A 72,089-nucleotide genomic window follows, 5' to 3' on the forward strand; every position below is an offset into this window, starting at 1 on the left:
CGGTCCCAAACAACAAACATTCCCAGCAGAAAAGCTTCTTCCGTGAAACCGAGCCAGTCATCCAGGGGTACCGTTCCCAATTGCTAGCCTGGAAATGTCGCTCGTAACCGGCCTTTGATGCCTGGCTGATTTCCAGTCCTTCTGGGGTTGGGCGGCCTTTTTTGACAATGTCCATCTTTTCATTGAATGTTCTTCTTGAAAAGGGAACTGTTAATAAATCCGCAACAACATCGACGGTATCATTTGCTGCTGCCATGTTTCAGTTTGTCTCGTGTTGTCTTGCTTGATAGTTCACTCACTCGCGTTTGCCGTTTTGCGCTCTGATTGGCCGACGCAGCCAGACTCTAGAATACTTTGGCATCTAAAAGACTACGCCCATTGACTACAGCTCCAAATGTGATTGGCTGATCAAACTGTCACTCCACACCTGGGCTCCTGTTAAGGTTTATTGGGCAGGTCGAGCTAGAATACCCGATGGAGGAAAGTCTGCCCAGAGACTTGTGAAAAGAAATCTCCGATTGGCTGTTATTTTCTCCTGTACAAAAACGCTCTAATGCGCAGTGAATGGGTCGAAAACAACTATGGCGAGTGAAACAGTGCGGTTTTAACAGATTAGCGACACAAACTATTTTAATACATTTGATTAAAAAAAATTTAAAAATTAAAATTATAAAAGTAATTTTTAAAATTCATATTTTCTTTCTTCTGAGGCTCACAGGGCCTTCTCTGAATACCTTGAAGGCCCTGAGAATTCGCCACTGATATATAGGTATATGTAAATTAATAATAATTATGAATTATGAGTGAATTTGTGTTTCACGTGTTGTCATAGAGAAACCTCCACTGCATGTGAATGAATGTTGGTGGTGGTCGGAGGGGCCGTAGGCGATGATTATTCGTCACTCTTCCGTGAGTCTGCCTCAGGGCAGCTCTGGCTGCAATTGTAGCTTACCACCACCGGTATGACTGTGTATGAACGAATAATGGACTCTGTAAGCGCTCTGGGGTCACTGGGGTGTCATGAAGAGCGCTATATAAATCCAATCCATTATTATTATTAAGGTCCTCTCTGGCACCAGGGAATCGAACTGAAGGGAATCAAACCCTGCGGCCTGCGTACTATTCCTCCTTCTCTAACTACCCATCCTACTCGCTCACCACCGAACGGCGGGAGCAAGCAGGCGGAGAGCTTGTGCCGCAATCGTCTGCCACCAGAGAGACTGCGCCCGTGTCGGGGTCTGTTTGATGGGGACACCGGAGCTATATCTTCCTCACGAGTGAGGGGCGCTCAAAGGCCTGCAGGCGGCACTGCACGTATGCCTCGGTGGCGTACAGCGGAGGTTGGAAGGAGGGAGCGCTTGGTGGAGCCCCTAGAAAGGATTCTTGAGTCTCGGAGGCGATGCCATCTCGAAGAAACAGCAACAAGAAAAAAAACGATAAGCAAAATTTCCACTGTCTAAAGTGCACCTATAGCAAAACACTTCCGAATGAAAATATGAGGGAAGGAAGAAAATGCATACACATTTTTCTAATTCCATTTCCCTTTAAGTCTTGTGTCTGCACTTTATGCATTGCTTCTATTCTGACAAGTATATGATGTCTATTTTACTGCTGTACATGTGGAGCACTTTGGGCTGCAAATCTTGTATGAAAAGTGCTATACAATTAAAGTTTATTATTAACATACATTTACATTTACATTGTCATTTAGCTGACGCTTTTATCCAAAGCGACTTACAAGTTTTGTACAACAAGACAGCAGGAAGGGTACAACTCTATCAGCTGAGTAACAATGTTCATCAAAGTGTTGAGTGCTATAGTGTAGGTTAGTATATTAGGTTGAACATTATGTTATAGTACCCCAGTAACTTAAACTGTGAAGACCAGGAGGTGCGTTTTGAAAATGTAGCCGAACCTAAACCTCTAACATGATGTTGGGAAGGTTGCAGTGGAGTTTTCCTCCTCCCCCCAAAAAAAACTACAAGTCCCACATTCTCCCAGGTCACCACACAACATCAACAAGCGAGACAAAACGCAGCTGGTTGGAAGAGAGAGGTGGATGAGGAGGACGGAGTGAAGGGAGAGGACAGAGAGAGAAAGAAAGAAAGCGAGCAACTTTTATTCCACATAAATGGAGGTCTATCCGTAACCGAGGAAGAGAGGAAAGCAGGAGACTTATAACAGCAACATGGCGAAGGACCCAGAGGTTGAGCGCATAGCTAAAAAGCTGGACAAAATGGTGCAGAAGAAGAACACGGTGAGTGTTCATCACAACACAATCAGGTAGACATGCATGATGCCTGGTGATGTCCTCTACCTTTACATGGACAGAAGAGTCTAGAAAACTGCCGCTTGCTTTCTGTTGTTAATGTAGGCGAGCTCTGCTTTTATCGTGTGTGCGTGCGTGTGTGTGTGTGTGTGTGCGTTTGTAAACAGGCCTACCTCACTTCTTCTTACTCTCCTTGTTTAATTTAATTTGTAGTTGTTCCGTTCATCGTAATGCACAGCAATGCGCAGTTCCATTAAACAAATAATAATTTAAAAACCGGTGTGCTAATAATCAAAGCACATGTCAATTTGCACATTCCATGAGCGAAAAGAAGCAGGGAGAAGAAAATCTTACTTTGCCGTCCCCTTACTCAAAACATGAATACACAATGAAATAGATGGTCTGCCAATTACAATCAATACTTAACACGAGTTATTTCTGTATACATTGTCTTGACCTGAAATATATTTATACAACTCTTTATTAAATCATTCTGTAGAGTTCGACAGTTTCACGTGTTTGTGACGCTAGAAAAGCAAGAGCTGTGATTGGCTGGATTATTTGTCAAACCTGCGCACAGGTTTTATCAATTAACTGGTCAACCTAGTCTTATTTTAATAAAGTTATCCTAATATCTAATTAGTTCTAAGAGTAGGTATTGTATGTCCCATACCCCCCCCCCCCCCCCCCCCAATAGTAAAGTAGCCAATAGGCTGCTATCCTCTGTGCCTGATGGAAATGTATATTAAACATGTAGAATATAGTCTGGCCTCTAATGGGATATGACCATTATGAATGCTACAATTGTAATATTATGATTGATCGCAGTTGGGTTCCGAGTTGTAAGCCTATGATTTTTTTAGTGTCTTTCGTTATATATATATATTTTTTTAGGCACTGAGGTTTCCATCATTTACATTGACGATGAGCTGCATACAGAAGAAAATAACATAAATATTAACATACATAAATGACAGCATGTCAAGAAGAAATCAACTAAAACTTGTACAACTCGACCAGAGATTAAGTTCTTAGGAGGTCATTCCATAAACTATAGGGGCATCAAAGGAAAATGCACATTTGCCAAGTTCTGAGCAAACTTGGGGACCTCAAGAACTAGCCAGTCACTAGAACCGGTCACATAGGTTCTACAATTCCACTCCAACAATGCTGTGATATAAGGAGGTAATTATGTATTTAAGTTAATGTGATTTAAAAACAAGGTTAATTAACCTAACCAACCATTTTAGAAGCTACGGTAGGCTGTCTTATCCTAAGTCTACAATATTCTATATTTAGGTTTAGCTAAACTCAGCTATTGACTTTTTTTCTATTTCACTCACTTTCAGTCTAAAAGTAGACATACGCCCATTCTTTGTGCGACCAAAAGAAATATGAAAAAAAGTCATTATAAAACATGTACATGTCTTTTCTAAATAATAATACTGTGGAACCGTGATAATTCCTCTTGACTACAATCTTACCACAAATCTCATATCATTGCATCCATAGTCACCTGATATGAACATCCCTAATTGGACTAAAGCAAGTAATAATATATATTACGGAACATATTCATCTTAACTGGATCTGCGCCAAGAATGAGTTAACTCGTTATTGCCCGCCATGTGTAGCCGGTACAACACTGTACCTGCCAAACACTTCGACCATGCCTTGAGTGGGAGTCGAACCCCGGGCGTCCGCACCGGGGCCAGCAACACAGACCGCTGTGCCAAGAAAGAAATTCCCTAAACTAACCATGTCTATCCTGTCTCTGAGGATCAGGGGAGTGAGTTTTACTTCTATGTACCGCTACCGAGCCAGCCACGTCTCTGGTCACACTATCGCGGTACATATCCGTTACATTCACCCCCCCCTAAACTCACTCCACTCCACCCAAGGCACTTCGATGCCTTGAGTGGGATTCGAACCCCGGTCTCCCGCACAGCGGGCGACACCACAGACCTTTGCGCTAGGAAGGAATTCCCTTCTAAGCGCTCAGTCTGGATGCCTCAGGGGAGTGAGTTATACTTCTATGTACCGTAGTCAGACTATCGCGGTACATATCCGTTACATTCACCCCCCCCCCCCCCCCTAAACTCACACCACTCAGGCATCCGGGTCACGGCACCACTGTAGCCGGTACAACACTGTACCTGCCAAACACTTGGACCATGCCTTGAGTGGGAGTCGAACCCCGGGCGTCCGCACAGGGGCCAGCAACACAGACCGCTGTGCCAAGAAAGGAATTCCCTGCTAACTAACCATGTATATCCTGTCTCTGAGGATCAGGGGAGTGAGTTTTACTTCTATGTACCGCTACCGAGCCAGCCACGTCTCTGGTCACACTATCGTGGTACATATCCGTTACATTCACCCCCCCCTAAACTCACTCCACTCCACCCAAGGCACCTCGATGCCTTGAGTGGGATTCGAACCCCGGTCTACCGCACAGCGGGCGACACCACAGACCTTTGCGCTAGGAAGGAATTCCCTTCTAAGCGCTCAGTCTGGATGCCTCAGGGGAGTGAGTTATACTTCTATGTACCGTAGTCAGACTATCGCGGTACATATCCGTTACATTCACCCCCCCCTAAACTCACACCACTCAGGCATCCGGGTCACGGCACCACTGTAGCCGGTACAACACTGTACCTGCCAAACACTTGGACCATGCCTTGAGTGGGAGTCGAACCCCAGGCGTCCGCACAGGGGCCAGCAACACAGACCGCTGTGCCAAGAAAGGAATTCCCTGCTAACTAACCATGTATATCCTGTCTCTGAGGATCAGGGGAGTGAGTTTTACTTCTATGTACCGCTACCGAGCCAGCCACGTCTCTGGTCACACTATCGTGGTACATATCCGTTACATTCACCCCCCCCCCTAAACTCACTCCACTCCACCCAAGGCACCTCGATGCCTTGAGTGGGATTCGAACCCCGGTCTACCGCACCGCGGGCGACACCACAGACCTTTGCGCTAGGAAAGAATTCCCTTCTAAGCGCTCAGTCTGGATGCCTCAGGGGAGTGAGTTTTACTTCTATGTACCGTAGTCACACTATCGCGGTACATATCCGTTACACATGCGTTCAGTGCCAGAAACGAGTTAACTCGTTTTTGGGATCGTTATTTCGTTTATTCGCTATATCTATTCATAATTCATAGCTGCAGCCTCTGGTATACCCTTCAGACCCTGTCTGAGCAGGCAGACGGTCAACACCGCCCTCTACTGCCATGCAGAGCTATTGCATCCCATTTGAAATGGGCTTGTGTGTTTTGGGAGCCGATCTCGTCCGTGTGTAACGCTTCATAATGTTGGGGACATGATCGCTGTGGATAACTGGAATAGTCAATCAGATATTTGGATTATTTTTTTTGCATTACATCAGACAAGGTAAGAACACTATATGAAACCTTGCGTTGATCTGATATTTTTTTATCTGTGTGTAGGTCTATGTGCTTATTACCGTTGACTGTGGTGTGGGGGGGGGGGGGGCGGGGGCGAGCGCCCTGCTACGATGGCCATTTCATGTATGCACGATGAGATAATAATGATAATCTAGCGTTGATTTCAGGATGATCGATAATCAGCTGAAAAATTACAACGTGATGACTGGATTACAGTAAAATGCCTTTTTCTCGTCTTTTTCCTGGAATTACTCAAAAGCACCCAAACCATACTCTATTCAAAACGGAAATGTACGGATCTGTTTTGGGCATGTTGACTGGAAGCAACTCACTGACAGTCGACAGCGTTATTAGACCCATAGATATAATATAAGATATATTTTAAGCACTCGCAAATGTCGCAGTCTAAAACTATCCATTGAATAAAGACCTGGCGATGAAGGGGGATCAGCGCCCCCTGCTGCTGGCGGTCAATGTGTTAAATACAGAACAGTAAACAGTACCCTCTATCAAAGACCACCTTCTTTTGTGGTACAACTATTAGTTTCAAGAAGCTCTCCTGTTTCATGGTAATTTAATAAAAGTTTTTTTTTTTTGGCAATAGAAATTACAATTTATAAACAAACTGTAATTGGTCTTTGGCCTGTGTCATAGGGCTGGGCGATATGGCCAAAAACGTTATCGCGATAAAATTATTTTCATATCACTCGATATCGATAATTATCGTCGATATACATGAAATAATTATTTCTGTCAAGTTTAATTAACTTATTATGCCCGGCACCGGCGGGGTATTAATAGACTGTCTAACTTTTTTTGCTGCGGTAGAACGAAGACGTCACTACGAGACGAGTTGGAGAGCCGTCGCGTGTCGAGCCAACCCTTTGAGAAGCTTTATGGTCCCGGCTTGAATTCTACATGAATGTGTCCATATAAATCCATTTTGTTAGATCCAACTTTTGTTCCAGCGTTTGTTGCTGCGAGGTACTTGCATAGGTAGTTCTTCAATGGTTCTTGTTCGTGGCTGTCGGCTGACGCCACCACTCCTTTCCGACCGAATGCGTTTGCATTCAGTGTACTCTAATGAGTGATACATTTTTAGGTGATAGAACATGTTTGTTGTGTTCCCCGTTTTTGTTAGCACCGGTCGTTGACACAGTTTGCAGCGAACGCTGCTCTGATTTTTGTCCGACTTTAAAAAGCCAAAATGTGTCCATACTGCCGACGTCGAAACACCTTTCTTATTAATAATTTCCTCTACATTTGAGGCGCTAAGGCTTGCGGTGGCCGTAGGCGTAGGGTTGTCATCTCCTTCACTGTCGCCATCTCCTTCACTGGAATTTTCATGCATTTTCTTAACTAAAGTTGCTAAACTAATCTCCTCGGAAATCGAAACCAAAACAGTAACACATCTGGAGCTGTGGTGCGTAAGCACGTCATCACGTAACGTAGCTCTATTCCTGATTGGTTGTTAGTGCGTGTGCTGATATCCAAGCTTGGAAAATCGATATATCGAAACTTTGCGACCACGTTTATTTCGAGGAAATAATTTATCGTGATAATTATCGTTATCGTTTTATTGCCCAGCTCTACTGTGTCTGTCGTATAGTAAACATCAAAACGACAAAATACTTTGAACATTTTATCAAAGAGGAAGGTACTACTGCAGCACACGGATCATCTTTTAGAAAAAATATTTAATAGGGTGCAAGAAAATCACTAATGCGTCAATACAAACGTGTCTTCTTGAGAGTATCTTCACTCCTCAGAGTTCACTCTGAAGAAGACACGTTTGTGTTAAAGTTTTTTGCACCCTATTAAATATTTTTCTAAAGATGATCCATGTCTTCAGTCCCTTCCTTTTTGATGACTATGGTCCTTATCTGAGGCCTAACAAAATTAATAGTTGGTTTCAGGTTGCCGACCGACCCTGCCGATTTAGGTGCGACCCAATATATTTTGAGTTTTTAAAAAAAATTATATATATATTTTTTTTGAATAAAGTTTCATAGAAATCTTAGTCAAACATTTAGTATTATGGATATTAAACATGCTGGCAGAGTACATGCATCCATGTTGTTGTGAACATTTTAATTAAATAAAGAAATTCCCTATCCATAGTCGCCGTGGGAAATAAAAAAAATAAAAAAATAAAATAAAATAAATTCCCTACCTACCCATGGCCAAACTGACAACCAACCTGAAACCAACTATTAATTTTGTTAGGCCTGAGTAGCACCGGTCCTCATCTGAACAGGTTTAGTGCATGAACTCAAGTTTGAACCCTTTTTCTTTCATAAAAATGTCTCACCCCAGTCCACATGGCCTAAACAGGTTGGGAATGTAAAAGAAATGTGTCAGAAGTTCCAGTAGTCGGAACCACTACAGTGTCAACAGGTTAGGACACTGCTCACAGGAAGCAGGGCTGGGAAAAATAGATATCAGATTGTATCATTTTTAAGACGGGACCCCTGAACCCCAGCACCATCAGCCCTAATCAAATCAATATCGAATCGAAATCAAATTGAGATCAGGACCTTGTGAATCTGTTATATGGGATGAAAAGAAGCCTAGAGTCAAACTCAAAATCCTGCAACAAAAGAAAGGAGGGGGACTTGCATTACCTAATTGAATTAATTATTATTACGCAGCACAGGTCAAACCGATTTTAATATGGATGAAAAACGAGATTAGTCCCAAATGGAACAATTGAGTTGAATCTAGTGGAATCACTCATCACATGGATCTTCTCCAGTTGTAAAAAAAAAAAAAAAAAAAAAAAAAAAAGCACAGATCAAAATACACAATTACTCTATATATAACACATTTAAAATCTGGAGGAAAATATGTAAAATAAATAAAATTAAGGAACAAGAAATGATCTGCTTAAGAGAAATAGCATGGGACCCAGATTTTTCTCCAACAGTATTGATGGTTTCTTTAAGACATGGGAAGCTAAGGGCCTCATACGTTTTTATCAAATGTACAATGAAGGAGTGGGTTCTTTTGAAAATATAGCTAACAAATATGCCTGTTCAAGTAATCACTTCCATCGATACCTGCAAGTAAGAAGCTACTTGAGAGAAAAAGTCCAAATTAAAACTCTTGAAGATCTCCATCCCCTTCTGAAATACATGATAAAGACTCACCAAAGCCATAACCTCAAACACAACTGGACAAATCTACAGAATAGAATACTTCAAGAAAACTAAATTGAAGATTTAAGCTATATTAAAAATAAATGGGAGAAGGAACTGAAAACAAATTTACCAGATAATGAGTGGAATCAAAGTTTTAAAGATATCTTCCATTACATAAAATCACCCTTTTGGCAGGAGTATGCTTGGAAAATAAATATGAGGTACTTTAGAACACCATCGAATATATCCAAATTCACACAAAATAATCCTAGTTGCTGGAGGGAATGTGGGGAGAATAATGCGGACCATACACATATATTCTTCACATGTAGAAAAATACAAATCTACTGGTCAGATATTTTACATAATGGAACAGATGTTCGAGAAAGTGGGGTATCTAGAAAAACAAGATATACTGTTAGGAACACGCCCCAAAAACCTACAAAAAGAAGAATTATAAAAGAAAATTATTTTGAGATTTTATAAAGCAAATAACAATAGCTTGGAAAAAACTTGAATCTCTCAAAGTAAACAAGTGGTTAGAAACTGTAGAGGACATATATAGTATGGAAAAGGCAACTTACAAAATTAATAAGAATGAAAATATGCTGGAAAAGTTATGGAAAGGTATTAGATGACAGACAGATCAGGCGTTGAGATGAGGAGTTAAGTAACATGAAACGGTTATAGAAAACTATAGTAGTAGCAGTTTGATAGCCGTTTGAACTACTACTACCCAATTGTTGGGGAATATTCCATAGGCCTACACATATAATGAAAATACAAGTCCTTTTTCCCTTTTTATTATTATAATTTTTTTTACTTATTTGTATGTATGTGGGGACTAGTAGGGATGGATATTGGATGTATAGTATACTATGGATAGGTTTACCAGTCCAGGATCAGTAACATCTATACTGGTACTCACCCTTTTGTCTGTGTTTTTTGTATTGGTGATGGGTAAAAAAAAGAAAAGTGTCAAGATTTACAATATACGTATGTACATTTGTGTGTGTATTTACGTACAGGTATGTATGTGTGACTATGTATATGTGTGTGTACTCTAAATGTAGAGTGATTTATTGACACAATAAAGTATAATGTTGATCTGGGGAGGGTGCAGACTACCGCATGCCTCCTGTCGGTCTGGGGTGTGTGTACATTTACATTTTGTCATTTAGCTGACCCTTTTATCCAAAGCGACTTACAAGTTGTGTACGACAAGTCAGCAGGAAGGGTACAACTCTTTCAGCTGAGTAACTATGTTCATCAAAGTGTTGAAACTTGAGTGCTGCAGTGTTGAGTGCATAGTAGTAGAGACATTAGTATATGTGGAAGAGTGCATGATAGTAGAGGACCGTAAGAAGAAGGTTAGTGTTTTTATTGAATTTTTTCAGATATTGATTGAAAAAGTGTGTCTTTACTTTAGTCGACGGCGAAAGATTGGTCGGTTTTCGGCTGTTCTAATTGTGGTGGGAAATTGTTCCACCATTGTGGAGCAAGGACGGAGAATAGGCGGCTTCTTTTTGATGACCCTCCCGGAGCTCGGATAGGAGTGGGTCTGAGGCGGCCAGAAGATGTCGAGCGGAGGGATCTTGAGGGTGTGTAGTTACTTAGAGACCATTGACTGGAGGTAGGCGGGAGCCGTTCCCTTCGCTGTGCAATATTCCACGTCACAGACCTTGAAGCGGATTAGTGCAGCTATGGGGAGCCAGTGCAGGTCCCTAAGAAGTCGGGTAACATGGGCTGACTTTGGTAGGTTGGAGATCAGGCGGGCGGCTGTGTTCTGGATCGGTTGAACTGAAGTGCCTTGGTCTTGGTGGCGGTCTGGCAAACCGTGCATTGCAGTAGTCGAGGCAAGACATGACTGTTGATTGAACGAGGGGTTGAGTGGCTTCTTTTGTCAGGAAGGGGCGGATCCTTCTGACGTTGCTCAGGAGGAATCTGCAGGTTCTGGTTGTTGCGGCAATGTGAGCGGAGAAGTTCAGCCGGTCGTCAAGGACTCCACTGTGATGGAAAGGTCAGTCAGTGGGGAGGATTTGGCCGGCAGGTGAAGCAATTCTGTTTTGCTGTTTACCTCTACGGTCTTTCTGTCTCTTTCTATCTGTCTGTTCACATTCCACATACGGAATGTATTTATTCCTCAGCACAGTATGGGAATGTTTTTTTACCAACAGTGTGAGGTTTCTGACATTACATCCTGTTCCTGGTACTGTTTTTTTATATTGCTAAAATGCCTGGGTCTATATAGTCTACTCATTTTAAAAGATGAAGCCATCCCTTGATATTGGTTTTCAGCTTTTTTCCCACCAGTAGACACTTTGCCACAAGGTGGCGCTGATGAGCAGTTTGTAATGGCAGTGTAAAATAAATAGTTGATGTATTATTTGTGATACATCAGTATAAATGTGTAAATCTAGCTGCATCAATCTTTGTTGATGGAAACTATTCCAAACTACTGGAATTCTAGATGTGAAGCATCACTCTGCATGTAGATCTGTTCTTGTTCTGGTCTTGTCTCTCTGCACTGAGAAGGCAGCAGAATTAATCCTGATTATGAAGTCCAAGTACATTGAGAGATTGAACTGAACTAGTGTGGTGGTTTTTCCATGTATCAAATGACCGTGGAAGCATGTTTTTGAGTGATCACATGGTCCACTAATCCTGTCTCTTGGTCTAAAGGATGGTGCCATTGACCTGCTGACAGAACTAAAGAATACCAAGATGTCTCTGGAAACTCTGCAGGTAAGATCTATATTTATAGTTATAGAATATATATATTTATAATATAACTAGGACTGTACCGAATAGTTCGAAGATTCATTCATAACGTTGACATTCAAATTCTAAATCAACATTTGAAATATAAAGAAATTATAAAAAGAAAAATATATATTTGTATGTGTCTATTCATTCTGTTTAAACCAATATGTTTTTTCTTCACAGTTGCAGATAAAGATTAGGCTACACTATAGTATTATACTATTATAGTATATGACTCGTCATAAAACTTTAAATAAAACATTTATCATAAATGATGTAGCCTATCTGCCCATCACTTTCGTACCAACCGTGCCCTTATTGCATTATTTATGTTGACGAAACTGACGTTATATTCATTAAAGAAAGTTTGATTTAATAAAAGAAAATACTCATTTAATCAGAGGAATCACTTTATTCAAATTGGGAATTTTCTTGGAGGATTTTATTATTACCGTAATATATACAACAGACATTCAAAGCTACATTCGAAAACTTCAATAGAAGCTTTGAATGTAAAAAATGTAATCGGTACAACCCTAAGTATAGCTATAATATCTCTAGAGACTCTGCAGGTAAGATCACATACTATAACACGTACAGCTATAATAATATCTGTGGAGACTGCAGGTAAGATCACATACTATAATAATATATATATATATATATGTATAACATAATATAATCATTATAGCTATATATGTTCTATTATATATATATCAATTCATATCATCGGAGCTTGTTAAACATCTGAAATCCAAATTATACTAACTGTATCATCACAGCTTGTTGAGAAGCTGAAATGCAGATCATATCATCAGAGCTTGTTGAGCAGCTGAAATGCAGATCATATCATCAAGAGCTTGTACTGAGCAGCTGAAATGCAGATCATATCATAACAGCTTGTTGAGCAGCTGAAATGCAGATCATATCATCAGAGCTTGTTGAGCAGCTGAAAGTCAAAACATATTTTCAGAGCTTGTTGAGCAGCTGAAATTCAGATGGCCGTGGATCCTATGGTCCCAGGTTCAAATCCACTCGGTTACAATATCATCAGAGCTTGTTAAGCAGCTGGAATTCAGATCATATCATCAGAGCTTGGTGGCTCAGCTGAAATCCATACGATATCACCAGGGAAATGCAGATCATATCATCAGAGCTTGTTAAGCAGCAGAAATGCAGATCATATCTTCAGAACTTGTTAAGCAGCTGAAATGCAGATCATATCATCAGTCGGAGCTCGTTAAGCAGCAGAAATGCAGATAATATTATCAGAGCTTAAGCAGCTGAATGTGTGGGACAAAGGATGCAATGCCTCTTTAAGTCTGCATCCTGCTGTACCTTCTGTTAGTCTGCATCCTGGTAGTATCAACCTGTAATATCAAAGTCTGAAAAGAAGAGAAGTCTGTTCACTATGCCACCATCTTGATGACGGGCACTAATGAGATCAGACCCCTATCTCTTTGAATGGTCATCCGTATCGAAGTAATCTGTCTTGCATATAATTACTGGTCAATTACTGACGACACAGAATGGTTAATTTGGTTAAAAAGGACACTGGCGGCTAAGTGGCGCAGTGGGCAAGGCGCTCGCCACTAACGCAGGAGATGCTGGGTTCGAGCCCAGCTCTCGGCGTTGCTACCAGCTTGGCTGGTCGTTCATACTAACACAATTGGCAGTGTTAGGGGTGGGAAAGCTGGTGGGTGGGGATTGGACGTTGTGGACAGCGACTCCTGCAGGTCGGTTGGTGCGCCTGTACAGCAGAATCGGGAAGTAACGGGGGCAGCGTGAGCCTCCCACGCGTTACTCCTCGCCACTGAGAGATCGCGCTGTACAGGTGAAAAGATGCGACGGCTGCCTCCTCGTGTACCGGAGGGGACACGTGATGCAATGCTTTGTCCTCACTGCAGCCGACCAGTGGGAGGCATAGTCCAGCAACGTTCGAGACAGGGGAGGGGAGAATTGAAGGGAGAATTGGCGAGGCGAAATTGGGGTGGGAGAAAAATAAGGAGGAAAAAGTGGATAAAAAAAAAGGGACAATACACCAGCTTCTACATACTCGCCATAGTTGTTTCTGAGTCCTTAGTTACCATAGCAACCACTCCCTGTGCGATTTCCAGCCTTTTAGCAGAGATTGTTTCATTTAAAACAGAAAATTCACCTCAAAATGCAGCAAATCATAATGTTACTCGACATAAAATCACATTTAATTATTTTCTCTGAATGTTTGTTTTGTAGAAAGTAGTTTTGTTGTTGCCACCATCTTTAGTGTTACAGATGGTCCCTGTTCAAAACTACCACAGTGATTATATTATATTATATAATTTATAGGACAAATTAAGCCATTTCAAATGGTAGTAAATCAAAATCCTTGTAGAAGGTAAGATGTTAAAGAACAGTTCTGTGTATGCCCTGAAGGTCTGTTGACCATACATTTCCACATAAAAGTGAAGTGAGCTCGACTGATTATTTTCATGTTCAATGATGGTGTGGAACTACAGGTCAAAAAGACCAATAAGCGTGTTTGCCTACATGTTTTAAACAGGAAAAACAAAGAGCAAAGTTAGGTAAAAGAAAAGCATGCAAGCTACTTTCAGAGCAAGGCTCCTTTCTTTCAACTGTACTGTGCTCACTCCAGTTGACTATTATCTGTACTTAACTCTCCCAACTTAACAATCACTTTAACAAATGAGGTCATTTAATCATATAGTTAAAATTTCCCAAATGCCTGATGACACTGAAAGCATTTGTATCTTTACTCTTCTCTGTTGTCTGCCTGTCTCTCTGCCCATCTCTCTTTTCTCTCCATCTCTGTCTGTCAGTCAACCAGGGTTGGTATGTCAGTGAATGCAGTGCGGAAGCAGAGTTCAGATGAGGACGTCCAGACTCTAGCCAAGTCTCTCATCAAGTCCTGGAAGAAGCTACTGGGTAGGAACACGTGTTTGTGTGTGTTAGGGTTGGGTACCGTTCACATTTGAACCGATGCCGGTACCTGGGAATCGATACCGGTACCCGGCGCTAACTTTTTTCTGTACTTTACTGTCTGTAATAACAAAGGTTTTATTTCATAACACTGAACTAAAGTCTAAACTTCTCAATTTCAACATTGTTCAGACATTTAAATAAAAAACAATATTGTTTTTAATACAAATAGGCCTCCTGTTCACTGTAAAGTGCCACGTTTTGTTATATTGAGCTTTAAACTTTGTATTTTTTTAGCTTTAAAAAAAATGTATGTTGCAATATCAACATTATCTGTCCATCCTCAGTTAATAATATCAAACTCCTGACCTTATCTGGTCTTTCCAAAGACCAGAGATGGGATGCAAATGCGCGCACACACACACACACACACACACACACACACACACACACAGAAAGGGAGAATGGCTTATAGCAGAATATTTCAGCTAATGAAAATAAATGTTTATCAACTATCTAGTTTGTTTTTATAGTCTAACGTTTTGCTACTTAAAATCATTGAACGTAGAGGGAGAGAGGCTAAGCTAACCCCCCCCCCCCTTTCCTCACTAATGGAACTATCTTCTCTATGCCTCTGAGCACGGTTAGCTTAGCTTAGTTAGCGTAAGCAACTAATGTTAGTTTAAGTATTTTTTTTTTTGTATCCACTTTTTCTCATTTTTCTCCCATCCCAATTTCGTATAGTCAATTCTCCCCTTCAATTCTCCCCTCCCCTGTCTTGAACGTTGTTAGACTATGCCTCCCACTGGTCGGCTGTAGTGAGGATAGAAGCCTTGCATCACGTGTCCCCTCCGGTACACGAGGAGGCAGCCTGTTGCATCTTTTCACCAGACAGCGCGGACTCTCAGTGGCGAGGAGTAACACGTGGGAGGCTCACGCTGCCCCCGATACTTCCTGTCTCTGCTGTACAGGCGTCACCCAACCGGCCTGTAGGAGTCGCTGTCCACAACGTCCAATCCCCACCCATTGACTTTCCACCCGCTACCTCTGCCAATTGAGATAGTATGACGACTGGCCCAAGCCGCAGGCAATGCTGACTCGGGGAGTCGAGAACGGAGTCTCTTGCATTGGTGACAAGCGCAATCTCCGCTACGCCGGACTACGTTAGTTTAAGTCTTTAACACTGAGTGCCAGCAGGGGGCGCCAGAAATAGCGCTTGAGTGCCAGCGCTGTAGTCAATGGGAGGGCGATCACATTTGCGAACGCATAAACTATATCTTATATTATGGCTATGTGTCTAATACGCCCGTCGCTTATCAATGACTTGTTTCCAGTCAACATTGTTGAAACGGATTGTCGGTTCATTTCCGTTTTATACCATTTTGAAAAACGCTCGTTTTTTTAAACTTCCAAAAAATTCAATTATTCTGCAGGAATACACAAAACACGTTGTCATTTTCCGGCCTAATTATAAATCGGTTTCAAATAAACGCTAGATTATCAATAGTATGTTTTTTTTTTTATCCACTTTTTCTCCCATTTTTCTATATTTTCCTCCCATCCCAATTTCGTATCATCCAATTCAACCCTCCCCTGTCACGGACGCTGTTTCTTGCCTCCCACAAGCCGGCTGCAATGTGGACTAAGTCATACATAGCACAAGTCCCCTCCGGTACTTGAGGTAACAGCAGTCGCATCTTTTCACCTGCGCAGCTCGATCTCTCAGTGACTAGGAGTAACGCGTGGGAGGCTCATGCTGCCCCCGACACTTCCTGATTCTACTGCGCAGGCGCACCAACCGACCTGTAGGAGTCGCTGTCCACAACGCCCGATCCCCACCCTTCAGTTTCCCTCCCCGTAATACGGCCAATGTGTATTACTGTGGACGACCAGCTAAACTGAAAGCAAATGTGGAGCGCTGGGCTCGAACTGACGAGCCCAGCGTCTCCAGCATTTCGTGGCGAGTGCCTTGCCCACTACGCCACGTAGCCGCCCGATTATCGATAGTATATGTGTACTTATGCACGCTAGAGAAGCGGGCTGAAAAATCGATTCTCTTATTTCCTGATCAGCACACACACACTCACAGCCACACACACATATGGGACACGCTGAGATATAGGTGAAAAAAACTCTTGATTATCCCAAGAATAGATTCCTTACCTCAGATCAGATGTTCTCCAAAAAGATTATTCCAATTCCTGATCGCCATTCCAAATATCGATTGTGTTTATTGATCCAACGCTGGGTACTGGTAACACATATTCCACGCTGTTCTGAGGGTGGGCAATGACTGGGATCGTCTCCGGTTACATGCCTGACGAGTAAAATGTGGATTCCGGACCTTTTTTTTTTTTCCCCCATCCATTTCATTCAGTCCAATCCAATGGGTGCAATACCATCCGGAGAGACGATAGGGGGCGGTATTTTCCCTGTTCGAGCTCAGACAGATCCCCACTGAGGCTAGATTGATGAAAAATGAATGGAAATCGATAATAAGAAAAATTACGATTAAATAACGAGATTTCTCGTTCGTGGCACTCAAAGTGTTAACGTAGTCATAAAGGAATGGCGAGGATGCATTTGACCCATTGTGGAGGGGGAGAAAAAGCAGGGACTTATTTCAGGTTGCAAAATGCGACCAAATATGCACACTCTGGGGCCCCGCTGTAACGTCTACACACACGGGTGTTTCACGTGCTACTGCTGCTGTTGTTGGGCATATGAGACAAAATAAGATTATTGATATGAACCATCTTTTTACGTTTCATCGGTCCTATTGGATCATTCATAATTGGACACATTAGCACACCGAAGGCATACATGCAAGGTGCCAACTTGCTCATCGGGAACAGTTAGGGGTTAAGTGTCTTCCTCAAGGACACTTTGACACGCTGGCCGGGAGGAGCCGCAATCGAACCGGGAACCTTTTGAATGACCAGATGACCGCTGGCTCTACCTGAGACACTGTCTAACACTAACCTTCTGATTACCAGATGACCGCTGGCTCTACCTGAGACACTGTCTAACACTAACCTTCTGATTACCAGATGACCGCTGGCTCTACCTGAGACACTGTCTAACACTAACCTTCTGATTACCAGACTACCACTCTACCTCCTGAACCACTGTCTAACACTAACCTTATGATTACCAGACGACCGCTCTACCTCCTGAGCCACTGTCTATCACTAACCTTATGATTACCAGACGACCGCTCTACCTCCTGAACCACTGTCTATCACTAACCTTATGATTACCAGACGACCGCTCTACCTCCTGAACCACTGTCTATCACTAACCTTATGATTACCAGACGACCGCTCTACCTCCTGAGCCACTGTCTAACACTAACCTTCTGATTACCAGACGACCGCTCTACCTCCTGAGCCACTGTCTGTCTAACACTAACCTTCTGATTACCAGACGACCGCTCTACCTCCTGAGCCACTGTCTGTCTAACACTAACCTTCTGATTACCAGACGACCGCTCTACCTCCTGAGCCACTGTCTAACACTAACCTTATGATTACCAGACTACCACTCTACCTCCTGAACCACTGTCTAACACTAACCTTCTGATTACCAGACGACCGCTCTACCTCCTGAGCCACTGTCTAACACTAACCTTCTGATTACCAGACGACCGCTCTACCTCCTGAGCCACTGTCTGTCTAACACTAACCTTCTGATTACCAGACGACCGCTCTACCTCCTGAGCCACTGTCTGTCTAACACTAACCTTCTGATTACCAGACGACCGCTCTACCTCCTGAGCCACTGTCTAACACTAACCTTCTGATTACCAGACTACCACTCTACCTCCTGAACCACTGTCTAACACTAACCTTCTGATTACCAGACGACCGCTCTACCTCCTGAGCCACTGTCTAACACTAACCTTCTGATTACCAGATGACCGCTCTACCTCCTGAGCCACTGTCTATCTAACACTAACCTTCTGATTACCACACGACCGCTCTACCTCCTGAGCCACTGTCTAACACTAACCTTCTGATTACCAGACGACCGCTCTACCTCCTGAGCGACTGTCTAACACTAACCTTCTGATTACCAGACGACCGCTCTACCTCCTGAGCCACTGTCTAACACTAACCTCCTGATTACCAGACGACCGCTCTACCTCCTGAGCCACTGTCTAACACTAACCTTCTGATTACCAGACGACCGCTCTACCTCCTGAACCACTGTCTAACACTAACCTTCTGATTACCAGACGACCGCTCTACCTCCTGAGCCACTGTCTAACACTAACCTTCTGATTACCAGACGACCGCTCTACCTCCTGAACCACTGTCTAACACTAACCTTCTGATTACCAGACGACCGCTCTACCTCCTGAGACACTGTCTAACACTAACCTTATGATTACGAAATGACCGCTGAGTGAGTGACCACAGTTTGCCATGCATAGCCCATGGCGGCAGTCCTACGCGCCGTGGGAGTAATAATTAAACTTTTGATTCAGATAATTTCATACAAACTTAGGAGTGAAAACACTGTACACAGCATGCAGTAGTAGTTCAGCTATCATGTGTCGTATTAAATGTGTGTATTCTGACAGACAGCTCAGAGGGAAAGGGGGAGGAAAAGGAGAAGAAGAAAGAGGGATCTCCTGAGAGGTCATCATCCACCTCCAAGGACTCCGGCAGTGAGAAGAGGTCTGTCTGTTCCACAATGATGACATAAAGACACAACACATTTATTCATTTAGGGGGCTTTCACACTCAGCCTTTTGTATCGAATCACCGTCCCGGAGCACGGGGGGCAGTGTTCTCACTCACCACTTTTGGGGTGCGAAACGGCGCTGAATCGTTTCACCCCCCGCTGAACGGGACCAGCTGGCAGAGGTGGTCTCGGGGTCGGTCCCGGGAGAACGGGGGGTGTGGCTTTGCGAGCTTGTACCTTTTCACGGGCGTGGCGCCTGGTGCTGACATAACGTCATAAATGTTGTTTGCCATTGCTATGTCTATACATTTGTTCGAATGCATTTATTTCTATTAGACCAGTGGTGCCCAACAAGTCGGCCGTGGTCGACCAGTAGATCGCTCAAAACGCTCAAAAGCATTCGTGATAAAATATAACTTCATATTTATTGGCAATTTGTTCATTTTATATCAACATCCAGAGTCCGCAGTCGTGTTAAGACATTCCCGTTTACATTTTCGGTCGACCAGTAGATCAATGACATTCAATATAATCGATGCGTATGTTGCATGTGTAGTAACGTTAGCGTTAGCCGTTAGCTTAGCGATATTGTTAACCCTGCAAAACGATCAAAAGCGGGCTCTACAACAGAGTTCCATTCGTGAGAAAAGGGGGGTGGGTTATATTGACAAGAGGTTCAAATATAGCTTCATATTTATTAGTTATTTGTATCTTTATATCAACATCCATTCTCCAGTCTCCGTGTGAACACTTCCTGTGTTTACATTTCGAGCGTGACATCATCGACAATAGCCGGGGGGGTGTCGTGATTTGTAGCAGCAGCAGCAGCGCTCCTCTAGTGCAACAGCAATGAGCGAGTGCGAGAGGGATCGGTTTGGCAGTAGGCTGCTGTGTTATTAGCTGGCTTGCTAGGCTACTTATCCAAGCTACCGATATCCCTCCCTCCCTCCCATCCGTGCTTTTGCTCATCGACTACGGCAAGCTTACAAGCTCAAAACGCAAACCGTAAACAAAACCCAGAGCGCACCCAGAATGAAGTGTGTACACAAACTAGAGGGGGGAGAGGGGGGGGGGGGGGGGGTTCGGATCAGATCTCGGCACGGGCGGAACGGAACGAAATAGAAACGAATAGAGTGAGTGAGAAAGGGCCCTTAGTATTTTTGTGCTCAGTAGATTCGGGTTACAGAGACAACCGAGGGAAAGAAGCTGTTCCTGAGTCTGCTTGACGTGGAACGTATGTTCCTGTAACGTCTCCTGGAGGGGAAGAGGGCAAACGGTCCCTGTCAAAGCAGGCATAAAAGTTATTGAGCTTATCAGGGAGGGAGGGGTCAATGGTTAGGAGAGAGTGGTTGGTGGGTTTATAGTCTGTGGACTGTGATGGCCTGCCACATGCATTGGGGGTAGAAGTTTTAAAGTGCTCTTCAACCCTTAGCTTGTGGCTGTGCTTGGGCCGATTGATTCCCCTATTCAGGTTAGCCCTGGCTGAACTATAGGCCTGTGTGTCACCAGATCTAAAAGCAGTGTTGCGTGCCTTTAGTATTGTACGGACCTCTGTGTTCATGTAGTTATCTGTTGAAGGGTGGTGACACTGTCAATGTTTAAGTTGATGTAATGAACAGGAGGAGGTGTAGGAGTCTATATCAGTGTGAGAGTCCAGAATGGCCTGAGTGGCAAACGTACTCCACGTTTGCTGCAGTAGCTCAGAGTCTGCCCCCTCAGGCCATAATTTTGACTGTTTTAACTGAGGGCTTCACACGTTTGATGAGTGGGATGTACTTGGGTAAGAGGAACAAAGAGACATGGTCTTATTTTCCGGGGTGGGGGAGGGAAACAGCTTTGTATGCATCCTTGATGTTTGAGGAAACGTGGTTTAATAACTTGTCTCTTCTAGTGGTACAAGAGACATGTTGGTGGAATTAGGGGAGCACAGTCTTTAGGTTGGAGTGATTTTAAAATCTCCTGCAACAATAAAGGCTGCCTCTGGGTGCGAGTTCTGTTTGCTGATGTCCGCATAAAGTTCCTTCATTGCTAGTTTAGCATTAGCATCAGGGGGTATATAGGCTGCAGTCACAATTGTATCTGTAAATTCTGATAGAAGGCTGATAGAATGGTGTGCATTTAATCATGAGATATTCCACGTTAACCGAGAAGTGATTCACAATGGTGGTGATGTTTGTGCACCAAGTTTTGTTTACATAAATGCACAAACCTCTACCTTTTTCCAGAGCCATCAGCTGTTATGTCCACCCTGTAGAGAGTGCGGCCTGGTAGCTCAATAGCACTGTCACAAATCCAGTTAATTAGCCAGGATTCCGTGGAAATCATGACATTGCAATCCTTAATCCATCTATGATTGATGATCCACAATCGTAGTTTGTAAAAGAAAATTCACCAGAGACCGCACATTAGCTAGGAAGAGGCTGAACAGCCTACGTTGAATAAAACAATGCGTTTTATCATTATTTTCAAATGTTTTTTGTTCTTTATAAAAACAAGATTTGGTCTTCAAATGTATTTTTCCAAAAATGTGTCTTATAATCATATATATATATTCCATTTTAATGACTTGTGCATTGTATATTGTTAATGCACTTTACTGTTACCTTGCCCTCTGTTTATTTCTGTTGTATTGTTCTTGTGCTGTGCAATACAATTTGACTCTAATCTTTTATATAACCTTACCTTTTATATAACCCTAACCATACCTTTATATAACCATACCTTTATATACCCCTAACCTTACCTTTTATATACCACTAACTCTTTGTCTGATCCTTCTTATTCAGCAGCTGTAAGAAGTCAGAGGAGCCTCCTCAGACCCCCTCCACCCCCCCTATTCCCACCACCCCTACTACCCCTACTACCCCTCGCATCACCTCCTTCCCCCCCGCCCCAGTCACCACCGACAGCGTCAGGACCAAATGTCGAGAGCTGCTCGTTGCTGCTTTACAGACTGACGGTAAGAACATGGATATTATATGAAGTATAATGATATAATGTAAGCAATAATGTACAAGAGGGAGTTTTCTGGACTGAGAACATGTGTATATATTTTTTTTTATTCAGATGGAGTTAACATCCAATTTAGGGTTTATCATATATATATATTATGCTTTCTATTTCTAAAATGATACATATTATGATGGATAGATAAATGGTGCAAATATACTAATCATAATTCACGTCATTTAGGTCTATTTGTTGCCATGTATCTTTGTTGCATAATATTTTGACCATAGAGATTTGTGTTTTTGTAGACGACCATAAGAACATCGGAGCGGACTGTGATCATCTAGCTGCTCAGATTGAAGACTATATCCTTTCACTCCATCACACATCCTGTCTGGTGATGTCACAACAGGGATTCTCCAACACTGCTGTCAGGTATAGGGTGAATACCAGGGCAAAGTAACTGTCCATATTGGGAGAATTTCTGCAATACTAAAATGTGAAAGCAAACACCATGTATAGTCAGTATGTATACTATGTACTAGGGCTGACCCCTATTAGTTGACTAATCGTTCGAAAGGAGCCGTAGTCGACTGCCAACCTCTTAGTCGAATACAAAAATATATATATATTTAAATAAATAAAGATTTTTAAAATGTATCATTCTTTCCAAAAGAAAAGAGGCCTAGAAGCGTGGCTAACGCGAATGGCACGCATACCAGAGGCTAACTGCCTACGAAAACAGGCACAGAGGCACTGAAAGAGGATTTCACCCATCTAATGCAGGGGTTCCCAAACTTTTCAGGCCGCGACCCCCAAATAACGGTGTCGGAGAGCCACGACCCCCACTATTATAGGAGGTAAAAAAAATCTTTTTTTATTTTTATAAATTGAAATGTATGGTTGAAACATGCAAACATTCAAACGCACACACACTAATAAGCATTTAACCGGGGCCGGATCATTCAGGCCAGGAAATATAGTTAAAAAACAGGCTAGCATATGTATGATTAGCAACAACACAGATTTGTATGGATTTTCAGTTTTTTTGTAATTGATAAAAAATACAATCTTTTATTCAACTTCAGCCCTGATCATAACACCACATATTCATTTTATAATTCTAACCCTTTAAATGCCAGTGTGTGTGTGATGGCATATATTTGCAATATATCAAATGCAAAGTAGATTTTTTTTTCTGGGGGGGATTATTACAGGCTAGCATGTGTCAATGATTAGCAGTTTTTTTGTAAGGGTCCCGCCTCCACCAATCACATGCGGCTCCCTTTGTGTGTGTGTGAGAGCGAGAGAGAGCGATAGTTCTCCAACTTGTGTGAGTTGCAGTGATCTCCTGGTTGTTCCCCACCTAGGTTATCTAACTATTGCGCTGGTGCAACTAGAAACACTGGCTTGGCCTGCTTCTAAGTTCAGTGGCCTGACTGCATAAAAAAAAAAAAAAATTAAATTTATTTTTATTTTAATCATCTGGCAACCCCCCCCCCGCGGCGGCTCGCAAGCCCGAATTTGGGAACCCCTGATCTAATGAACACACTAGACTAGACAAATATCAAGATGTATCCATCAGTGGACCAATTGCATGCTTTTGCAGAGGACAAGAAGCCTTCAGTCGACTACTTCAGACATTAAGCACCCCCCCCCATGCGTGTATGCTTTACCCAACGCAGTTGTGCCATTTGCGAATCTGATTGGCCACTGACGTTTCTGGTCATGTGACATGTGCGCCCAATAGCGTGACAAGCTGTGTCTTTGCCCATTTCCGCGTCGAACAGCCTGCAAAGCACCTGGCGTTCTATCGCCATGCTCTAAGACAAACTCTAACCTTAACCAACTTCGAAAGAGTGCCTAAGCTTAACCGGCGAAAGAACTTGCTGTCACGCTCTAAGACAAACTCTAACCTTAACCAACTTCGAAAGAGTGCCTAAGCTTAACCGTCAAAAGAACTTGCAGTCACACGATTGGTGCACATGTCACATGACCAGAAACGTCAGTGGCCGATCAGATTCGCAAATCGCACAACTGCGTTGGGTAAAGCATACACGCAGCCCCCACGCCTATAGCTTACTACCAGCGGAAGAGTGCTGCCGAGTGCTTCCGCGTTTTCCCTGATTGGCTGCGACACGCCCCGCGGCAGCGCGGCAGCCGCAGAGCGGAGCGGCAGAGCTTGCGGCATTATGTAGCCGTAATCCCCAATGTTTTTCATTCGACGCTTAGCTCAACTGGCAGCGCTGCGGTCCGTTGGTGACAAGTTCGAATCCCTTCAATTTTTTTTTAACATGCATTGTTAACATGTTAACTTAAGGTTAAGGTTAGGCATTGTTTCGGAGTTGGTTAAGGTTAGAAGGGTTAAGTTTAGGCGCTGTTAAGGAGCTGGTTAAGGTTAGAGTTTGTCTTAGAGAATGGCAATATTCTTTCGGAATTGGTTATGGTTAAGGTTAGGCATGGTTAAGGTTAGGCATTGTTTCGGAGTTGGTTAAGGTTAGAAGGGTTAAGTTTAGGCGCTGTTAAGGAGCTGGTTAAGGTTAGAGTTTGTCTTAGAGAATGGCAATAGACAGCTGCAGCGCGAGGCAATAGACAGCCTATTTCCGCGCTGCAGCTCTCTCGCGCTGCCGTGGTCACATGGGCGTCATGGCCAATCAGAGAAAACGCGGAAGCACGCGACGCACTCTTCCGCTGGGAATAAGCTACACGCAGCCCCCACAGCCCAAATGAAATGATAAAAAAAAGAAATATATATACTTTTTTTTGTATATATATATATATATAGTCGACTAACGGCAAATTTTGGCCAATCATAGTCGACTATCCAAATCCTTAGTCGGGGAAAGCCCTACCATGTACACCAGATGTAGGCAACCCTAGGCACGCGTGCCTGCATAGGCACACAGGGGCATTTGCATAGGCACAGGGGGCAGCATTAAAAAAAAAAGATTTTTTTTTTTTTTTTTTTTTTTTTTGCTTTGAAATATTATAGTGAAATATTTTGCACTGTTGTCGCATTTATCTTGTTGAAATCCTCCCACAGGTTCTTTTTACTACCACATATTTAATTGAGACCCTTTATTTGTTTATTATTTCAATTTAGCTGGAAATACATTGCTACATCATTCAGTAACATTTGCAGAGCCTTATAACAAAAACATTATTACGGTCACCATTGTGTCCAGTGGGATTAATCAACAAATTTTATTATTTATTTTTCTATTTCATTGAACATTGCACATGTTAAAAGCCATTTTTTTTACTCAAAATGTGAGTATTACCAAGTCAACTTGTGTTTTTAAAACAATGACAATAAACATAGTTTTATTAGGTTGAAATAATGTGGTTGTGCACTTATTTTTCTGTTAACTTATTATGGATTGAAAACTGAAAACCTTAATGCACATTAACTGAACTCAATATTTTTAAGTTCTGGTAACTTATTATTATATTTTTTTTACAGTGTAGTCTTGCGATCAATCAAAACTTATTTACACGATATACCTCACATTCACCCTCCATTCACATCCTGGTGTTCTCCATTAGGCCTGTAGGTGGAGCTATGACAGCACACGTACAGTACACACACCAATGGTGTGTGATGTGTCCAAAGATTAATGGGCAAATGTGAGTGAAATGGTCGCACTGTATGCAGCTGTTTGTCTGCATTGCATCCCCCCCCCCCCCCCCCCCCCAACTCAGATTTAGGGTTGATACAACCATCATAATAATATTGTTAATAATAACAATAACAATAATGATGTAGTAATGTAAAAAATATCATTAAAAATACCTGATTATGAGAAAGAAAATTTACGATGCATGGAATATTGTTGAGGCACACTAGTTACAACTATATTTCAAACAGGCACTCCATGTCAAAAAGGTTGCTGACCCCTGATGTACACTATAATTTCATAGTTGTTGCCCTCACTCTTTCATAGTTGTTGCCCCGCCTACAAATGCCACAGATCACAATGTGTGACTTCTGCTCAGAATGCTCAGAAAACACTTTAAACAAATTGGCCCAAGTATTATCGGCTATCTTTTATTTTTGAATGAAATGCTTGGACCGCTGTAGGATCCCACCGTGTCTTCCTTGACTGCTCCTCGTGGTTTACATATCTTCCAGGAATTCAAATCGACAGATATTAAGTATAAAAGTCGCCTACGAAGCCGGATCTCCAACCTCAAAGACCAGAAGAATCCTGATCTGAGGCGCAACGTTCTATGTGGCAACATAGAACCTCAAAACATTGCTTCCATGACTGCAGAGGTATGGTCTGTAGTGCTGACTTGATGTATGCGTTGCTGTAGTGGTCAGGTAGAGTCTGTAGTGTTGAGGTAGTCTGTAGTGGTGAGGTAGAGTCTAGTATTGAGATTGTGTCTGTGGTAGGGATGTTTAAAAATTCATCGATTGCGTGGGCGGCTACGTGGCGTAGTGGGCAAGGCGCTCGCCACAAAATGCTGGAGACGCTGGGCTCGTCAGTTCGAGCCCAGCGCTCCACATTTGCTTTCAGTTTAGCTGGTCGTCCGTACTAATACACATTGGCCGTATTAGGGGGTGGGAAACTGATGGGTGAGGATCGGGCTTTGTGGACAGCGACTCCTACAGGTCGGTTAGTGCGCCTGCGCAGTAGAATCAGGAAGTGTCGGGGGCAGCGTGAGCCTCCCACGCGTTACTCCTCGCCACTGAGAGATCGAGCTGCGCAGGTGAAAAGATGCGACTGCTGTTACCTCATGTACCGGAGGGGACTTGTGCTATGTATGACATAGTCCACATTGCAGCCGGCTTGTGGGAGGCAAGAAACAGCGTCCGTGACAGGGGAGGGTTGAATTGGATGATACGAAATTGGGATGGGAGAAAATATAGAAAATGGGAGAAAAAGTGGATAAAAAAAAATAACTCTCAAATACATTATTTTATTTAAGTGTAGGCTATAGTTAATGTTTTATTTTTTACAGTTTTTGTATTTTTCTGACATGGGGGCTCAACAATAAATGACTATCAGAAATGTCAAGTTGCATGTTGTTATTCTAACCAGCTTAGTTCTGTTGCATTTCCAAATTTATTTAAATTATAAATTGAGCAGGAATCGATAAGGGAATCGATAAAGAATCGAATCGATAAGCAGAATCGATAATGGAATCGTATCGATAAAATCCTATCAATTCCCATCCCTAGTTCTGATGGTGGGCAATGAATGGGATCGGCTCGGATTATATGCCTGACGAGTAAAATGTGGAATCCGGACTCTTTTTTTCCCCATCCATTTCATTCAGTCCAATCCAATGGGGTGCAATACCATCCGGAGAGACGATAGGGGGCGGTATTTTCCCTGTTCGAGCTCAGACAGATCCCCACTGGTAACGTGAGGCTAGATTGATGAAAAATGAATGGAAATCGACAATAAAAAAAATAACGATTAAAAACGAGATTTCTCGTTGGTTGACACTCAACGCATGGCATGAACTAACGAGATTTCTCGTGGCTGGCACTCAACGCATGGCATGAACTAACGAGATTTCTCGTGGCTGGCACTTAAAGTGTTAAGGATTTACTCGAACACATGACATTTACTTGATCAAACAATGATATGTTACAATGTTGTCAGTCTCTTATTACATTGTAGCCGTCAGTAGAATGGTGTATTTTCAAAGCATGTTTCAATGAATAGAGGGCGCAATATATCTACGATGAGGAAGCGACTACCTCCGTGTCTGGAAAATAAGCGAGGGGAGAAAACGCAAGCGACGGCAACTTGCAAAGTTAAGCAGGCTAAGAGAAGCGTTGATTTAGGGGGAAAAAAACAAGCCAGTCTGCATTTGTCGAAATCGGCATGATCGATATGGTTGACGGTGAAGGATTTTGGCAAATTATACACCTGCTTGAGCCAGCATGCCATATCCCATCCTAAAGCACAACCACCTCGCGCATCGAGGAGAGCTACACCGAGGACTGACGAGTCACCACTGCGGTTGCTAACGTTCTAACTAACATTAGAAGTTTACCGGGTTGAAGTTTATATGGCTGACCACCTCGCGTAACGGTTAAAAGAAGCCATTCCCCATCCCTGGATATTGGATACAAATCCGACTGACTGGTGGAAAGTCAATTCGGGGAGATTCCCCAGGCTGGAATCTGGGACCATGCATGTGAGTCAGTCTGAGACAGGCTATTTATGTTCTATGTAGGCTATCTTTTTGCAAAATAATAATAATGATAATAATAGCCTCATTAACTCATTCAGAGCCACGGCGGCTAGGTGGTGTAGTGGGCAAGGCGCTCGCCACCAACGCTGGGTTCGAGCCCAGCTCTCAGCGTTGCTACCAGCTTGGCTGGTTGCTCATACTAACACAATTGGCAGTGTTAGGGGTGGGAAAGCTGGTGGGTGGGTCCTGGTCATTGTAAACAGAAAAAACTCCTACAGTTCGGTCGGGGCGCCTGCTCAGCGAGGGAAGGATCTGGAGGGAGGTAGTGTGACCTTCCACACGTTACACTCTCCCAGTGAGAGTCTGCGCTGCCAGGCTGGCTGCCGGCTGGCTGCACATGTGTCGGAGGATAGCATGTGATAGTCTCCGGCCTCCCGGACCAACAGTAGGGGGGGGTGCGCAACGACCAGGAAGGGGGTTGGGAATTGGCATAACGACTAACAGTGGGATGGGAGAAAAATCTGAAAAAATGAGGGGGGGGGGGGGAGATAATAAAAAAAACTCATTCAGAGCCAGGGATTAGTCTGGCCCTGTGGTCGCATTGCCACACATTCAAATATAGGACTGAGTCACCTTGTTTGTAGAGCTAAATCTATATTTTATATTATAGCTATTAGGGGTGTAACGGTACACAGAAGCCACGGTTCGGTACGTACCTCGGTATTGGGGTCACGGTTCGGTACGAGTTCGGTACAACAGATTTTTTTTTATAATAATTAATTTTTATTTTTATTTTTTTTATATTATATTTATGATCATTATTATAATTATTATTAAATAGAATAATTTTCTATAGGCTTGCCGTGGTAGTCAGTGATACTGGTGTCATTCTGTGTTCAGGCATCCACTTGCCTACTGCCCCTTTAACAATTTATCCTTGTTAAGTTTCAGTTTCACTTCTAGAGATAATTTAACTTCACAATGAATGAATGAAAACTTTATTTAACAGATTGCAGAATGGGTACAATACATTACGGCTCAATACACACAATTGTTAAGGGGATGCAGACCAGGGAAAGACGTTTGTCTTGTTTACATCAGGGTCCCCCATTTTCAATTCATATCGACATTTATGACATACACAACATACATGACATTTATGGCATAGGGACATACAGGTATTTAGTACTGATACATTTGTGACAAACGGTATTCAAATATACAGCACTGTTACCCATAGAGACTGAATACTAGACAGATGACATATTACAACAATGGCAGAGGATTATTTGGATTTAAACACAGTAGCAGACGGTTCAACTGGAGAGGAGCTCAGATGATCTGTCTGGAAAAGTATGTTTATTTTTTTTATTTGATGAGCTGTGCCTGTGAGTCCGGCGGGGGAGAATGTTGATGTGTTTGTTGGCGCGTGTGTGTCTTTCCATTGGTTTCATTTGGTTAACGTTATTGGGCGAACAAGAAAACGAAAGAAGATTGTAATATTGTAATGACCCTGCAGCTGTTCCAATGTATGTGCCTTTCTCCGTGCACTTTCGCCGCTCTGAAGTCTGACTCGGTGTGCCCGGCCACGCACACTGTTCTCGCACGGACCTCGCGAGTGCCTGCATGTGCGACTCGCGTGTGTGCCCTTGTGGGGCGTATTCGTCGTATCGCTGCGCGTACCGCACCGTGACGGCTGTACCGTAAATTCATGGGACGAATACACATACCGTTACACCCCTAATAGCTATGGATACAATACCATGGTAATTTGACAGTAACTATCTTCCGTTCCGGGTTGTTTCTGATTATTTGATTGTCAGTAACGGCATTCGCATTGAACACTAAAAACGGTCAGCCCGATCGGTATGAAAGCATTGCAGGATCAAGCTAAAATGTACGTCAAATTTCCCTTACCTGTGGCCGGGAGTATTCCAAAAATAATATTTTATAATAATAATATGGTAAACTTTAAAACTCTGCAAGTTATGTACAAATCAAGAAATAATCAATTACCGGTAAATGTAAGAAGCAAAAAAGAAAAAAGAGGGGGGATACAACCTCGGAGGACCATTGAACTTCAAAAAAACCTGTGATGAAAATAATGTGTATCTCCTCTTACGGAGCCACCCTGTGGAATGGGCTACAGGATGAACAAAAATATTGTGAAAACATAAATAAATTCAAATCTAGACAAAAAAAAATCTATTTTTGATAGGTACAGAAGGGAAGAAGAGCTTTAATGGCATATTAAAAAAATATAAATAATAATAAATACGTATGATACTAGAGTATGTAGTGCTGAGGTAGAGTCTGTAGTGCTGAGGTAGTCTGTAGTGCTGAGGTAGAGTATGTAGTGCTGAGGTGGAGTGTAGTGCTGAGGTAGAGTGTAGTGCTGAGGTAGAGTGTAGTGCTGAGGTAGAGTGTAGTGCTGAGGTAGAGTGTAGTGCTGAGGTAGAGTGTAGTGCTGAGGTAGAGTCTGTAGTGTTGAGGTAGAGTGTAGTGCTGATGTAGTGTCTGTAGTGCTGAGGTAGAGTCTAGTGTTGAGGTAGAGTCTGTAGTGTTGAGGTAGAGTGTAGTGCTGAGGTAGAGTCTGTAGTGCTGAGGTAGAGTGTAGTGTTGAGGTAGAGTCTGTAGTGCTGAGGTAGTGTCTGTAGTGTTACAGGGCTGTACGCTAAGCTTTTTCACTAGGGGCACACTTGCCCCTAAATGAGAAATCTAGGGGCAAAGAATATTTTTTAGGGGCAAATTTTTAAATAACTATTTTACCATTATAGTAGGGCTGGGCGATATGGCCTCTAAATGATATCGCGATATTTTTTGGCCATATCACGATACACGATATATATCGCAATATTTTGACATTTCCTCTAAAGCACTTAAAAAATGCTTGATTTAACCCTTTGATGCATACAGTCACGCCAATATGATGATTATAATAAGTCCCTGCAACATATGTTTGCATTATTAAACCATGAAGATGCTTTAAAAAATAATTTAATGAAAATGTACTAAGAGTAGTCTACTGACACACTAATAAAAAATGTATTTACATCTAAGACCATTTATATAAAAACTTTTTTTTTGCACAGTACTGTGTTTTCTATCCACTTTAGCCAAACACACACACATACATATATATATATATATATATATATATATATATATATATATATACACACTACTGTGAGAAAATAATAATCACACACACAAAGGGATAATGGCTTATAGCAGACTTAATGATTTTAGAATATTTCAGATAATGAAATTAAATGTTTATCATCAACTATCCAGTTAGTATTTATACTGTCTGTAACGTTTGGCTACTTTAAATCATTGAATGTAGAGAGAGCTGTACTGTATTGTACCCATTCTGCAATCTGTTAATAAAGTTTTCAATCAATCAGAGAGAGAGAGAGAGAGAGAGAGAGGGGGCGAGAACGAATGAGAGAGCCAGCCCCCCCCCCCCCGGGTTTTGTTCTAGGTTCGCGTTTTGATCGTCTAAGCTGCCGTAGGTGATGACGTCACACTCGAATGTAAACAGGAAGCGTTTAACAGACGGAGATGGAAAGTGGATGATATACAGTAACAGAAACGAATAACCAATAAATATGAAGTTATGTTTAAACTTCTGTTGTCAAGCGTTGTCAATATAACCCACCCCCTTTCCTCCCGAATGGAACTAGTGTTGTGGAGTCCGCTTTGACTGGTGTCCAGGGTTAGCAGCAGCTAACGCTAGTTAGCTTAGCATAATCCTAATGGATACCGTGGATAGCAGCTAACGTTAGCCCATTGCTCGTGTCAATCAAATTGCATGTTATTAAAGGTCCGCGCTGGTCTGTCTAATGAAATTACAACCGCAACATTATGCCCTGGTTGTAGGCTAATGTTTTATCCAATTTGTATGGATTAATTTAGGAGTGAAATGCGAATGAAGGGTTGCAATCACTACTCGCAAGCTTGCCCCCAGATGATATTTTCCACTCGCACCGGCCAGATTAGGGGGCAATTTGCGACGAGATGATCGCAGTGTACAGCCCTGTGTTGAGGTAGAGTGTAGTGCTGAGGTAGAGTATGTAGTGCTGAGGTAGAGTATGTAGTGCTGAGGTAGAGTCTGTAGTGCTGAGGTAGAGTCTGTAGTGCTGAGGTAGAGTCTGTAGTGCTGAGGTAGAGTCTGTAGTGTTGAGGTAGAGTCTGTAGTGTTGAGGTAGAGTCTGTAGTGCTGAGGTAGAGTCTGTAGTGCTGAGGTAGTGTCTGTAGTGTTGAGGTAGAGTCTGTAGTGTTGAGGTAGAGTCTGTAGTGCTGAGGTAGAGTCTGTAGTGCTGAGGTAGAGTCTGTAGTGCTGAGGTAGAGTCTGTAGTGCTGAGGTAGAGTCTGTAGTGCTGAGGTAGAGTCTGTAGTGCTGAGGTAGAGTCTGTAGTGCTGAGGTAGAGTATGTAGTGTTGAGGTAGAGTCTGTAGTGCTGAGGTAGAGTCTGTAGTGCTGAGGTAGAGTCTGTAGTGCTGAGGTAGAGTCTACTGTTGAGGTAGTCTGTGGTGTTGAGGTAGAGTCTACTGTTGAGGTAGAGTATACTGTTGAGGTAGAGTCTAGTGTTGAGGTACAGTCTACTGTTGAGGTAGAGTCTGTAGTGTTGAGGTGTAGTGTTGAGGTAGAGTCTGTAGTGTTGAGGTAGAGTCTGTAGTAGTGAGGTACATGTAGAGTCTGTAGTGCTGAGGTGTGGTGTGTCATTTGTGTGTGTGTGTGTGTGTGTCTACAGGCCATGGCCAGTGCTGAGCTGAAGCGGATGAGAGAGACTCTGACTAAGGAGTCTATCCGAGACCACCAGCTGTCTAAATCAACGGGCACTGAGACAGACATGTTTATCTGCGGCAAGTGTCGCGGCAAGAACTGCAGTTACACACAGGTACTGAGACACACACACGCGCTCATATGTGACCGCGACCAGCGATTGTGACCACATGTCTCATCGTCATTTTCCAGATATTTACAGATTGTGAAAGGACAGAATTTAAGCTGTCATTCGTTGAAATCTGAAAATGTTTGAAGATGTGCTCATTTGAATCTTGTAAAACCTATTTATTTCTTAGTGCGTCAAGCTGAGATAACTGCTCTCGAACATACTCTATAATTGAACACCTCTGCAGGTCTGTATTGGGTGTGAACAATAGCCCCCTACAACCCGCCCAGCCACTCCTTCACATGAATAGCATTAACATAATCTGTCAGTAAGTGCTGACAGAGTGCAATGACTTGTGAAAATAGCTGTTATATATAGAATATATATTATTGTCATTATACTTCATACAATGAGATAAATAACTTGCAACTTAAAGATGCATCACATGATGTTATCATGGCAAACAAAGTTGCTTTCAGTCAGTATATTCATAGGATGAATAAGTATAAATATATTGCACTTAGTGGATAGAGGAGTATGAAATTATCACAGTAGAAATAAAGTTGCTGTCAGTCAGTGTATCAATAGGATGAGTAGTATAAATCTTTCACAATATTCAGAGCTACTGAACAAGTTCAAGTCATTTTAGAGGAAACATTTCAAGCTATAAGCTATACTATTACCACGGTCCGGTCATTGAGCGGCGAAACCAGAGGTGGTAATTTTTTCGAAACTGACGCTCGTTGGCTGTTTGGTTTTATAACCCGAGATTGGAAGCACATAATGGGTCAAGTAGGGTGTCAATCAAACCGTGGCCATTTTAGCTTTCAAACTATGTGCTGCTTCAGAGATGCACAACAGGACGCCCTCGTGGCCATCAGAATTTTAAGAGGTTATGATGCCGTTAAATGTGGTGACAGTAACGTTGGGCTGTACCACACAAACATTCTAAATAAACAACTAGTCAACAACTTGCCCATAAAGGAACCAGAACGTTGCACGACAGACCACAATGTCGTGGAACCCTCCGAGGCAATTAACAAAGTCCAATATGTTCTCGTTCATTAAATCCGATGGATCAATTGCTGTTGAAAGCCGAAAGTTTGTTGCTGCGCCGAGCATCTGGGCGTCCATCATGAGAAGCAACTCATCAAATAATAATGAAGGCCATGTGCGTTATTTATGGCCATCGCTTGAAACTCTGAGGACATGGCGGTGGCCAACAAAGCACTCGCCTTTTATTCACATGCAAATTTAACTCTACCCCCATGCAATGAGAACAGCCTGAAAACAGGATAACCTGTCTTTGCCTGGAATCAATCAATATCTAGTAGTATCTAGTGTTGTCACGATACCAAAATCTTGACTTCGATACCAGCCTAAGTATCACAATACCAATTCTAACCACGGCAAAAACCTAAAACATCAGGAAAAGTAATGGAATAAAATATTAGAACAGAACATGGAACATTCTTTCTAAAATATGTTTTTATTCATTTATATACGAGTGAAACGCTTGCACTGTCGAGTCCTGGCTTTAGGCAAAATCACGAACAGAAAATTTGGAAAACTGCTTTTGGTGAGTGTTGACACGCCCACTACGCAAATCATTTGCTCTCTCTCTCTCACACACACCAGCTCCAGTCAAGCATCTACTCTCTCACACACACACACACAGCTCCAGTCACGCATCTACTCAGGCCATGTCCAGACTAAACCGATTTCGGTCGTATCAGTCAAAGTATTTGATCGTATGCCCCTTTCATCCACACGGAACTGCGTTCTAGCAGACGCTACTTTCTGAGACCAGCTTCCAGAGTGTGCAATTCTGAAGACGCCTCCCTTGCGTCACCATCTTTACAAGCGATATGAGTCTTTTCCTGAACCGATGACGCGATAGCCCACCTCTCCCTTAACCCGTGTGTGCAAACTCCGCCAACATCACAACCACCGTCGACAACAGATTGACATCTCCCTTACAGTGTTACAGAAGCTATTTTATAGTTACAGGGCTTTTACAGCTAAATGTACGTTTTCTGAAAACCCAAGTAGTAGCCAAGCACATACTGTTCCATAGCATACGCCTTCAGTTGATCATGAAAAATCCTCTCTTACCTTGACGATAAAAAATCCTCCATTTAGTAAATAGTATTACCATGGCTGGTGTTGAACTGTAGCCAGTGAGCTAGCGTTGATGCTATGCTATCAACATTAGCTAAATAGCTAACCAACTAAATACAATAGACAGTGGTATCCTGAGGTAACGTTAAATACAGACAACTTTTGCTACAATTACAGTGGTATCCTGAGGTAACATTAAATACAGACAACGTTTGCTAGTCGAAATGAATGGACACACAGGGACAAGCTAAACATCAATCAATTAATTTAATACAACACAGGTAGTTTGAGCTGCCTCCGACCACACCACGGGGCTATTGTGTTATATACGGCTTTGAGCTCTCTCTCTCCTGCCGATTAAAATCCGCAGCTCTTCCTCCTCCTTTGAGCCGCGGTCTCTCTCTCTCTCCTATCCCTTGGAAACTAGCGTCGGCTTCAGAACGTCCCACTCCACTGACACATGCCTAACTCTATTTGAACGACCACATCAAACAAGAGGTGGACGTGGGCAAATACTGCGGCATGGTCATGCTGGACCTACAAAAGGCCTTCGACACTGTCAATCACTCCATTCTAATGGACAAGCTAAAAGCAATTGGTTTTGATAGCTTATCAGTGAGCTGGATGCAATCCTAGGCTGGAGGGGAGAGAACAGATGGTAGAGGTAAACGGTACTCTATCCCCCCTCCTCACAGTGAGCTGTGGTGTTCCACAAGGAAGCATACTAGGACCGCTACTCGTCCTAATTTATGCAAATGACATGTCGTCAGCCTGTGACTGCAACTTGTTCCTGTTTGTGGACGACTCAGCCCTGCTGGTCTCTTGACAAGAACAAGTTGCAGGTTGAAAACCCTCAGCTCGGAACTAGGCAAAATCTGCATATGGCTCGCTGATAACAAACTATCATTACACATGGGCAAAACAGAGTCCATTTTCTTCGGTTCAAATAACAAACTCAACAAGACAGACGGCTTCTCAGTTACAGTGGGTGACAATATTGTCACAAGGAAAGACGAAATTACCTACCTGGGTTCCATCCTAGAGGCAAATCTTTCCTGTGACAAAATGGCATCCAATGTAATAAAAAAAGTCAACCAACGAACTAGATTCCTGTACCGGATCTCCTCTCTGGTAAACAAGAATACCCTGAAGACTCTGGCAGGAGCACTCATTCAAGGGTACTATGACTATGCGTGCACCTCATGGTACCAAAGCACCTCAAAGGCGCTTAAAACAAAATTACAAACATCACAAAACAAACTGGTCAGACTACTACTTGACCTGAACCCCAGAACCCACCTCACCCCTGCCCACTTTGACAACCTAGGATGGCTTAGAGTAGACGACAGAGTACAGCAACTTGCAATGGGCCTGGTCTACAATATACACTATACGACCGGGGTGCCCATGTACATGTCAAAATACTTCCCAAAGGTCAGTGAATACCACAACCACTACACCAGAGGAAGCTCAACAAATCATGTTAAACCCAGATTCGGCTCAAACGAGGGACTAAACACCTTTCGCAATTATGCCACAACAATGTGGAACGCCCTACCCAAAGCTGTAAAGGAATGTGAATCCCTGCCCACATTCAAAACCGCTCTTAAAGAGCACCTACGGGAGGCTGCAATTCGAAACTGGCCACCGTAAATGCCCAAAACCCCCACCACCTCCTAATAGACAGTCTCCTCCCCACCACATGTATATATTCCCTCCCCGCCGTATGTATATTTCTCTCCCACCCACCCACCCCCCCCTAATGTACAGTCCCCTCCCCATCATATGTATATACTCTGTCAGGATCTAGGGGTAACGGTACTGTATATTGGAATACCGTTTATGTCACAAATGTATCTGTACTAAATACCTATATGTCCCTATGCCATAAATGTCATGTATGTTGTGTATGTCATAAATGTCTATATGAATTGAAAATGGGGGACCCTGATGGAAACAAGACAAACGTCTTTCTCAGGTCTGCATCCCCTCAACAATTGTATGTATTGAGCCGTACTGTATTGTACACATTCTGCAATCTGTTAAGTTTTCATTCATTCATTCATTCATTCCAAAAAAAAAGCACAGAACCGGACAGCACGGGTGGGACAAGTTATCGAAAACAATGACAACACTTCCGGTCAGGGGTTTTCAAAATAAAAGAGCGACGTCTAAAACAGGAAAGACATTTCTTTTGTAGATTTGTGGCACACACTTATTTCTTGAGACTTTTTCGTTTTTACGGAAACCTTTTTTTTAAATGAAAACTAAACTAAAAAGATCTAAATCGTTTTCGTCTGGACAAGGCCTCACTCTCTCTCACACACACACACAGCTCCAGTCACGCATATACTAAACTCATAGAATATTTGGCATCAGGCTATTATTCTAAAAGTACCGATACTAATGAAATGGGTTATTAGACTGTTTTGGGTATCGCAATACTTTTCTAGTATCAGTGTATCGTGCAACCCTGTAGGTCATGCTGGACCTACAAAAGGCCTTTGACACGGTCAATCACTCCATTCTGATTGACAAGCTAAAAGCAATTGGTTTTGATAGTCTATCAGTGAGCTGGATGCAATCCTACCTTGAGGGGAGGGAACAGATGGTGGAGGTAAACGGTACCCTATCCCCCCCTCTCACAGTGAGCTGTGGTGTTCCACAAGGAAGCATACTAGGACCGCTACTGTTCCTAATTTATGCAAATGACATGTCGTCAGCTTGTGACTGCAACTTGTTCCTGTTTGCGGACGACTCAGCCCTGCTGGTCTCTGACAAGAACAAGTTACAGGTTGAAAAAACCCTCAGCTCGGAACTAGGCAGAATCTGCATATGGCTCGCTGATAACAAACTATCATTACACATGGGCAAAACAGAGTCCATTCTCTTCGGTTCAAATAACAAACTCAGCAAGACCGACGGCTTCTCAGTTACAGTGGGTGACAATATTGTCACAAGGAAAGATGAAATTACCTACCTGGGTTCCATCCTAGAGGCTAATCTCTCCTGTGACAAAATGGCATCCAATGTAATAAAAAAAGTCAACCAACGAACTCGATTCTTGTACCGGATCTCCTCTCTGGTAAACAAGAATACCCTGAAGACTCTGGCAGGAGCACTCATTCAGGGGTACTACGACTATGCTTGCACCTCATGGTACCAAAGCACCTCAAAGGCGCTAAAAACAAAATTACAAACATCTCAAAACAAACTGGTCAGACTACTGCTTGACCTTACTCCTAGAACCCACCTCACCCCTGCCCACTTTGACAACCTAGGATGGCTTAGAGTAGATGACAGAGTACAGCAACTTGCAATGGGCCTGGTCTACAAGATACACTACACGACAAAGGTACCCATGTACATGGCAAAATACTTCCCAAAGGTCAGTGAATACCACGATCACAACACCAGAGGGAGCTCCACAAATCATGTTAAACCCAGATTCGGCTCAAATAAGGGACTAAACACGTTTCGCAATTATGCCACATCAATGTGGAACGCCCTACCCAAAGCTGTAAAGGAATGTGGATCACTACCCACTTTCAAAACCTCTCTCAAGAGACACCTACGGGAGACTGCAATTCAACACTGGCCCCTGTAAATATCCTAACCCAACCCCCTCCAATGTACAGTCATTTACCTAGTATGGTTTTGTCAATAGTCCAATGTACAATTTTGTTTGTTTGTACAGAGTCTCCCCCCCCCTCAATGTACAGTTTTGCTTGTTTATACAGTGTGCCCCCCCCAGCCACCTCCAATGTAAATTACCCAGTATGGTTGTCAATATCCCAGTGTACCCAACCCCCCCCACCCAACCTCCTCCAATGTACAGTTTCTACGTCAAATGTATATACTCCTTTTTCTTGACTCCTTCTGTATCACAAACAGTACTGTATTTGCAAATCTGGTATGTCATAAATGTATAGATGTAGCAGTACTGACTATCTGTATGTCATGTATGTCATATATGTCCTGATGAATTGAAAATGGGGGACCCTGATGTAAACAAGACGAAAGTCTTTCTCTGGTCTGCATCCTCTTAACAATTGTGTGTATTGAGCTGTACTGTATTGTACCCATTCTGCAATCTGTTAATAAAGTTTTCAATCAATCAATCAAAACCCTAGTACCATCTCATGATCCGTGTGTCTTTCAGGTGCAGACACGGAGTGCTGATGAACCTATGACTACCTTTGTGCTGTGTAATGGATGTGGCAACAGATGGAAGGTAACACACATGCACACACACACACCTCTACCTACCTTCCGTGTTCCGTGTAACAGAGTCTGCAGTGTTTGTTGCCTGACTCAACAAATACACAGCCAAATCTCGCTTAAAATATGTAAATAAAGTACACAGGAAGAATTATGTTATAGCCATAAGTGATATATTGACATATTATGAAAGTGTATAATGTGTACGTATTACAAATAAGTACATATTACATATTCAGAAAACGTTTGAGTTGCCCTACTGGGGAATGAACCTGGGACGCGTGCATGGGAGGCAAGTGCCTTTACCTCAAGACTACCAAGACACACTTCTCTGATGGCCTCACCCCAAACCCTAACCTTAACCTTCTATCTTAACCATAACCGTTAAACATTAAAACAATCCATCATAGTAATGCTGTGTTTGTATCAGGGTGAGTGTCTTAGTCTAGTGGTGAGAGCTGTGTTTATATCAGGGTGGGTGTCTTAGTCTAGTGGTGAGAGCTGTGTTTATATCAGGGTGGGTGGCTTAGTCTAGTGGTGGGAGCTGTGTTTGTATCAGGGTGGGTGTCTTAGGGGCCTTTCTCACTCACCATTCGGGGTTGAATCAGCGCCGGGTCGAACCAGAAAAGGGTGTGTCCGTCTGAGTGAGAACGCTCCCCCCCCCCCCCGTCCCCGTCCCCCGCTGATTCGTCCCCGGGGGCCCTGAACCTGGACCGATGAAATAGCTGGTCTCGGGTGCGGGCCAGTGGGAGCGGGGGGCGTGACACACACAACACGTCGTTACTGTAATGCTTTCATGCTTGCTTGAATTTTGGGCAGATAAAACCACACAGCAACAACTGGACAATACCCACAAAAACGATATTTATGGGCAATTTGAGAGTTCAGACCTCAACCAAAAACAAGCATGTGGAGCCTCACAGCTCAGTGGATGAAAACATGAAGCCACGTTACACAAAGCACACTTCCCTGGCTCGCATTAGGCCTGGCAATTTTGTTTGCCATTGCTATGTCTATACATTGGTTTCTTGTTCGAATGCATTTATTTCTATTAGACCAGTGGTGCCCAACCAGTCGGCCGTGGTCGACCAGTAGATCAATGACATGCAATATAATTGCCACGAGCGATGGGATAATGGGGAGCATGTCTATGTCCCGGATAATGTTAGCTGCTGAACAGGCTAAGCTAACTAGCGTTAGCCGTTAGCGTTTGCCATTGCTATGTCTACTATACTTTCTTGTTCGAATGCATTTATTTCTATAGACCAGTGGTGCCCAACCAGCCGGCCGTGATCGACCGGTAGATCAATGACATGCAATATAATTGATGCGAGCAATGTTACTAGTAATAGGCTAAGCTAACTAGCGTTAGCCGTTAGCTTAGCGTTAGCCCTGGGAAACGCTCAAAAGCGGACTCTACAACACCATCCATTCGTGAGAAAAGGGGGTGGGTTATATTGACGAGGCTTGACAACAGAGGTTCAAATATAACTTCATATTTATTGGTTATTTGTTTATTTTATATCAGCATCCAGTCTCCACCGCCGTGTTAACACTTTCAGTGCCACCAGGGGGCGCACGACTTAGTGCTTGAATGCCACCATCGGCGCCAATGTTAACGTTAATATCGCCTAATCTATGTTTTAAATTATGGCTATGTGTCTAATTTGCCCGTCGCTTATCAAAGAATCATTTTCCAGTCAGTGTTGTCAAGGCAGATTGGTTTTTTATCACTTCATTTCCGTTTGAGAGCATTTTGAAAAGCACCCGTTTTTAGGTGAAAAACAGCCCATTCTGTGATAATCGCCTTTTACTGGAATATTCCAGAACGTTGATATTTGTCGGCCTATTTATGAATCGTTTTCAAATAAACGCTAGATGATCAATAGTATACGTGCACGCACGCACGTTCGAGGCGCGTGCTGATAATAGCTGTTTTCATTTCCTCATGGATTTTACAGTAAAACAGCTGGAGCACATATCAGAAAAAAGATTATATCTTCATGAAAACGAGTCTGATTATCCTAACACTGATAACATAGATTCCTTACCTGACATCAGATGGTATCCAACTGGTATATTCCAATTCCTGATCACCATTCGAAAAAATCGATAAGTGTATAGATCTAACGTGTATACAGTAGAACTCATGATCCACGGCGCTCAGAGGATCCAGAATGAACTCTGGTAACCCCGGCTGCATCAGTGGACTGGAAAATGTGGACTGGAATATTTTTTTCCCCCATCCATTTTCATTGAGTCCATTCCAAAAGGAGATTTGCCATCTGGGAGACGATAGGGGGTGCTTTTTTCACATCTGATCGCCGGCGGCCCTTGGGTAATCTGTTGTCAACCACCGTCGACAACAGATTGACATCTCCCTTACAGTGTTACAGAAGCTATTGAGCTTGATCAGGCTTTTACAGCTAAATGTACTTTTTCTGAAAACCCAAGTAGTAGCCAAGCACATACTGTTCCATAGCATACGCCTTCAGTTGATCATGACAAATTCTCTCTTACCTTGACGATTAAAAAGCCTCCATCGATGAACATATTACCAAGGTTATTATATCTATTTCAGTCTTTACCTATATTAATACCACAAAAACAATTCAGAGAATGGGACAGACTGATATCAAGATTCATTTGGGGGGGGGGGGAAAGGCCAAGGATCAGATATGTGACTCTACAACTACCAAAGGAGAAAGGTGGAATGGCAGTACCCAGTTTAGAAGACTATTACTATGCGGCACAGGTTAGAACAGTAGCATGCTGGTGCAATGTGAATTATGAAGCCAAATGGAAAGATATAGAAACCAAAAGAGAGGGATTCAAAGTGCAGGCACTAATAGGAGATGGGGAGCTGTTCAGAAGACGGGAACAACTACTAGACCCAATTACCAAATTCACTATAAATATATGGAACACAATAGTAAAGAATCCAAGATACTGAGATGGATAACACACGACAAACTTCAAACCAGGGATAGATGACCATGGGTTCAAAAGATGGGAACAGGGGGGTATAACCGCAATATGTACAATGATAGAAGGAGGGGAGATGCAGACTGTACAAAAATTGAAAGAAAGATTCGGACTAGAGAATAGAGACCACTTTAGATATTTACAGATTAGAGATTACTATAACAAAGAAATAAAACGAGACAGAGACAAAGAACAGAATGGGATAATTAAGATAATGGTAAAACATATGAAGGAAGGAGGGGGAGGGTCATATCAGCACTATATCAGGCAATAATGGACAGCAAGGAAATTACAACCTTGTATATAAAAGAAAAGTGGGAGAAGGAATTAGAAACTGAGATAACGGAGGAAGAATGGTATAACTAGGGATGGGTACCTTTCACATTTGAACCGATACGGTACCGGTACCTGTGAATCGATACCGGTACCCTTTTTCGGTACTTTAGTCTCACAGGTCAAGTACTATACCTAGGGAATTTATCACAGAAAGAAATTCAGGGAGAAGACAAATATTTGATTAAGATATTATTAGTAGCAGCCAAGAAAGTATTTACTAAACTATGGTACAGGGTAGAAGCACAGACGAAGGAACAATGGACAGAGATAATAGAGGAGATGCAGGAAATGGAGAGAATCACACATATGCTGAGGCTACAAGAGGAGAAATTTGAGTCAAAATGGGAAAAGTGGAAGGAATATAGGAAGAAAAGAAACGACATCACAGAAGAATGAAAAAGAAACAAGAAAAGAAGTTGAAATGTAAATAAACAATGTATGGACCGATGAACCCATGTCACTCCTTTTTATTTATTTTTGTCCCCCTTTGTTGTTTTGATATTATTTCTTTATAATTGTGTCTGTCGTACAGTATTGTCTTTGATGTTTGTAAATAAAAAACTACAAATAAAAATGTAAGTATAAAAAAAAAAAAAAAAAAATTAGTAAATAGTATTCCCATGGCTGGTGTTGAGTTGTAGCCAGCGAGCTAGCGTTGATGCTATGCTATCAACATTAGCTAAATAGCTAACCAACTAAATACAATAGACAGTGGTATCCTGAGGTAACGTTAAATACAGACAACTTTTGCTACAATTACAGTGGTATCCTAATCTAGTCTAATGTACAGCCCCACCCCACTTACCCAACCTCCCCCAATGCACAGTTTCTATGTCAAATGTATATACTCTTCTTCTGGATTTTTTTAGTATCACAAACAGTACTGTATTTGAAAATCTGGTATGTCATAAATGTATAGATGTAGCAGTACTGTCTATCTGTATGTCATGTGTGTCATATGATGAATTGAAAATGGGGGACCCTGATGGAAACAAGACTAAAGTCTTTCTCAGGTCTGCATCCTCTTAGCAATTGTATGTATTGAGCTGTACTGTACCCATTCTGCAATCTGTTAATAAACTTTTCAATCAATCAATCAATCCTGAGGTAACGTTAACCTGTAAAGCCTTCTGCTTTTCTTTATCATAAATCGATCAATAGAGACCGTATTAGATCCCCAATTATCAGATCATCATTGGGTATCATTAGAAAGCCACACTCATTGGCTACAACCCTCTGCAAAGATTTTCAAGATCGCCAAATGATTGACGGAGCTAGAGCCCCGGGAGTCGGGGGTGGTAATGTGTACTTTTGCATACTTTGGGGCACGCCTCACATATCGGCATGTAACTCGAGAACCGCTGAACGGATTTTGTCACCTGAAAGGGCAATCGACAGGCAACAAATAGGGCTTTAATTCTATCTATATATTGTATTAAAAGAAATTCACACCCGAGCCACTAGAGGTCGGCAAAAAATCGTCCACATGTGGGCCCTTGGATGTTAAGAGGTTAATGTTTTTAAATATATTTTTTTTGTAGCCAAGAGTAAAGACCATAACCCTATCAAAAACAGTAGTCAAAGTGTATATTTTCATTTTACCAATGTTTTATACGATTTATCGGAAATACGAATTTATCGGAAAATGCTAATTATCGTAAAAACCGCAAGGAAATGACTAAATCCAGATTCAACCCTGCCATTGGAAAGATGAGCATTTTCCCTATCCATAGATGTATGATTTGGCCATAATAAGGTCACGGTCAAGTTCAAGGTCAAATATGAATTTATAATTAAAATCGATTATCATTAATTACTGTAGCTACAAATCCTTCTGTTTAATCATCTTCCCTTTATTCATTTGCTTAGAGTTTTTGTACACATGATCTCAATAAGGTGGTGAATGAGCTCAGTGAGCATTTTCTCCTACCTGTATAAATGTTTGATCAAAGATGCAAAAATCATAATTTATATTCTCCTTTTCTTCATTACAATTTACTCAGCCTAGTAACAGACAGTAATATTTCTGACACTGGAAATACATACCCCCAGGTCCCTAGATGTTCCTAGATACCAAGAACATGCAAATTGACCTCGCAGAAGTGGAGCAATCTTCCATTTACTTAGGCATGTACCTTTAGGCGAAAACAGTCTAAATACAGACAACGTTTGCTAGTCGAAAGGACTGGACACACACAGGGACAAGTTAAACATCAATCAATTAATTTAATACAACACAGGTAGTTTGAGCTGCCTCCGACCGCACCACGAGGCTATTATATTATATTATATACGGCTTTGAGCTCTCTCTCCTGCCGATTAAAATCCACAGCTCTTCCTCCTCCTTTGCGCCGCGGTGTCGTCTCTCCTATCCGTTGGAAACTAGCGTCGGCTCAAAAGCACAAAACCGGACAGCACAAGTTATCAAAAACAACGACGGCACGAGAGTGACGTCTAAAACAGGAAAGACATTTATTTTGTAAATTTGTGGCACGCACTTATTTCTTGAAACTGTTTCGTTTTTACGGAAACTTTTTTTTTTAAATGGAAACTAAAAAGATCAAACGTTTTAGTCTGGACAAGGCCTTAGTCTAGTGGTGAGAGCTGTGTTTGTATAAGGGTGGGTGGTTGTCTTAGGCCTTGTCCAGACTAAAACGATTTTGATCTTTTTAGTTTTTCGTTTCGATAATAAGTGCGTTCCACAAATTTACTAAATAAATGTTTTTCCTGTTTTAGACGTCGCTCTTTTATTTTGAAAACCCCGACCGGAAGTGTTGTCGATCGTTGTTTTCGTTAACTTGTGTGTCCGAATCTGTGCTTTTGAGCCGACGCTAGTTTTCAATGGATAGGAGAGACACACACTCCGTGGCGCGAGTCCAGCTTCACAGGCAGCCGGTGATGAGGAGGAGGAAGAGCTGTGGATTTTAATCGGCAGGAGAGAGAGAGCTCAAAGCCGTATATAATATAATAGCCCCGTGGTGTGGTCGGAGGCAGCTCAAACTACCTGTGTTGTAATAAATGTATTGATTGATGTTTAACTTGTCCATGTGTGTGTCCAGTCCTTTCGACTAGCAAACGTTGTCTGTATTTAATGTTACCTCAGGATACCACTGTAATTGTAGCAAACGTTGTCTGTATTTAACGTTACCTCAGGATACCACTGTAATTGTAGCAAACGTTGTCTGTATTTAACGTTACCTCAGGATACCACTGTCTATTGTATTTAGTTGGTTAGCTATTTAGTTAATGTTGATAGCATAGCTCGCTGGCTACAGCACAACAGCAGCCATGGGAATACTATTTACAAAACTATAATAATAATAATAATAATGACTTGGATTTATATAGCGCTCTTCATGGCACCCAGAGCGCTTCACAGAGTCCATTATTCGTTCATACACAGTCATACCGGTGGTGGTAAGCTACAATTGCAGCCAGAGCTGCCCTGAGGCAGACTCACGGAAGCGTGGCGAATAATCAACGCCTACGGCCCCTCCGACCACCACCAACATTCATTCACATGCATACACATTCATACGAGGCAAGTAGGTTAAGTGTCTTGCCCAAGGACACAACGGCAGTGGGATGGACATGGGCTTGAGCGGGATTCGAACCACCAACCCTTCGATCATTGGACGACCCGCTCTACCCCTGAGCCACGCCGCCCCACAATGGAGGCTTTTTAATCATCAAGGTAAGAGGATTTGTCATGATCAACTGAAGGCATATGCTATGGAACAGTATGTGCTTGGCAACTACTTGGGTTTTCAGAAAAAGGCCCACTATGTGACGCTAATCTCTAGCTAGTAACATGTATTTCATCACAGTAGCCTCCCGGTGTTTAATAAACACTTCTAGCCAGGACAATAAGACGTATGTATCATGTTTCTTTTTGTTGGCTGGGTTTGCATATGGATTAAGGGAGATGTCAATCTGTTGTCGACGGTGGTAGTACATTTAGCTGTAAAGGCCCGATCAAGCTCAATAGCTTCTGTAACACGAACACAACTACTCTGTACATGCCATTGTTGTTGTGATGTTTTCACACGTGGGGTAAGGGAGAGGTGGGCTATCACGTCATCGGTTCAGGAGAAGACGCGTTTCGCTTGTAAAGATGATGACACAGTGGGGGGCGTCTTCAGAATTGCGCACTCTGAAAGCTGGTCTCAGAAAGTAGCGTCTTCAGGCTCCCAGAACGCAGTTCCGTGTGGATGAAAGGTACATACGATCAAATACTTTGCCTGATATGACCGAAATCGTTTTAGTCTGGACAAGGCCTTAGGTTGCTTTCACATATAGTTTTGGTGGACTCGGTGCGGTTCTGGTGGTGAAGTTGCAACATTGTTGCATTCTTCATTTGGTTCGTCTGCATTCACACAGCAATTTGTCAAGCACACCAAAACGTTCTGAACAATGACATGAGGTCGAAAAGGGCACTTGTCTATTGGACAATAGAGAGTGGAAATGTGTGTGGCTGCGAGCCCGTGTGCGCGCGCGTCTGTGTGGACTGCGAGCCCTGTCTGACTCCAGATCAGCGGAGGCGGAGTTTTTTATTTTGACGTGGCGTTGATCCATTGTTCTATTGAAGCCCATTACCACCATCCTCTCGCTAAACAACTTGTACACCTCGTTGTTTTTGTGAGTGCCCACAAGCAGCTGTTTTATTTGGTCTTCTGCCCATATGTGTACAGTGTGCTTGTTTTGCAGTGAATGCCGTGCACCGCGGTAATAATAATAATAAGCTGCAGTGTTTTTTTCTTCCTTCTACCCAAGATGCATAGTTTATCAGGTGACTTCCTATGTTTGGTCCGCGGTTGGTCCGATGAAGCGAACCGAGACCTATGTTTTTTGGCGGACCAGAGTTTGCGTGTTTGGTCCGCGGACCGAGTTCGACGCGCATTCACACGAACCCAAAAAAGCGGACTATCGAATTCTGGTCCGATAGTCCGGACCAAACAGCTCCTGTGTGAAAGCGACCTTAGTCTAGTGGTGGGAGCTGTGTTTATATCAGGGTGGGTGTCTTAAGTCTAGTGGTGGGAGCATTCACCTGTGACCACAATCATTGTTGGTTCAACTCCCGATCATGGTGTTTGTTTTGGACTTTTGACTATACGAAATGTAAATATGGCGGTCAGGTGGTGTAGCGGAGATTGTGCTAATCACCAATGCAAGAGGCTGCGGTCTCGACTTTCGGAGAGTCAGCATTGCCTTGGCTTGGGCTGATCGCTATACTAACTCGTTTGCCTGAGTTAGGGGGAGGGAAGCCGTGGGTGGGTCCTGGGCGTTGTGGACAGCAAACCCTACAGTTCGGTCGGGGCGCCTGCACAGCGAGGGTAGGATCTGGAGAAAGGTAGTGTGACCTTCCACACGTTACACTCTCCCGGTGAGAATCTGCGCTGCCAGGCTGGCTGCCGGCTGGCTGCACATGTGTCGGAAGAAAGCATGTGACAGTCTCTGGCCTCCCGGACCAACAGTAGGGGGGGTGCGCAACAACCAGGAAGGGGGTTGGGAATTGGCATAACGACTAACAGTGGGATGGGAGAGAAATCGGAAAAAGGAGGGGGAAAAAATTATAATTAAATATATTACTTATGGCTATAACAAAATGTACATTATGTACCTTTTTTCCTGTGGTGAATTGGTACTTTATTTACGTTTTACAAATTACAAATCGGACCACCTCTGTGTGACCTGCTACAAGTTGTCATCAACCAATAGGGAAAGGAAGGCAACATGTCCTACAAAGACACTCTCATGCCCCAAATAAGTGGGGTTTTCACAGCACTTTTGCATTGGATCAGTAATGCCACATGTGATACCAGTCCTGTGCGGATGAGGTCTAGTCTGGTCCTGTAGTACCACTTGCCAACCACAAGATGACGGCAGATAATGACAACTGGACGTTTTCTTACCTCCCCTCTTCCTTTCATCGCTCTCTCTCACCTCTCCTTGTCACTCTGTTTAATCTATAGCCCTTCTCCCTTCACTCCCTCCTTCCTGTCTACCTCTTTCTTTGTTTCTCCTCTCCACCTCCACACATACATACACACACACACCCACTCACCCCCTCACTCCCTCCCTCACTGCCCCTGCCCTTATTTATCTCAGAGCTGTGGGTCAAGGTGAACAGGCTAATTTGAGAAGCTAATGGTTTGTGGGAAGTATTTTTCTATGCGTTTTGTTTTGTAAGCACACAGTGCAGGCCTTAACGCAAGGAAACATAAGTGAGGAAAATATGACACCAGGAAGCTCTGGAACAGACGCCTTATTTTCACTGAATTAAAAAGAATTGCATACACTGATATGATCAGGCAATATCATTAGCATGAATATTTTGGATGAGGAACTGTGAAGGTGTTCTAATGTGTGAACATTGCAGCACTCTGTAGATGGTAGCCATTATAAACGGTACAGTTCTGGAGTCAAATACACACTTTCCACCCCTGACTTATCCTGTCACAGTCGCCACTCCATACTGCAACTTAATACTGCACTAGTGCACTTAGCCAAAAAATTACAGATTTTATTTGCACATAATCTCACGCACATAGCTCGCAGTTTTGCACACATTAATTTAGTTTAGACAGTTATTGAGAATAAATAAGTTTGAATCTGGCCACCGGTGATGTGTTAATTTACAGCTCAATTAAATGATGTAGATGAAAAATGCAATACTGTGTCTTTATATCAACATTGTTCTTTTTTTTTTTTGGTGAAGTGCTCCTTTTAAGAGCAATATTGACCTCCCAATATCGTGTCATAAGAAATTGCCCATGTGGCCTTATCTGAAACGGGAATGCCAGTCATTGTGTTTCCTTATCTTAAGAGACTTTGAGACCGTAGCCTTGTTTACCTTACAGCTTACAAACTGTTCCAACATGGAGTCGCTGTGCTACTGACCCATTTTAAAAACACTTAACGGGGGGCAGGTGGCGCACGGAGATTACGTTCGTCACCAACACCGGGAGACACTGGATTTGCCTGTTCGAATCCAGCTCCCGGCATTGCTATCAGCTTGGCTGGCCTCTCACACTGATTCAATTGGCTGTATCAGGGGGTGGGAAAGCTGAAGGGTGGGTCCTGGGCGTTGTGGACAGCGACCCCTACAGTTCGGTTGGGGCGCCTGCTCAACAAGGGTTGGAACTAAGGAGAGATAGTGTGGCCTCCCACACGCTACACTCTCCCCGGTGAGAACCTGCGCGGCCAGGTTGGCCTGCCCCAGGCTGCACATGCGTCGGAGGAAAGCATGTGACAGTCTCCGGTCTCCCGGACCAACAGAAGGGTGGGATGGGAGAAAGAAATCGGGAAAAAGGAGGGGAAGAAAGATTAAAAAAAAAAAACTTAACACCTGGCATCGAGCGGCCTGACGACATTAGGGCTGTCGCAGTAACCGCATCACCGCAATCCTGCGTGTGTCAAGGCACCCGCGGATGCAGAACAGACAACCGCGGCATCCGCGGTTAAAAAAAAATAAAAATAAGGGGGGGGGGGCGTGATCATTTTTTACTCTGTTCATTTAACCCTTAGAAGTCTAACCTAAATAGCTCCTCCTCCTGAGAATTTCCCCCTTTTTTTTTGTTACATAATATAAAATTACAGATTCATACCTTCAAAATAAGCCATCAATTGTCAAATTTGAGACGATAGTTTTCAATCAATGTCCTATCAAACATTCTGGTAAAATCCTAACACCTTTTCAGTATAGGACTTTGAACTAGATCCAAGTTCATTCAGCTATCTGATGAGAGAACTACACTCCCAGAATTCAATGTGATCATTGTCACTAGAACCATTTCACACCTGGAGCAAAGGCCCAGTCATTCCTTTGTTATTCCAGTGAATGGACCCAGCAGGAGGCCTAGCCTAGCGACAAGCGGCCACTACATAGTTGGGTATTGAAAAAATGCTCATATCCAAAAGTAGTAGATAGATATAGGTCATACATGTAGGTATGCACTTGTCCTAATATACTAACCTACACTGTAGCACTCAACACTTTGATGAACATTGTTACTCAGCTGATAGAGGTGTGCCCTTCCTCAATAAAGCCAGAGAGAGAGAGAGAGAGAGAGAGATAGAGAGAGAGAGATGGTATTTACAGTACTGTACCATATCACATACCATATCACCTTTTGCAGCATACCATGATTACTTATATTGAGATGTTTCAGTACAGTGGATGGTACAGTATATACAGTAAAGTACAGTATATATAGTACTGTAAGAAAAAGAAGCAAACCAATAACAATTTGTGGTTGTATTTCTCTAGAATGAGAGAGAGAGAGAGAGAGAGAGAGAGAAAGAAAGAAAGAAAGAAAGAAAGAAAGAAAGAAAGAAAGAAAGAAAGAAAGAAAGAAAGAAAGAATTATTATTGCAGCGATTTTCACTGTTGACTTTTATTTTACTGGCCATCTTTGAACATGCCATATTTTTCTACTAACTGCCTGCTGGCAAAACTATGCTACTCGCTACAGTACCTGCAGATTAGACTACCTGTATATGCGCTGTCAACTCTCGCTCTGACTCCAACCCGTTGAAAGAGACAACACGCATTTCGTGAAGACCCGCCCTACTCTGCCTCTGATTCGCAGACTGTGGGTGGGGGGGCGGGATTCTGACGGGACTCTGAATATGATTGGACCAAAGCAGTAGACAGACACAGGCAGTTGGAGCAGCAGTGCAGGCGGACAGACAGGAGCTTGCAGAGTTGATAGCGGAGAATTTCGAGGATACCTGCTATACGCACTGATGACAGGATATATTTCCTTCCACTTGGTATCACTCTCGAATCACGTTTCAACCACTAACGTTGCTGCCATGAGCCTTCGCTATGGTAGCCTACAAGTGATAAAATAAATAAAACGCCCAACTCGCTGTACAAGAAATTCCTTCTGTGTGTGTGTGTGTGTGCTCTACTGGGCGCACCTTTCTACTCTAGAAAACTGCGAGATAACTCATCATAACTCGTACACACAAGCACTCTGTCTCTACTCATACAGTAGTTGATGTTTTAGCGCGACGTGGGTATATACACGGGCGAGGATGAAAAGCATGTTAGACTACTTTTTATTCATAAGTTAACGTTCCGTCGGGTCCGCGTGTATTCTCGAGAATGATAATAATAATAATGCAGGACCTCTTCAGATTATATTATCAACGACAGACAGTGGGAAACACAACCCCCCCCCTCTCGCGCTGAAGAATATGCATATTAGATCACTCAGTGATTAACACCTATGCGCTGTGTGTGTGTGCGCGCGTGCATGTACGTGACGCGTTGTAGTTTCGGGGGAATACAGGGATATTTAGAACTATACAATTGAGCAAGAATTAAACATATTTACAAGTCGTATTATGTTTAGCAAGTAAGGATACATATAGATTACACTATTATGCACTCGAAATTGTCTTTGTGCTATTTTTACAGATTTTTGAAAAACGGGACTTCCTGAGCATTTGTGAGAGATTCTAATTCTTTTGTTCTCCGCCCACGGGAGCAATAGGCCCCGTTGACTTCTAAGGGTTAACACTTCGGATGCCACGGACGACATAACACGTTATCAGCCCGCCCCCTGAATGCCCAGCACGTCAATTATCGTTTTATTTTTTTATTAGCGATCTGAATTATTATTCATTTATTATTTCATCAACCGAGTCTACCGTTGGGAAACCAGCTCCATCAGGAGCTCGGATGTGAAAAAGTGCCCCCTATCGTCTCCCAGATGGTAATGCACCCTTTTGGAATGGACTCAATGAAAATGGATGAGTGGCAAAATGGCAATTTGTTGTTAAACTGAAGGTATTTTTAACCAAGGAGCAGTGGAATATCACTTCCATAGTCAGTCAATCACGTACCTCAGACGAAGAACCAAGTCAGTTTTTACGTCTTCAGAGGAACAATGTTTTCAATGTGTTAGTGTTGTTCATTCATAGTTAAAGACAGTAGAGGTTGAGTACTTTATTATCTAAAGATGGTAAGTTAGAGTATTGTGTTCATTCATAGTTAAAAACGGTAGTTTCAGTAGTTAATCACGAACACATTTAGTTTGTTTTAAGCATTTCACTCATGTATTTTATGTGACGAATAATAAACAAACTTGAACTTGAAACTTGAGTTTAACTTCACAACTGTGAATACATGGATTGTCAAGGCAATTTCAAAACGGACTTAAAAAAATACTTTTTAACAAAGGTTTAACACACATTTGGCAGCTAAAAACCCACTTCTACAGGCAGGCTTTTTAAACACTCGTAGCCGTTTTTTGTTGTCTATTCTGGTGTTTTAGCTAATTTTAATGTTTTTTTTTCTTCTCTTCACATACTCTTTCTTGTATTTTTACTGATGTTTTAAAAATGCTGTGAAGCACTCTGTGCACTCGTGCTGAGAAGGGCGCTATACAAATAAAGTTTTACTTACTTACTTTTTAAATGTGCTTCAGTAATTCCTACAGTAATTGGCTTATGTTGTAAACAAATACAATTGCTAATCTTGTATTAATTTAAGGGTGAAATATGTAATATATCTGTAATATTTCTGCATTAAAATGTTTAAAAAAAACGCTAGAACTATGTTATACATTGAGTTGTGTACTTATTTCATCCCAAATGTTTCCAACAGTGTTCAAACCCTGAGAAATCTGTTTAATTTCAATCAAGAAAACTGAACTTCTTTTGTGGTTGCCTGTCAATGGGATCCTATCCCCTTTGATTGGCTGATTGCCTCCTTAGGGGCGTGATCAGATCACGCTTGATTGACAGCTCCTTTTTAGTTTAACCATTTTATTTTCCATTCCATCACTAAAACATTTAGCTATAAACTACCATATCTTATCAAATGGACCCTACTTGGTTAGAAAGCTTGACTATGATTGGTCCCTAAATTGGCCTTCAGTCATCAAAACCTTGAGAACCCCTCTCCTAAATGTAGTACAACACTGACCTAAAGGTAATAAAATGCTTGTCTAAAGGGAGTAAAAAAAACTGTCCTAACGGTAGTAAAACACTGGTCTAAAGATAGTAAAACACTGTCCTGAAGGTTGTAAAAACACTGGTCTAAAGGGAGTAAAATACTGGTCTAAAGGTAGTAAAACACTGGTCTAAAGGTAGTAAAATACTAGTCTAAAGGTAGTAAAACACTGGTCTAAAGGTAGTAAAACACTGGTCTAAAGGTAGTAAAACACTGGTCTAAAGGTAGTAAAAAAAAACTGGTCTAAAGGTAGTAAAATCGTCTAAAATGGTTTCACACTATTGATTATTTGACGACGGAACTGTTTCCTGTATTGTTTAAATCCTAACCTGTCTGTCTCTTCCTTCCTCTAGTTCTGTTGAGAAGAAGAGGGGGATGGATGTTCTCCATGAAATTACCTGGAATTCATCTTTAATTTGAATGATTGATTTTTGTGTTTTCTTTTTTTTTCTTATTTTGAATATATAATCATTAGTCTGTATATAATATCTAGAGTGAATTGTTGCCATTTAATCTAATTTAGATTTATTTTCTTTTGTATGTAGCACCTAATTTTTGTATGTAGCACTTAAACCATTTTGGTTTTGATAAAGATGGTCGAAGCTCAAGTTTGCTTAAAAAAGTTACTTTCTTTAGGGCTTTTGCAAACATTGGTTGTGCCTTGCTTTGCCACTCTGTGCCACTAATTATTATTTTGCTGCTGATTTTGTATAATACTTCTGTCACATGGAAACCTCGTAAATCCAGTTTTGGGTGGTTTTCCTTTTTTCTTTATATATATATATATATTATTGAATTTAAAGTTTACATGGTCCATTTCTGTGTTAAGCGAAGCCTTATTCCAACTGGACTCATCTTACGGGGGGGGGCGGTTCTGTATTTGTAATTCCTTTTTGTAGAGCCTTCATAGTTTTAATTTAGTACCAATCTGCCTTGTTGCTATCATATTAAATATAGATTGTGTGAAATATGGATCACTTTCAGATATATAAAACTTAATTTCACATTTTAAAAACGACCAGAATACAGAGAAATTATATAAAACCAAGTTAAAACATATCCTGTGGTTAATGGGTAAGACTAAATACATTCAAATACAGATAGGTGTAATGTTAAAAGCTTGTAAAATATATTTTTTCTTCGCTAGCATGTTAACATGGCTAATATTGAAACCGTTAACTACCGGTAAATTAGATTAGACTGTAATATTTAGTTTGTCGATTTCCTATTGTTTTCAACAGTGTCGACGGTGTGTTACCTTGGCAATGACTTATATTTCACGCTGGTGCGGGGGCAACAGTGGCTCGGGAGGTAGAGCAGTCGTCTGGTGTTCCGGAGGTTCCCGGTTTGATTCCCGGGCAGCATGTTGAAGTGTCCTTGAGCAAGACACTTAACCCCTAATTGCTCCTGATGAGCAGGTTGGCACCTTGCATGGTTGCCTCTGCCGTCGGTGTGTGAGTGAATGGGTAAAGTGTGAGGAACAAATTGTAAAGAGCTTTGGATAAAAGCACTATATAAATGCAGCCATGTACCACTGGTCATTTCAGAAAGTTACTTTTTTCAGTTTCTCAAAAAACCTAATCTGATAATGGCCATTGGAAATGTCTAATGTAATAGTTATGTTTTGTGGCAGCTGGCAGAATGTAGATCATAACCTTTTACATCCAGGATAAATGCAGTAATTTGAGACCAGAGATTCCTCATCCAGTATGAATTATCTGCTGGAATTACACACATAACCATGAAATAATGGCATAACGGGACCTCTCCCCAGTAATACTAATCCAGTTCAAATAGGACTCTAATAGGTTTCCTAATACTAGGACCCTTGAAACTAATGCAAAGTTTATTGTATTTATTTAAAATGTATAGTTGTCACTTGAAAAATACAGATGCTTTTTTCTTAAGGTTTGAAAATGTGACTATTTTGGAGGTGTGAGATTTTCATGCAATAGCAATAGATACTTATCTGTATAGAAAATACAAAATGTGTATGTATAACATTTTGAAATGTTTGCAGCCAAAACTGCGTTGTCTATACAGGTGACATGACTCGAAAAGGAAACATCATCAACCCAGATAGGAAACAGGCTTTATTTGATTGTGAAATAGAAATTTGTGAAGAAAAGAAACAAGTAAATAAACAAAAACATGGCAGATAGATTGAATGTGTGGTATTGATATTATTTTATGGTGTCCGGTCATACTGTATATCCATTCCCCACACATCACTAACGCGCACAAAGTCTTGCATTATTAACCCATGTGTCTGAAAACTAAAGTGTTACACTCTTTACACATTAACACATTCGGGGCCAGACCTGAGATATCCCGGGTTAACTCGCCATGCGTTGGGCGCCAGACCTGAGATTTCTCGGGTTTTCTATCGTTATTTATTTTATTCGATATTCCCATTAATAATCCATCGAGGGAGTGGGAATGAGTCTGAGATTGCAAATGTCCAATACCGCCGGCCTGTATTGCACATCCTTTGAAACACTCTGGCTTGGGCTGTCCATCGATCTAAAAAGTCCGGTCCGGGTTTTCCTTGTCCGGCAGGACAAGCGTTTATAACACATGGATTGAGGAGAATCAAGCACTCCCGGTTCATGTTCTTTGGTGGATTATGTTGGCAACACGATCGACATCAATACTTGGAATGGCGATCAGATAATTGGAATATTCTTTTTGGAGTACATCCTAGTCAAAGTAAGGGCTATATGGTATCAATCTTGCGTTGATCTAAGAATCCCTTCCCTGCGATCCGAACGTATGTGTGTGTGTGTAACGTATTCCGTTGGTCACGATCGAAGCATAGAAAAACGACCCCCCCCCCCACCCTTTCATGCATTCATGATGAAACATAATACTGATAATATAGCGTTGATTTCAGATTGATTGTTGATACAGGCGAAAAACTGCAAGTTTTTTTGTGAAATGCACTACGCTGCATATCGGCGTTTTCATTAGACATGATTACTCTAAAACTATACTCATTCACCACAGTATAAAACGGGAATGTATGGATGAAAAAATTATTTATTTTTCACAAATTGAACGATAGATACTCGATGTCAAATGGCCAATAGTATTATATCCATAGCTATGATATTTAATATAGTTTAAATATAGCCCTGCAAACACCGCCATGTATCCCTATTCTTTAAAGCGGTGGCCTTCTTACCACACAGTACACAGCGACCTCTGGCGCTGAAAGTGTTAACACATTCACCGCCGGAAATGCTTTAAAGCGCTATTGACCGCCAGACCTCGCTGTACAGCGTTATTGAGATCAATATTTCATTTTTTTGCCATGGCATTCATAATTCATATATATACCCGCGACGCTCCAGCTGGACCCTAAAGGTGAAGGCAACGACGGCTCAATACCGCCACCTGGTGGTTGGTCGGGCGAGTTACACTGGCAAACAGGATATGGGGGCTGTGCGTCGATTAAATTCATCCGGCCGTCAGATATTGTTGCATGACTCCCGACAGACACAATGTACATAATGGATCGCTTTATAAACTTAATAATCTATATGATTTCGGCGTTTATTGCGACATACAAACCGGAAATGGACCTAGGCGATCGACGTCCTATACTTGGGATCTTTCACCGCCAGTCTCTTTGACACACGGTAAGAGGACACTAACGTTATTTTCAGCCCAATTGTACATTTCTTTATTTACAAACCATCTGATCAATAAATCAACCCATACTACATAAAGCAGTTAGTGACGATCAAGGAATTATAAACGCCCCCCCCCCCCCTTTCCTCCACGCATGATGAAGCATAACTATACGGATCATATACATTTGAATTTTTTTATATAGCGTGTCTAGGGAAGAAACGGCAATCGATAATCTATATATGCGTTTAGGCCTATAACTCACGTTCTAGGAATTACTGCAGAAAACGATAAAAACATACTTATATTCTAGACCAGGGGTGGCCAACCTTTTTTGAACCAAGATCTACTTTTTTATTTACCACCTAGCCCGAGAGCTACCAGCCAAAATTGTATATTGTAAGCCGTCATTTGAGGCTTTATAAAAGCAGCATAATGAACACAAATCTGTCAGTGCCGAGTCCGACCTCATCTTAAATAACAAACAGCATTGCTTGTTGTAGTTAACAAGGAGAGGAAGAGTTGATTTAGCAAAAAAAAAAAAAAATTTTTTTTTTTTTTTTTAATCAAATTTTATTAATCAAGATCTACTTGAAATCAGCCCGCGATCTACCTGTCGATCGCGATCGACTGGTTGGGCACCACTGTTCTAGACAGTATTTTTGTATGAATGAAAAAGTATAACGTTCCCACATCCTGAACGATAGATAATCGATGTTGAATGGGCCATTGTAATGTCAATATAGCAATAAAATTTAAAAAGTTATAGCCCTGCAAAGAAGGTGAGCCACTCCATAGACTTATAGCACTGGCAGAGAGGGTACAATGATGGGTACAATGTCCTCTTCAGAAACGGCATAATAATATGTTAAAATAATTTTCCACTTTGTTCCATGAATTTTTACGTTTATTCAACTTCAGCCCTGATCATAACCACCAAAAATTATATACATTTTTAGAACTTTTACCCTTTAAATGCCAGTCTGTGTGATGGCATCAACATTTTTTTTTATATTTTCAATATATCAAATGCAAAATTGATTTTTCTGGGGGGGATTATTACAGGCTAGCATATGTCAATGATTAGCAACAACACAGATTTGTATGGATTTTTCATTTCTTTGTAATGTCAGATTGAAACAAAAAGTCCAAGATAATTCAAAGACACACCTTTGCCACATATCTTGGCTACAAACATAACCACTGCAAAGTTATAAAAAAAATAAGAATCTCAAAGGACAACTTTGTCCTTATCAGACAAGGGTTAAAGGAGAACGCCACCCATTTTCAGAATTCAATGGGATCTGGGGTGTTGCTCTACAGCAGCGTTTCCCAAACTCTGGGTTGCAACCCAAAATGGGTCGCAGACCTGTTTTTATTGGGTCGCCAATTAAAAAAAATTAATAATTAAAAAACAATGTTTTAAGCTGTAGATGTGTTGATTCAGTTTGGCACCACATACTTATGTGAATCTGTGTTTTCTACTCTAGCATACCTGAAAAACGAATACAGAAACAGACTAAATGCTCAGCATGACCTCAGAATAGCACTTTTAAGGTTGAGGGACGGAGGGAGGGGGTAAGAAATGGAGAGTTGAAAAAGGGGTGAGAAATAGAAAGGAGAGTAGAACATGTTTGTAAAAGTGTTACAAAATTGTATGTTATGAGGTGGTGAGAAACTTAACATTACACTCAAGATTATTGCTGTGATGTACTTTTATAATTAAATAAATACATTTCATATACATTTGAAATTAATGGTTTGTTGTGTTCTTTATCAGTAGTTTATAAATGTATGTTATGGCAATTCATGATGTATTTTTGTACGTTTGGGTCCCGGGGAAACACCAAATTTCTCTTTTGGGTCTCGAGCTGAAAAGGTTTGGGAACCCCTGCTCTACAGACGAATGCGGCTCTGACTCTGAACCCTTTCACACCGGCAGGGCTCCGGCTCCGTTCTGGAGCCTCTGAAACATGGTGATTTCTGGTGAACCAGCCCGCAAAAGTACAATACACCATCCAACCAGAGTGGATAAATAAATGCATAAATGAATGAAATAAAAATAAAAACGTTGCCTTACTAAGCCATTTCTCCACGCATTTATTTATTTATGTAGCATTTATTTATTGACTCTAGTTGCATGGCTGTATAATAACAATTAATTTTAATCTAATCTCATTTTGAGATCAGTCGCAAATCGCTTCCGCGCTACCTGTTGAATGGATCAGCATGGCAATGACGAACCTCTGCTGTTCGCCGTTTTCGCGAGGAAAAACCAAAAAAAATTCGGTTCCATCTGAGAACCGACTTTTCAGGTTCAGAACCAATTATTTACGGTCTGAATGCACCGGCCGGTTCAAGATTAGGTTCGGGAACCGGAACCGGCGCGAAGCCCTGCCGGTGTGAAAGGGCTATCTGAGGCCTGAAATATCTGTGTGAGCTCTTTACACCCAAATGAGGCTTTAATTGTGGTTCAGACCTATCAATGGTAGAATATAAACATTTAATTAAGACCTCACAAACAAATACTGTCCCGGGTCACAGGAAGGACACGGTTGCAATATTATTAATAGTTGAGCATTTTGAACCCCTAGCTATTTCCTATCTACCAATGATGTTGATTGGTAGAGTCCTTCCTCAGCACAATCCATGCTGCTGTTCATACTGGAGACCCACAGCTAGTGGCCACAAAACCAATGCAAAATAAATGTCTGTTCAAGCCTTGAAATTGAGAGTGTTTATCTCAGTGCTTGTACACTACAGGCCCCATTGACTTTGCATTACTTTTGTGACTAGCCTGAGCTGCGGGTTTCTCAGTATGAGAAAGAACTCTATCAACAACTTTGTTGTACTGCAGTATCATTTGGTAACCATAGATCTGCATTCTGCCTGAAACTGGTGTTCAAATAGATAAGAGAAAAGGATGTCTGTTACCTTGGGTTAAGGAATTCAGTAACTAATCAAAATCATGTGTTCTAGTCTTATAGAAACAGTCAAAGTGTAACAATTGGCAATCAAATATAGTTTAAACCTGATTTGACTAGAGTGACTTAGCTCAGAGATTGTGTGTATCTACAGAGACTTGGGCTCACAACAGGAGGTAGATTTGCAGACAACTGTTGGCAACAAGAAGACAATAGATCAAGAGTCACATATCGGTGGTATCTGTTAAACTGGCCCTGTGGCACGACATGTTGGGACAGCTGCATTAGGAGGGGCTAGGATTCACTATCTCAGTAAAACAAGTACACTTTCAAATGTCTGTTTCTATACTTAAATTAGCTTAAAATGAACTGCAAATGTTCCTGTTATGTTGTGGTAATAATTCTGAGTCTAATGATATGAAATATACAATGTTTATGATTAAGAATCACAGAGTTTGAAATTAAGCCACTTCTGGACTACATTGGAAAAATACTTAACACTTTGGGTGCCGGGAACCGTCTTTAGACGTCTTTGCTGGCCATGCTAAAGTTGCCGGAGGACGCGTTACGTCGTCCTTATATCAATATTTCAAAAATCTGCGATCGGATTCATATGTCCCCTCCGCTGGCCTGAGATCCACCAGCAGGACCCACTGAGCTCTCTGGCGGTTCAGGAGCACCATCTGGTGGCCGATCGGCGCAATCGCCAAACAGGATGTGCCATAGAGGTTGTGCTAGACGTCCGTAGTACTTCCGGGCGCTCGCTATAGGTCATGGGACTCTGGCTCGTCACGCTACACAGTGATCGATTGGCAATAACTCGATAAACAACATGATTTGGACGTATATACCATTATACAAGCTGGAGATGGACCGGGTAAAAATATATCCCATAATGATAAGATTTCTACTCTACGATGATCGCCCAACGGCGCGCGGAGACTGGGGTGAGTTTGAGCGTGTAACGTTACCGTCTTCGATACTAACTGCTATTATCAACATTTGACCCACATTAGATGATTGGTATAACGCTGCCCACGGAATTATAAACGCCCCCTCGCCCATCCGGTCAACATCAGATGACGTGTAGTAACTTCTAGAAGTACGTCTAGTTGGAATTTTTTATATCGTGCTGATTGCCATCAAACTGTATTTCATCATCAATATAATGCATTTGGGACTATATATCACGTTCTGGAGAAAGCTGCAGAAAGAGATGAAAACATACTTATACATTAGACCATACTTTACTATGAATATGTGAATGAAAAAGTTAAACGTTGCTACACAATGAACAATACATATAGGACTTTGAATGGGCCCTAATAATGGCAATGTAGCAATAGAATTTAAAAAGTTATAGCCCTGCAAAGAAGGGGACTTTCTCCATAGACAAATAGCGCTGGCAATCTATGGTATATCATGAATTTAACCTTAGGCAGCCAAAGTGTTAACGTGCTGAATAATAACTGTATAAAATAGATATTGATTTAAGTTAAAAGAATATGATTAGGAAACTATACAAGTGGAATTAATGATAAAAGACTGTGATTCTGGTCAAGTATAAAGCTGTTTTGAGTAGAAAAGGGTATCTATGTGTTCATCTGGTTATCCCCGATAAAAAAATATACATCTTGAATTGTAACACAAAACTATAAAGTAAATTTAGACAGTAAAGCTATTCTTTGATTGGAAAACAAAGGAGACAGCTAGTGGGCTTCAAAGGACAGCCCTTCTTTCAAATTCAAACTTAGGGAGCCCGTGATTGGAAGAAAACATCTGCTTGACGTCACTCCTGTGACATCACGCAGACACTCCCGGCTCATTGATAAAAAGGGGGGTGTTGTGACTGTGGAGACACACTGAAACGGAACCAACACAGGAACACACCTCCCACCTTTTCACACAGAGGACGGCGCGAGCAGAGGAGAACACGGAGAACAAGCTTTTGGAACGAGAACAGAATCTTTTGTTGTCAGCCAGACAACAAAGAACATCAACAACTCAACAACTAACATTCTTTAATCTACTTTCTTAGTCTAATATTGAGGGCAAGCGGCATAGTGCTTCCGGTACCTTAATATTATAGCATATTCATTTTAATTGAACCAGAACCATTGTGATTTCACATATTAACTTTGAATTAAAAACAGATGCTGGTACAATTTCTCCTCTTTTTCTCCTGCATAGCCGCCGTGAAACAAGGCCAGAGTTATGGTCTTTTGAAAGTACAAGGGCTTTTAGGACGGGCAATTCACAACGCAGAGTATTGGTTCTGATCTCATCAGAACAGAACATAGACCCTTGGTGACTTCAGTACGTAACCTTGTTGGTAAGTAACCTCATTGCACCTGGCTCGCTGATAACAAACTATCATTACACCTGGGTAAAACAGAGTCCATTCTCTTCGGTTCAAATAACAAACTCAGCAAGACCGACGGCTTCTCAGTTACAGTGGGTGACAATATTGTCACAAGGAAAGATGAAATTACATACCTACATAATCTTTCCTGTGACAAAATGGCATCCAATGTAATAAAAAAAAGTCAACCAACAAACTAGATTCTTGTACCGGATCTCCTCTCTGGTAAACAAGAATACCCTGAAGACTGGCAGGAGCACTCATTCAAGGGTACTACGACTATGCTTGCACCTCATGGTACCAAAGCACCTCTAAGGCGCTAAAAACTAAATTACAAACATCACAAAACAAACTGGTCAGACTACTGCTTGACCTTATTCCTAGAACCCACCTCACCCCTGCCTAGGGCTGTACCGAATGCTTCGAAGCTTCGAAGCTTCGATCATAATGTTGACATTCGAATTCTAAATCAACATTCGAATTTATCATTTTTAATAATTTTTTTTTTTATTTTTTTTTTATCATCATTTTTTTTGTCTATTCAATCTGTTTAAACCAATGGACGTTTTCTTCACAGTTGCAGTTAAAGATTAGGCTACACTAATATTATACTATAAGACGTCACCATCACTTTCATACCAACCGTGCCCTTATTGGATTATTGGATTATGTTGACGAAACTGATGAGTTATATTCATTAAAGAAAGTTGATTTAATAAAAGAAAAAGACTGTGGTGCAGTGGGCAAGGCGCTCACCACGAATACTGGAGACGCTGGGTTCGCCTGTTTGAGCCCAGCGCTCCACATTGCTTTCAGTTTAGCTGGTCGTCCGTACTAAATACACATTGGCAGTATTAGGGGGTGGGAAACTGATGGGTGGGGATCGGGTGTTGTGGACAGCGACTCCTACAGGTCGGTTGGTGCGCCTGCGCAGTAGAATCAGGAAGCGATGGGGGCGGCGCCCCTCCAAAGCGCAAACCCCTGACGCTGAAAGATCGCGCAGCGCAGGTGAAAAGATGCGACTGCTGTACTGATGTACTGTTTCCCATCCCACCTACCCAACCTCCTCCAATGTATAGTTTCTTCCCCCTCAAATGTATATACTCTTTTTAGACTCTTTTTGTACACAAACAGTACTGTATATTTTTTAGATCTGGTATGTCATAAATCTCTAGATGCAACAGTAGGCCTACTGTCTACCTGTAGGCCTATGTCATATTATGTTATGATGAATTGAAAATGGGGGACCCTGATGTAAACAAGATGAAAGTCTTTCTCTGGTCTGCATCCCCTTAACAATTGTGTGTATTGAGCTGTACTGTATTGTACCCATTCTGCAATCTGGTAATAAAATTTTCAATCAATCAATTGGTCAGTAACTTAATTGGTAAGTAACCTTGTTGGTAAGTTACCTTATTGGTGAGTAACCTCATTGGTGAGTAACCTCATTTTGTTTAGCTTTTTCCACTGTGCCAACTGAACATCAATGTTTTCAGAACAGTTCCATTTGTGTAGGTTACCTATCTAAAGTTTGCTATTTGGACCCAGTCCCATTAAAACATACTGGTACTCTCATCAAGTGGAGAACCAATCTGAGAGAGTCCCATGACCCAGTTTGGGACACGTGTATATTTTCCCTAACAGACTTTCACTTCCGTGTTCGGGTTCCGCGATCTGATTGGCCACTGACGTTTCTCTCAGCGCCAATCGCGTTACGCCTAGTTATGCCTCTAACAGCCTGCTAGCTAGCTAACGCCTAGTTCTATCACTGGTTAAGCTTGGCGACTCTTTCGAAGTTGGTTAAGGTTAGAGTTTGGGAAAATATACACGCGTTTTGGACCAGAATATGTCATTTTGGAAACCATTGTTCAGAGGAACTGGGTCACAGTGTGAACTAGTGGACTGAAGTGGTGAGGAGGAGGAGAACAGGTCAGAAACTAAACAACTGGCCATGTTGTTGCTGAACAGAAAAGCCTGTCATCTTGTTGGAGGGATGTTGTATAGAACAAGAGAGATAGAGATAATAGACCAAGAGAGAGAGAGCTAGAGAGAGAGTATAAAGTAGGAGAGAGTGAGAGAGAGAATAATAGCAAGAGGGAGAGAGAAAATAGACCAATAAGGAGAGAGAGTATAACGCAAGAGGGAGAGAGAGTATATGTAGCAGGTATATATAAAATATACTGTTATGTATTCCACGAAGAATCCCTCCCTCACGGTTTATTTTAATTTGTTTATTATTATTATAAGTATTCTTAGTCTTTTATTTTGAAATCGTCACTTCCTGCCGAAGTGACGTATTTCCCCTTGCGCTTCCCCCTTCACGCCAGATTGTCTGGATGCTTGAAGGGGTAAGATGGTCGTTCATCACCTGTAAATATATTTCTGGTTTAAAAGAACGTATTGATGGTTTACATATTGTAAATAAGTTGCCGGGCAATGAACCGGGGTATATATAATGGTATCTATGTAATAATGAGCAATTCTGCACTTGTTGTAAGGTAATTTAGCTGTGGTGGCGAACTGTTGTAAGGACACATGTGATTGAGCTAGTAGTAATGGCTGAGCAAAGTGTATGAGGCCCAGGTCTGAAACGTGACTGGTATTTCCCCATTGCAGCATGTGAGCGTTGACGCCATCTGCTGGCCAATGTTAATATGTGCCTGTTTGGATGTCCCAACAGGTAAATTGAGATGTCTTATTGTTTATTTTGTATTATTTCATTGTATTGTTTCATTTTAATGTGATATTTCAGTGGATGATTCTAAACGCCAGATTATCTGGATGCTTGAAGGGCATGTGAGCGTTGACGCCATCTGCTGGCCAATGTTAATATGTGCCTGTTTGGATGTCCCAACAGGAGAAATAAATACTGAATGGATCACGGCCTGTCTTGACTTCACATACACGACCGACATTAAAGAGAGTGGCCTTAAACCAGCTACATTGGTGCTGTTGACCAGGACGACGCAAGTGCCAACACCAGCTTGGTCGCCGGGAAGGGTCGTCGACGAAGAATAGCCAAGGAAGAAATGCTGTGATCACTAAAAAAATTTTTTTGCAATGAGGGTCAAGGCCAGCTTGATCATCGGAGGTCGGAGGAGGAAGAGGAAGAGGAAGAAGAAGAAAAAAGGTTCCATTGAGATGGCTGTATTTTTGTCGAAGTGACTGTGTCACAGTTGAAGGAACATTGTGTTCTTTCTGAAAGAAGAGGACATTGTGTTCTTTCTGGGGAGAAAAAGAAAAAGAGAGGATGTCCAGTGAATGTCCATTTTTCTGTCTGTTTTAGAGGACAGTTGAGTTGTTGAAAAGGACTGGTGGTCAGTTTTTGTTTTTCTGTTTTGTTAAAGGTGCTGAAGCATTTGGAAAAAAAAATTGTGATTAGTGGAATATATATAATTTTTTTCCCTTCTTTCCTGATAGCTCGTTTTGTAGTGAGAGAAGGAAGATGGATCCCTATGTCGTAGAGGGGAGTTCATAATTTTTTCTGATGATGATTTGAATACATGTAAATAGTATAATTGGGGATGTGGGATTGTTGATTGTTATTTGGTGAGCTGTTTGACAGCAGTTGCGGTGGTGTGGTAAAATGGCAGCGTGCAGAGCCTGGAATTTTATTGTCGAACCACTGGAACTCTCTGCTTGGGGCAGAGCTGGTGCCCTGCAGTATACACAGTCGGGAACTCTCTGTCATGTCACGGGAACTCTGTGCTTTGTGCAGAGGCCAATTTGATTTTTTATTTATTTCACGCTCCTTGATTTCCACGTCCTGTGTTTGTATCTAAGTGTTTAGGTTGGAGGGCAGGTTGCCGTAGTTGCTGCAGTTAGTTCACACCGTGTGGTCAAGGGGCAGTATACTGTAGTGACTGCGGTTAGCCTTTGCAGGGCAGTGTACTGTGGCATCTGCAGTTAGCTCACACCGTGTGGTCAATGGGCAGTGTACTGTAGTTGCTGCGGTTAGTGCATATTTGTTTAGTCTGTGTACACTTTAGTCTTGCAATGTGCCACTGTAAGTAGTGTTACTGCATGTGCTCACAAGTAGGATATGGGACTCGAGTAGGCCGGGTAGGTTTGGTGTATAAGGCACCAGGCGATTCTAGGAGGAACATAGGACTGTACACCCTTTTGTTTTCTCTGAACCTGTTTGACAGGTAGCTTCTAGCTGATTCTGAAGATATGTTTCTTCATGTAAGCCCGTGCCGGTTCTGACATGTGTTGGAGGTCCCTGTTAGTGTGTGTCATGTCTGTTGGTTCGGGATTTTAGCGGAATTCAGGGGGGGAGTATGTAGCAGGTATATATAAAATATACTGTTATGTATTCCACGAAGAATCCCTCCCTCACGGTTTATTTTAATTTGTTTATTATTATTATAAGTATTCTTAGTCTTTTATTTTGAAATCGTCACTTCCTGCCGAAGTGACGTATTTCCCCTTGCGCTTCCCCCTTCACGCCAGATTGTCTGGATGCTTGAAGGGGTAAGATGGTCTTTCATCACCTGTAAATATATTTCTGGTTTAAAAGAACGTATTGATGGTTTACATATTGTAAATAAGTTGCCGGGCAATGAACCGGGGTATATATAATGGTATCTATGTAATAATGAGCAATTCTGCACTTGTTGTAAGGTAATTTAGCTGTGGTGGCGAACTGTTGTAAGGACACATGTGATTGAGCAAGTAGTAATGGCTGAGCAAAGTGTATGAGGCCCAGGTCTGAAATGTGACTGGTATTTCCCCATTGCAGCATGTGAGTGTTGACGCCATCTGCTGGCCAATGTTAATATGTGCCTGTTTGGATGTCCCAATAGCCTATTCTTTAATTGGAGCCGAAGAGTGCTGCCGAGTGCTTCCGCGTTTTCCCTGATTGGCTGCGACACGCCCCGCGGCAGTGCGGCAGCCGCAGAGCGGTGCGGCAGAGCTTGCGGCATTATGTAGCCGTAATCCCAGATGTTTTTCCATCAACGCTTAGCTCAACTGGTACGCCGCCGTGCTGTGGAGCCTGCGGTGCGGTTGGTCACAAGTTCGAATCACTTAAATCTTTTTTTCTTCTTTTTTACGTTTATCATCTCTCGCTATAAACGTGCATTCTTCCGCTGGTTAAGATTAGGCATTCTTTCGGAGTTGGTTAAGGTTAGGGTTAAGTTAAGGTTAGGCATTATTTCGGAGTTGGTTAAGGTTAGGGTTAAGTTAAGGTTAGGGAGGGTTAAGGTTAGGCATTCTTTCGGAGTTGGTTAAGGTTAGGGTTAAGTTAAGGTTAGGGAGGGTTAAGGTTAGGCATTATTTCGGAGTTGGTTAAGGTTAGGGTTTGTCACAGAGAATGCCTGTCTGTCTTTCTTGACGTGGAGGATGCAGCCTATTTCCGCACTGCCGCACTCTCGCGCTGCCGCGGTCACATGGGCGTCATGGCCAATCAGAGAAACGCAACGCACTCTTCGGCTGTGATAAATATAGACGCGTCCCAACAGGTAAATTGAGATGTCTTATTGTTTATTTTGTATTATTTCATTGTATTGTTTCATTTTAATGTGATATTTCAGTGGATGATTCTAAACGCCAGATTGTCTGGATGCTTGAAGGGCATGTGAGCGTTGACGCCATCTGCTGGCCAATGTTAATATGTGCCTGTTTGGATGTCCCAACAGGAGAAATAAATACTGAATGGATCACGGCCTGTCTTGACTTCACACACACGACCGACATTAAAGAGAGTGGCCTTAAACCAGCTACATATAGACCAAGATAGAGAGGGTATTACGTTACCATTGACAATTAGCAGGTTCGATATCGGGTCAATGTAACATAATAAGGAGACGGTAGCCAAAGTAATCAACAAAGAATATTTAATTAATAATTACCATGGTTTTGAACAAAGGAAATATAAAGTAACAACAGACAAGAACATATACTGCACAGACAGGATCAGCATCAGACAAAGGGGAAGACAGAATACTTATACATGAGGGAATGACAAGACGAGACACACCTGGGTTGATAAAAAAATGGGTACACCTGGAGGGAAAACGATAAAGACTACAAAACCACGACAGGGAACTACAGCTAGACACGACACATCACACTAGGAGCGCCTGATCAAGGCACAAAACACATAACAGAGGGTATAGAGTAAGAGAGAGAGAGAGAGAGGGTATAGAGCAAGAAGGAAAGTGAGAGAGTATAGACTATAGATCAAGAGGGGGAGAGATAAAGTAGACACAGAGGGGGGAGAGAGAGGGTGTATAGTAGACCCATAGGAAGGGGAGAGAGAGTATATAGTAGGCCCAGAGGCAGGGGGAGAGATAGTGTATAGAGAAGAGGAGGAGAACAGGTCAGAAACTAAACAACTGGCCATGTTTGTTATCACAACACAACAGACTGGGCTATTGTCATACATAGTCTCTGAGAAAGAGATGAAGATGAGGAAATACAGTCAGAGAGAGAGAGAGAGAGCGAGAGTATAGACCAAGAGGGAGAGAGAGAGAGTATAGAGCAAGAGGGAGAGAGAGTATAGAGCAAGAGAGAGAGAGAGAGAGTATAGAGCAAGAGGGAGAGAGAGAATAGACCAAGAGGGAGAGAGAGGGTATAGAGCAAGAGAGAGAGAGAGAGAGAGAGAGAGAGGGAGAGAGAGAGAGAGAGAGAGAGAGAGAGAGAGAGAGAGGGTATAGAGCAAGAGAGAGAGTATAGAGCAAGAGGGAAAGAGAGGGTATAGAGCAAGAGAGAGAGAGAGAGAATATACCAAGAGAGAGAGAGAGTAGAATAGAGCAGAAGGGAGAGAGATAATATATCAAGAGGGAGAGAGAGAATACACCAAGAGAGATAGAGAGGTGGTGAATAGTATACCCATAGGGAGGGGAGATAGAGTATAGAGTAGGCCCAGAGGGAGGGGGAGATAGAATGCATAGACCAAGAAGAAGGGAGAGAGAGAGAGAGAAAGAGAGAGAGAGAGAGAGAGAGAGAGAGAGAGAGAGAGAGAGAGAGAGAGAGAGAGAGAGAGAGAGAGAGAGAAAGAGGGAGAGAGAGAGAGAGAGAGAGAGAGAGAGACTATGAACCTTTGGGCCAACAGTCCAGTACAACTGTCATGTTGTGTGTTTGACAAAAGGGGGGCATGGGGGCAAGAAGTACTGTAGGATAGTTACATTTATCAAGAAGCATCGACGGGGCACCGGTTGAGAGAGTCAACAGCTTCAAGTACCTCGGAGCCTACATATCCGAGGACTTGACATGGACCACACACATTAACAGTGTGGTGAAGAAGGCACGACAACGCCTCTACTTCCTCAGGCGCCTAAGGAAGTTCCAAGTCAGCCAGAAGATCCTTAAGAACTTCTACTCATGTACAATAGAGAGCATCTTGACCGGCAACATCACCTCCTGGTTTGGGAATAGCACTGCAAAAGACCAAAGCAGACTACAAAGAGTGACACGTTCAGCCGAACGCACAATTGGAGGGGGGCTCCCCACCCTCCAGAACATTTACTACAAGCGTTGCAAGGGCAAGGCTAAGAGAATCATTAAAGACTCCAGTCACCCGAACAACTGCCTCTTCGAACTGCTGCGGTCAGGCAAGCGATACAGGAGTCTCAAGGCGAGCACAGAAAGACTCAGAAGTAGCTTCTATCCCCAGGCCATCAGGCTGCTAAACGAACAATGAATGAACACTACACAACAACAACCACCAAACGCACATAGCACACACATCCACACGCACACACCCACTTTAAACAAACACACTGTAGCACCCACTCCACACACTTTATAGCACACACCCACTTTAAACAAACACACTGTAGCACCTACTCCCCACACTCTTATATTTATGGATGAAGGATTGCACTACAACTCGTACACCTTACTGTAAATTGTACCTAAAATTGTACCTCATCCCATTTCTGCTTTGCACTAGATAGTACTGTACATTAGTACACTGCATAGTATTGTGTATTGTATATTATATGGTAACTCAGAACATTGTACATATGTCTATACCGAACACTGTGACCTCATTTTCTTCTTCTAAATTCATGCTATATTATGTTATTATGTTATTTGATACTATCTTGTCTAGCACAGTCTCTGGAGCGTAACAGTAAGAAGCATTTTGTATGAAAGTATTCTGTACTTCTGTATGACAACTATTAAAGAACTTGAACTTGAACTTGAAGTTGTTTAAAAAGTATTAAAAACACGTGTGGAGTATCTGGCTACCAGAAGGTCTAACCGTGCTTCCCTGCCATAATGTCATGTCTCTCTTACTCTAGTGGGAGTGAGAGAGAGAGAGAGGGAAGGAGAGAGAGAGAGAGAGAGAGAGAGAGAGAGAGAGAGAAGAGAGAGAGAGAGAGAGAGAGAGAGAGAGAGAGAGAGAGAGAGAGAGAGAGAGAGAGAGAGATTAACAAAGAGAGAGAGAGAGAGATAAACAGAGTGAGAATTCCTGAGGTGTAAATCCCTCTGTGTCCATCCTCTCCCTTTGTAAGCACCACCTGATTGGCTATCCACACACACATGTGGGGCAGAGGTGGTCTGAAGGTTAGAGAAGCAGGCTTGTGACTGGAACGTTTTGCCGGTTTGATTCCCCAGACCGTGCAGGAAAAATCTCGGACCGTGGCAAAGTAAATGTAAATAACGCTCTCCTGATCCACTGCGCCAGTGGAGCCGCTCAGTGGTCAACATTGTCAGCCTGTGGTTGAACTGGGCAGCTCCCAGGTGTGAATGTGTGAAGCAGGGCGTTGCTGAGAAAGAGAACCTACAGTGACCTGGGTAAATAAACGTTAGAACTAACGGTGGCAGAACAGAACTGTTAGAAATGACTGTCTAACAACCACTAAACCCTGCACAGACTCTGGTGCAGTGTGTATTATGACTCTTAACCACTAAACCCTGCACGGACTCTACGTAGTGCAGTGTGTATTATGACTCTTAACCACTAAACCAACCACTAAACCCAACCCTAAACCCGTGGTCATTTCACTATGTTTGTGAAGCTGTGTGTGTGTTCTGTATTATAGCTGTGGATACATGGTGTGGCTCATTTTGACAAACATTACTTGTGGTGCAACATGGGAATAATAGTTTGTTTCCACACGCTGTAGTTTGTAGTTTATTACACGCTAAACATCACACATTTCCAAGATAGTCCAGTCTTTTTTCATAGATCGCGAGATAAAACGCATTATGTGCAATAAGCCCAAACCGTTCTGGCTGATTCCCTGAAACCCCAAATACTCCCAAATCAAAGGTATATGCCATGTATATATGTACCTTCACAAAATCATCAAAGGGGGGGGGGGGTTGTTTTAACTCAAAATTGTGATCGTGTTTGCCGAGCATGTGTGAGAATGGGTTTAGGCAGAGCCCAATAGCTG

General features: G+C 42.2%; 1 protein-coding gene across 2 annotated transcripts; it reads left to right on the forward strand.

Annotated features, from left to right (window-relative positions):
* Nucleotides 1-2,025: 2,025 nt before the first annotated feature.
* On the forward strand, nucleotides 2,026-55,980 carry tcea2 (transcription elongation factor A (SII), 2). Of its 2 annotated transcripts, none has more exons than XM_084333032.1 (10): nucleotides 2,026-2,257; nucleotides 11,501-11,563; nucleotides 14,401-14,506; nucleotides 19,086-19,182; nucleotides 21,976-22,148; nucleotides 22,447-22,503; nucleotides 26,260-26,414; nucleotides 33,048-33,194; nucleotides 39,472-39,543; nucleotides 54,171-55,980. In XM_084333032.1, exons 1-10 carry the CDS (start codon nucleotides 2,189-2,191, stop codon nucleotides 54,177-54,179), a joined length of 948 nt encoding a protein of 315 aa, XP_084189158.1. In that variant the 5' UTR covers nucleotides 2,026-2,188; the 3' UTR covers nucleotides 54,180-55,980. The 2 variants fall into 2 exon arrangements, with proteins under 2 accessions (XP_084189158.1, XP_084189159.1); XM_084333033.1 differs by having other exon boundaries at nucleotides 21,979-22,148.
* The last annotated feature ends 16,109 nt before the right edge of the window (nucleotides 55,981-72,089 follow it).

Source organism: Notolepis coatsorum (assembly GCF_963971535.1).
Source record: "Notolepis coatsorum genome assembly, chromosome: 17".
Classification (NCBI taxonomy): domain Eukaryota; kingdom Metazoa; phylum Chordata; class Actinopteri; order Aulopiformes; family Paralepididae; genus Notolepis; species Notolepis coatsorum.

Coding starts and splice junctions, on each gene's coding strand:
- tcea2 (XM_084333032.1), top strand. CDS start 2,189: ATGGCGAAGGACCCAGAGGTTGAGCGCATAGCTAAAAAGCTGGACAAA. Junction 2,258..11,500: donor TGGTGCAGAAGAAGAACACG/GTGAGTGTTCAT, acceptor CTTGGTCTAAAG/GATGGTGCCATTGACCTGCT. Junction 19,183..21,975: donor GACTCCGGCAGTGAGAAGAG/GTCTGTCTGTTC, acceptor CTTCTTATTCAG/CAGCTGTAAGAAGTCAGAGG.